This window comes from Mesoplodon bidens (genome assembly GCF_964165515.1).
Source record: "Mesoplodon bidens genome assembly, chromosome: 1".
Taxonomy (NCBI): domain Eukaryota; kingdom Metazoa; phylum Chordata; class Mammalia; order Artiodactyla; family Ziphiidae; genus Mesoplodon; species Mesoplodon bidens.
This window is the reverse complement of record NC_138176.1, coordinates 191013804-191064290: the sequence shown is the minus strand read 5'-3', so window position 1 is coordinate 191064290 and position 50487 is coordinate 191013804. Positions and strand designations below refer to the sequence as shown.

Here is a 50487-nt window from a genome sequence, read left to right as displayed (position 1 = left end):
GACAAGCAAAGGAAATCAAGATTCATTTACACGTGACCTGATAAAAGCCTGAGAAATAGAAATGTTTTGCCCTCATGTGCATCTGGAAATGCTCAAGTTTTCTATGAAAATTTTTATATCATGGCCAGTTTTCTGGCTAGAAGAATATTAATTATAATTTCACAAGAAACTGGCCCTCTATTCAATATGAATGACAGCTCGAGTTATTCCAGATGCTGATTAGAGAATGGCATTGAACACAGAGCTTAGCTCCAGCTGTTTCCTTTTTAAGAATATAAAGGATTTCTAACTCACGGCTTTTTAAAATTTGACAAATGATTCACATACCCTAAAGTTCACCCTTTTAAAGCACAGTTCAGTGGGTTTTGGTATATTCACAAAGTTGTGCAAAGCTGGGGCTGTGGGTTGGGTCTCACTTCCTCTCCACATAAGTACAAAATAGATAAAGGAAGATAAACCAGAAACTATAGAGACAGGGGATGGATAGGAAAGCGGGGTGAGGGGATGGTAACAGGACAGCAGAGATGAAGAGGGAGTGACCTTTTTCCGAATAGATCTTACATTACCACACCAAAGGGGACAGGAAAGAAAAAAAGTAACCTAAGTAACTTTGGAAAACAGTGTTTTGACTTGATCCTGTAAAGCTAAAAAAGCAAAAAGAACTGTACACAACACTGTAGTTTAGGTGGTAAATTGGTTTCTCACAGAGGTGTCGGTTAGCAATTCTGAAAGCATCATGTGTACATAAAAGGGTTGGGTTGAACAAATAAGTAAATATATTGTAGATAATGAAAGCTAAGTTTTTCACTGTCTGAAAAAGAACTTAAAATAACGCAAGGAGGAAAGCTAGAATTAAACCTCGTGGAATTGGATTAGAATTAGAGGTATCAGTGTGAAGTCACAGTTTTGATTGATAATGATGGGCATTATGTACGCATATACATATATGTACATGTATACACATTCATTCATGTGTATAAGTAAATATACATATATCACCTCTCTTTACTGATGGAGCCTAAAAGCAATGAGAATCCAACAGCAATGAGCCCGCCTAGCACCCAGATCTTTTCTAAATGCCGTTCTCCAATGAAAAGACCCGGGGCTTCTTGGAGAAGAGGTTAATTCCACATAGGTACTCTTCAAACATGTTAAAATCATGAAAAGCAAGAAAAACCTGGGGCACTTCTCCAGCTCGGAGGAGACTAAAGAGAGAGATGACAACTAAATGCAGGGTGGAATCCTGGATTGGATCCTTGAACAGAGAATGGAAAAACTATTAAGATTCAAATAGTTTTGTCTGTGGTTGAGTTAATGTTCTTGTACCAATGTTAATTTTCAATTTTTGATCATCTTACTATGGCTATATGAGATGTTAATTTTAAAGGAAGCTAGGGGCTTCCCTGGTGGCGCAATGGTTGAGAGTCCACCTGCCGATGCTAGGGGACACAGGATTGTGCCCTGGTCCGTGAAGATCCCACGTGCTGTGGAGCGGCTGGGCCCGTGAGCCATGGCCGCTGAGCCTGCGCGTCCGGAGCCTGTGCTCCACAACGGGAGAGGCCACAACAGTGAGAGGCCCGCGTACCGCAAAAAAAAAAAAAAAGGAAGCTTGATGAAGGGCATGTGAGAACTCTTCTATTTTTGCAACTTTTCTGTTAAGTCAAAAATTGTTTCAAATTTAAAAAAAAGGTTTATTCACTGTCGTTGAGTGTTCTTCTCCCACTGTCCCCAGTGTAGCTCAAAGGGGCAGACTGTGTAGTTAAGCTCTTTTATCCCTTACTCTGGGTAGCATAGCAGGCTAAACACAGACTTGACATGAGTTGACCCGTTCTTTCCTGTATTTTTTCAGGCCTGGGACCAGGGTGAGGTAAACAAAATGCCTATAGGCACAGAATTTAAGAAGACACTCACTCTTAGTGAAATTGCTGGGTCAAAGGATAAGTCTATTTTTTGATTCTGCTATGTATGTATAGCCAATACTGCCTGCCAAAAAGAGAGTACCAATTTATAATGCCACCAAAAATCAATGAGTCTATCATCCATTTCGCAAAACCTTGTCAATACTGGATGTCACCAGGGTGGGAGGTGTGCGGGGGGATCATTGTTTCAGATTATAGTTGGTATCTCAACAGTCTTTCAGTGATATCAGCTAACATACATCGAACACTAAAATGGACTAAGCCTGACTTCCTTGGCGGTCCAGTGGCTAAGGCTTCACGCTTCCACTGCAGGGGGCTCGGGTTCGATCTCTGGTCAGGGAATAAGATCCCACGTGCAGTGCGGCATGACCAAAAAAAATTTTTTTTAATTTAAAAATAATAATAAAATAAAACAGACTAAGCCTTATCAATGACACCCAATGACTTTGGTAGGTAGACCTTGTTTTTCTAATTTTAGAGGTAAGGAAACCAAAGTTTAGACTTTTTAGTCGACTTTCCAAGTCCACACAGCTAAGAGGTTGAACAACGAGGATTTTATCCCCTGTCAGCTCAGCTACAAACTATGGCACTTTTTACTACATCATGCCCGATCTCTTTATACTGTTTCTTTTACATTTGAATTTCTTCCTTTTGAAATACCTGTTCATAACATTTTGATTTCTGACTCCGTAATTTGAGCCTTTCAGAAATGAAAGTGGCCAGCCTTCTCTCCCTCTGAGGTTGTGAGGGACAACAGATGTTTCCCACTTAGAGCGAGGCTAGCGTCAGAGTGTAGGGTGAGAACGTGAGGCAGGATGTGGTACAGACCTCCACAGACACAGATTAGAGTCCCTTTTCTGCCAGTTCCTAGCTGCCAACTTCCAGCCACTTAGCACTGCTGTGACTCAGTTTCCTTGCCAGTTAAACGGGGATGATAATCATGCCTACCCCACAGACTTGTGAGGAGAATTCAATAAATGAATACATGAAAAGCATTTAGTACAGTGCCTAACACTCAGTAGGCATTTATTTAACCAATACCAGGGAGAACAAAGGAGTCCAAAGAGGCAGAAGAAAAAAAGAAAAGTGTCTGATTAGATATGGAATTCCAGAGAGCCTGTTTTCTCCTTAACCCTACCTACAAGCTCCCCAATTTAAAAATGGCAATAAATACACACTAAATCTTATTTATTGTAGTAAAGGGAAAAAGTAAAATTTAAAAATTGGTAAGCTCTGCCAGACATGTAAAACCAGTCAAATTATATAATGAATCAAATCTTCCCCCCCCCAAAAAAAAAGATACATGAGTGTACTTAACACAATGTAGGAGAAGGAGCACAATTTTGGGGGCAAGAAATGCTTTCATTTTCAAAATAACAGAAACATACCTTGAACACTCCTCTGCCCAGATTGCACTGGCCAATGAAAAACCACTGATTGTGTACTTTGTACTGCATACTGCGATGGCAACACACGTCTCTCTTTCCTGTGTCTTTCACTTCTAGTGAGATTCTCTCTCAAGCCACAAGATACAGCCTGCCCAGAACCTATTTCTTAACTGTAAGTACTTTGAAATGAAGCACTTCTTTAAAAGCTTATCTTAGCCCTGGGGGGGAAAAAAGTTTTCTTTAAGAGTATTTGATTTTCTTGTTATTATTTCTAACATGCAATATTTTGAGGTTCAGCCGAAAGACCAATGTTCTCTTATCTAATTGCTTTAAATTTAGTTAAGTTAGTCAAATTCAACATGTGCCAGGCATGCGTGAGGTGCCATGCTTTTCATAAGGTAGTCTGGAATCTTCATCCACTACTGCTTTCAGCAGGATACATATATTAGGCATTGTGTTTATAACTTGATCATTAATTTCACTCTTTATTTCATACATAGGCATGTTTACTTGTGCTAGTCTAATTTCTTTGTCTTTTGAAACTATTTTGCTTGATTTTTTTTTCCATTAGAAAAAGAAGATGGAATTTTATAGATTTAGTTAATGAATCATGAGAATCCTTGAATTTTTGGTATGACAGTAAGAAAAACAGACTAGAAGGCTTCAAATTTAAATTCTGGTGCTTTATTTATATGTATAAAGAAAGAGATCCTTCTCACCTCACATTTGTTAACTTCTGAGATGAGAAATTAGGACATGGAAATGTTTCAATCAAAGCAAAAAAAAATTAAAATTTAACATTGATAAACACTAGAAAGAAGAGGGAAATCCAAGCGGTATATTGATTAATATTAATGTAATTAATGTAGTAGATTAATACTAATTAATATTAATAAGATAGGGGCTGTCCTTCTCAAGAGTGAGGTTTTCCAGGGCAGGGGAGACAGGTATAAGGTTAGTTGTAACTAAAACTAATGGATGGAATTAGGGTGTTTAAAACGTGGGCCAAATCCTGCAAGGTTTCTGGGCATTGAGGTCATTCCATGAAAGGGGTCTTCTAAGGAAAGGGGTCTCAGTCTCTCTTCAAAGCTTGTCCACCAAGATTCCCATTTCAATTCCTCCTGCCTCCATTTTTCCTTTTTCCGGAGGGGCCCCCACCAACTTTTTTCATCACCTGTCTGCTCTGTGGCATCAAAGACAACATGAAACGAAACAGCTGTGGTCCCTCAGTGATGGATAGAGATACTGGCTGTGGAGAGGAAACTACAGACTCTCCTGAACCCCTACCATATCTAACACAAGCGCTACACACGTTGGGTGCCCAGTAATGTTTGCTAACGTGGGTTGGATCTGCAGTTATTCTTAACAGAAGAGAAATAAAAAGGCCCAGGGCCGTGGGTTACAAAGTGTCCTCTGTAAGGGCACTGATGCTGGCATCTCCTGAGATGCCAGGCCTCTGCATGGGCAGGCAGCCCAGGGGTGAGTGGGGCTAGTTCAGCCTGTGCTCCTCGGGAAAGCTGGAGGCTCTGGTATGGCTACATCTGCCTGGAGAAGGGGATGGTATTTTTCTAATTCTCACCAAGCTGTGTCTTTGCAGAGGGCCACATTTCTCTACATGACAGCACCCTATGCCATAGGGGCAGCAGCCCGGAGGGTGCTCGGTACAGATTCCTGGACCCCAGCCTATCCCACCTAAATCACAATCTCGGAGGATAGTGCCCAGGAATCTACATCGTAAATAAACTCTCCAAGTGGCTTTTACGCACAGTAAGCATTGAAGCCCACTGAACGGAGGAGACAAGCTTGTAGACAAGGTCCCAGAAATTCTTGGAAACATTACTGGGCACTAAAATGATTTCAGGGAAGTTGTCTTTTGTTATCTTCCCCTTAACTGCTGCTGTCGATCTTTTACCTTGAAGGTGAAAGACTATTGGGTATTTGATGGCTGAAGCAAAGAGATTTGCAACCGTTTAGGATATTTTGAGTTCGTTTTTATTTTATATTTTATTGCAACCTAAATAAAGGATCCCTAGAATTGTGAAATGATATTTAAAACCACAGAGCTGCCTCAGGAGTAAGTGTGCTTGTTTTCTCTTCCGTTTGATAGCTATCAGTGAGCTCTTTCTGGAGTAAGAAATCTCATGTGAGAAGTTACAAGACCTCTTTCAGAATAAACCACATTGGTCAAAAAGAAGTCTGGGGCGCTGGTTCCTAGTGCTGTTGTTCTGGGCTGGGCCTGATAGAGTAGCCTTCCCCTCTGCTGTAGGTAACCTTCACTACAGGTGAAACTTGAAACCTCCCGGGGCCCCCAGTCTCTGCTCAGTTCTAGGTGCTGAACTCCACAGAAACACCTGGGGTGCCCCAGTTTTCCGTATTCAAAAAAGGAAGTCAAAAGTAATGAAAGAAACAGAAACCGAGAGGTTTTGACTTTGGGGCTAAAGACTGTTGAGGCCACTACACTGAGAAAGTAAACTGTGGTACAAACTAACTGGCAGTCAGCACATGGATATTTCCCACGAAGCTGCTGGCTACAAAATGTGCAGATTACCATTGACTTAACTTCAAAGGCACTCAGAGAATGCTCCAGTCTCTGCTTTAAGGGCTAATAGCAGCCAATCTGAATACACAGATATATAAAGTATGTACAGAGTGAGGACAGTTAGGAAAAGGAAAGGATGGTTAGATAATTGCAGGCAAGTTTTTATTTTGAAATCTTCAGATCATTCTATTCAAAATCACCACATAGACTTCTTAAAAAAATAAGCAAGTTAAATGAACATGTTTCTCCTGAGAGAGGTCATAGGAAGGGTATAAATTCAGTCATCCAGCAAGTAGTTACTGAATGCCAACTTGTGCCAGGCACTGGCCAGGGACTAAGGAGAAAAAAATTCAGACAGCTATAGGATAATCAGCACAACTCTTTTCTTTCTTTCTTTCTTTTTTTTTTTCTTTTTGCGGTATGCGGGCCTCTCACTCTTGTGGCCTCTCCCGTTGCGGAGCACAGGCTCCGGATGCGCAGGCCCAGCGGCCATGGCTCACGGGCCCAGCCGCTCCGCGGCATATGGGATCCTCCCAGACCGGGGCACGAACCCGTATCCCCTGCATCGGCAGGCGGACTCTCAACCACTGCGCCACCAGGGAGGCCCTCTTTCTTTCTTTTTTTTTTGTCACGGCATTTGCTTTTTGTTTCCAAAATGGGTATTTCTTGTGTTGATTATAAAAGGAATAAATGCTAATTGTAAAAAAAAAATTTCAGACAATGCATAAAATTATAAAGATAAAAGTTAAAAATATCTACCAGCCGATCACCTAGTGATAACCACCGAACATTTTGTATAGCCTTTCCTGTTTTTTTTCTGATATTTGATTGTTAAAAAGAAATACAAAATAAAGTTTGAATTTCCTTTTCTTTTTTTTTTTTTTTGGCGGTATGCGGGCCTCTCACTGTTGTGGCCTCTCCCGTTGCGGAGCACAGGCTCCGGACGCGCAGGCTGAGCGACCGTGTCTCACGGGACCAGCCGCTCCGTGGCATGTGGGATCTTCCCGGACCGGGGCACGGCAGGCAGCAGGCGGACTCTCAACCACTGCGCCACCGGGGAAGCCCTGAATTTCCTTTTTTAAAAGCATTTCCTGCAACGCCTCTTCTTCCCAGGCCCCAAATATGGGAAGCTATCACCCAAAACTATGGTTTATGTCGTGTGAGTACTGGGGTTTGGGATATAGGATGTGTGGCGGTCTAAAGGAGTTCTAGGGAGAACTGCCACTGCTTAAGTGGTTTTCAGGGCTGAGCACTAGCCTGTGTCTGATGTGCACCGGCTCCAGCGGGCATCACGCACTAAGACCGCGTGTTAATGGGCACCTACTGTGTGCCAGGCCCTGCGCTAAGCTTTTGCGTTACCAAGGTGATTATTGTAAAAAGGGTGAGCAACAGAAATGGCACAATTGCAATTTCTTTACCTCCTTTTTCATGAATCCACAGAACGAGTTTGTTTAGAAAGCTGTGGATCCTTCTTACTAAAATGAAAAACAGGCACGTGCACTAGAAGTAGAATCTGGGGACCACCTAAGAGGTGTTAAAATCATTGGGGCTAGGGGCAGGGGGTTGGTGATGAGAGTTTCTTTCTGTCTTACTTCCTGATCAGAAGTGAGCTTATCAGCCCACTCATCTGATGAAAACTTTAAAAAATGTATCACAAATGCCTGGTGAGATTGAGCGGCCGCGCCTGGCGGAGCGGCAGGGTGCCGGGCAGCGGCGCCCCGACCCTGTCCCAGACTCCGGGCTCCCCCGCGCCTGCCTGGCCAATCTCGTCTCCCACCAAGTCCGGCAGGTCCAGCTGCGTACGGCGACAGGGACCAGACCGGGTCCAAGCCTCGCGGACCCTCCCCGCGTCCGCGAGACGCAGCCGCCTGGAGCTGGCCGCGCCCTGACTGCGGCCGACCCTGCTCTCGGGCTCCGCGCTGCCTGCCCGGAGGGATTCGGGGGCAAAAAGTCGGGTCCCAGCAGAGGTGACGGCCGGGTACACAACTCACGTACTGGGAGGCGGAACGTGGGTGCCTGGCGGAGAACACCTTCTGCGCCGCAGCGCTGCGCGCAGTCACCATACTGAAGGGCGAGAGGTCACGGCGGTGAGACGCCCACCCCACCCTCCTCCGCGCCCTGCTGAAGCCCCCGGCCCTGCTCCTGCCGAGGTCACACCTCCCGCGTGCGCCGGAAACGGGGAGCGAGTGGGGTCTCCGCCCCAAAGGGAAAAGCGGGGGCTGCTGATGGGCCCGGATGCTTTGATAACTTGGTTCAGCCTGACACCGGCGCGCCCGGCCACCGGCGGACTGTCCTGCCCTTGTCCCTTCTCCCTGCAAGGGAGCCAGAGCACAGCCAGAGGCAAGTTCGCTTCGTTCCATCACCTGATGATCCTACCCTTCAAGATAGACTCCTGCCTACACAGACACCCACAGATAACGCAGGCCCCGAATGATCGCGCCCCGCCACCTTCCCTCCTCCCCCCCCCATTTTTGTTCACTTACTAAACTTTCTTTCGCAGTGTTTTCTGTGAGATCCACAGAGGTTAGCCTCTCTTATTGTAAAAGAGCAGTAAAAAGCCATTATGGCACATTAAAAAATAAATAAATAAAGCAAAAACCAAAATAAAAAACCACTTTAATGCATATAAAAGGACAAACCTAATAAATTTTAAATAAGCTTCAGCTATTCTGAATGCATTTTATGGTGTTTTATACGAAAAAGAGAAATTCTTTAGGATGGTTCCTAAGAATTATAAGGGGGAAATGCAACCACAGTTCAAAAACCTTCTTATGGCTATGTTTACATTATATACTACTTGGATTTGGGAATGTACGTTTTACAGCTTTTGTAACAGATTGCTTTTGTATTTTTCGCTCTAAGTCCGATGGGGGGCTCTCCTCTTCCCATATTCTCTTATGTTTCGTTTTCTTATTTCTTAGAAATAATTTCAGATTTATGAAAAATGTTGGAACAATAACACACAAAAAGACAAACAATAACAAATGTTGGCCACGATGATGGAACCCGCAAACAAAATGCAGCAGTTTTGGAAAACAATGCGAAGCAATTAGAAATGCTAAACATGGCCTTGGTGGTATAGTGGTGAGCATAGCTGCCTTCCAAAATGCAAAACATAAAGTTAGTATTTTGACCCAGCAATTCCACGTCTAGATAGACACCCAAGAGGAATGAAAACAAATGTCTGCACAAAAACCTGTGTGGTACGCAGATAGTAATAGGAGCATTATTCATAATAACAAAAAAGTAGAAGCAATCTAAATGACCATCAGCTGATCAATGGACAAACACAAAATGGTACATCCACACACTGGAATATTATTCAGCAGTAAAAAAAGAAAGTACTAATGCATGCTGTGGTAAGGATGAACCTTGAAAACATTATGCTAACTAAACGAAGTCAGTTACAAAAAAAGCATATATTCTCTGATTCCATTTATATGAAATGACTAGAATAAGCAAACCAATAGAAACAAAAAGCAGATTAGAGGTTGTTTGGATGTAGGGGAGGCGAGAGGAAGTGGGGAGTGACTGTTAATGGATACGGGTGCTAAAGGATGTGTGCTAAAATATTTCAAAATTAGATTGTGGTGGTTATGCAAGTAGGAATATACTAAAATCTCTGAACTGTATCCATTTTAAACAATTGAATTTTATAGTATGTAAAATATTTCTCAATAAGATATTTTTTTTAAATAACAGGGACTTTCCTGGCAGTCCAGTGGTTAGGACTCCACGTTTCCATTGCAAGGGGTGCGGGTTCAATCCCTGGTCGGGGAACTAAGATCCCACATGCACACGGCACAGCCTAAAAAATACAAAAATAAAAAAGTAATACGCAGGGCTTCCCTGGTGGCGCAGTGGTTGGGAGTCCTCCTGCTGATGCAGGGGACATGGGTTCATGCCCCGGTCTGGGAAGATCCCACATGCCGCGGAGCGGCTGGGCCCGTGAGCCATGGCCGCTGAGCCTGCGCGTCCGGAGCCTGTGCTCCATGACGGAAGAGGCCACAGCAGTGAGAGGCCTGCGTACCACAAAAAAAAAAAAAAAAAAAAAAAAAAAGTAACACGCAGAGTCCCCATACACCCCACACTGGCTTTCCTGGTTAATGTTTTACATAACAATAGTACAAATACTGAAACCAGGAAATTAATATTGGCAAACTGCTATCACCTAGTTAATCTACAGATTTTATCCAAATGTTACCAATTGTCCCACTATTGTCCTAAGGAAGAGAAAAGCAGCCCTTGCCATCGTGGATCTGGCCCAGTGCTGTGAGCTAGGCTTTGGTGTTGCAGCAAGCTGGCCTGGCACTCACACCAGGTTTTTTTTTTTTGAGATATAATTGACATATAACATTATATTAGTTTCAGGTGTACAACATAACGATTTGATATTTGTATATACTGTGAAATGATCACCACAGTAAATCTAGTTAACATGCATCACCACACAGTTACAAAATTTTTTCCTGAGATGAGAACTTTTAAGATTTATTCTCTTAGCAACTTCTAAATATACAATACAGTGTTATTAACTATAGTCACCATGCTGTACATTACAGCCCCAGGACTTATTTATTTTACAACTGCAATTTTGTACCTTTAGACCACCTTCACCCATTTCTCCCACACCCTACCCCTCACCTCTAACAGCCACCAATCTGTTCTCCGTATCCATGAGTTTGGTTTGTTGGCTTGTTTTAGATTCCACGTATAAGTGAGATCATATTGTATTTGTCTTTCTGTGTCTGACTTATTTCACTTAGCGTAATGCCTTTAAGGTCCATCCATATTGTCCTTCCCACTGGGTCTTGATGTTCCCCTCTAGCACATGAACAATTTCACAGAGCATCAACATCAGATAAGACCATGACGGATCAAATAAAAACACTAACACTCCGTAATCATATTTGAACACAGATGAACTTTAAACATTATCCAAGCCACAAAATACCAAACATTTCCCTTTCCTGACTAATATGAGTGATTGCTGTTTCTTTACCTGTTGCAGGGTTAGGCTTGCTCTAGTCACCTTCATTCCCATAGATAAGATTTATTAATATACCCAGTCATAGCATTGTCTCCACTTTCTGGAGCACATCAGTATGTCCCATTACTGATAATATCAACTTTGGTCACTTGACTCAGATAGTGTCTGCCAGATTTATCCACTAGAGAGTTGCTGTTTTTCTCTTTGTAATTAATAAGTAGGCTGTGGGGAGATACTTTGAGATGTGTAAATATGTTGTTTCTCATCATACTTTCAAAGTCTAATTTTAGCATCCATCTGTGAGTCTTGCCTATAACAATTATTACTGTAGTGTTTGCCAAATGGTGATCTTGTATTTCTGTCACTCCCTCTATATTAATTAATGGGAATTCTCCCTCATTTTATTTATTATTATTATTATTATTATTATTATTATTATTATTATTATTATGGCTGTGCCATGTAGCCTGCAGGATCTTAGTTCCCTGAGCAGGGATCGAACCTTGCCTCCTGCAGTGGAAACATGGAGCCTTAACCTCTGGGGACCACCAGGGAATTCCCCCCTTCTCCCTCAGAGCAAATAAAATTTACTCTTTTATTTATATCAGTAGAGAGTTACGGATAGTTTAGTCTATGAATTATAATCAGATATTAACATTGTTTGGTTACACAAATTGTCCCAGATTTAGCCATTGGAAGAGCCATCAAGTTGGCTCTGAGGTCCTATCTCTAATCCATATTTGCACCCTTTTTTACTTTTTGGTACACAAGATGTTCCAGGCTTATCTTGTACTTCCCTTTCCCAGCCCTGGAATCATCCATTTCTCTAATGAACTCAGGCTCTTTTTTTAATTGGAAAATGGTATTTAGAAACCAAGATTTGGGCACAAGGTGTGTTCATTGATAGTGGGTTGTTGTTGCTTCTAGGTCCTCTCAATGGAGAGGGCTAGGAAATATTTATGTATTCATACATATATACACATTTCTATATCTCTCTGTGTGTATGGGTGTGTGTGTGTGTACTATAAAGTTGTTGTTTGTTGCCTCAGTGGCTTTCTAAGTGCTTGTTTTGAACTTTTACCAAGTTATTGACCACTTCTAAGTACCCATCCCCAGTACATGTGTTCATAAGCCTTATAATGACTTACCCATCTTACCCTTTTCCTACTTTCCACGTTGACCCAGTTACATTTAAATTATCCAGTGAGAATGCTTCCTGCATGCCACAAGCTACCCCACTCATGACCCTCAATAAAGGCATTCGCTCATGAGTCCTGGCTCTGCTCTCTCGACGCCTGCTGTTACCAAACTTCAGGCTTTTAAGGGACTTTGCATGGCCCTCTGGGCATGTCATGCCTCCCCCTTCAGGACCTGTGAGTAGAATAAATTCTTTACTTTCATATGCTTGTCTGAATGGGATTTCCGTAACCGTGTCAGAGTGGCCCTTAAAGACCCCACAAAGGAGTCTTACCCCCTCATTTACAACTGTGTGTGTGTGTAAATAACCATGAGTTCATACCACTGATTCCAATCCAATAGGACTCATACTAGCTGTCCTCCTTTCCTTATTTGTAATTTCTTTCTCTGACAGGGAAAAATCTCAATCTCATTATCCACAGTATCTTATTCAAGCCATAGATGATAGATAGATAGATTTCAGAATTGCTCATTCATACCCCTGTGAAAAACAAGTTTAGTAACTAGAGTATAATATTTATGTCAGTTATTTTTTATAGCTTTATGTTATATAGTCAAAATACTTTCCAAGGTTATTTAGGTTACCTTTTTCTTCCTCAGTGTGGTTATAATATTAATTGTAATACAGTCAGGTCTATTTGTTACTGTTTATATTGCATTTTGGGATCCTGCCACATTCTGGTTGAGTTTGACTATCCATTTATGCATTGACTTGATATGTGAAATATTAGCATGGTTGGAAGAGTCAGAGCCATATGAAAAGGTACACTTAGAGAAGCGTTGCCCCCAGCCCTGCTATTCCATTTCCATTCTCTCATTCTTTCCACCTCATTTACCCTGAACATAACAAGTTTCATTTGTGTCTGGTTTATTCTTCCTGTATTTCTTACTGCACAACTGAACAGATGCATGTGTGTTTTCTTATTTCCCTTTATTTCTTACATGAAGGATATCATACCAGAAACATTTTTTTGTACATTTTTTTCCCACTTATATATATCTTGGAAGTTACTTCATGTCAGTTTATAGAACTCGTCCTCATTCTTTTTTTGATAGCTGCATAACACTCCGCTGTGTGGGTGTACCATAGTTTATTCAACCTGTCTCCCATATAGTGCTTACAATTATTTTGCAAAAACAAACAATGCTGCTAGGAATAACCTCATGCATATATGTTTCTGCATTTTTGGAGGTATATCTTCAGGATGAATTTCTAGATATGGGATTACTTGGGCAAATGGTAAGCGTACGTGTAGTTTTGTTAAGTATTGCCAAAGTTCCTTCCAGAATGGTTGCACTGGTTTGCATTCTCACCGGAAATATATGAGTACCTGTTCCTCCACAGCCTTGCCAAAAGAATGTGTTGCATACTCTTTAATTTTTGCCACCTGACAAGTGTTTAATTTGCATTTCTTTAATATTGAGTGAGTTTGAACATCTTTTTTAATATACTTAAGGTCATTTTCATGTCTTCTTTTGTGAATTATCCGTTCCTGCCTTGTAATTTGTCAACCTTGGGGCTTTTAAATTTCTCTCATTTTAAAGATTTTTTTTAATACTTAATGTCAGATTTTGTCCTCTCTTTGTGTACCTATAATCATTTTATTAAAACTCAGAAAAATATATGTTTGCAGACCACACTCACTAATGGGAAGGGAAATACCTAGAGCTGTTTTCTGATGGTGATAAAGTTCAACAGACAGAAACCTTTTTAAAAACGTTTTAAAGCTTCTTCCTTCTTTCTAAAAAAAATAAAAATAAACTCGTTTAATAGTCATCCAAAAACACTGTGTCCTTCACATGAGGCTGTTTGCTAGGACTCAGGGGACCATTTATAATGATAGACCTGGTTAATTTACAATTAGCTATGATGAAGCCTGGGCAGATTTAGACATGTTTGAACCATTGTTGATACGCTTTCAGTTGTGTGGAAAAACATCCAAGATGTTGCCTTGTTTCATATACTGCTCTCTCTTTTCGTCCATGGGAAATACCAAACTAGCCAGGCATTACTGAGCAATGCAATCTAGAAAGAAACCCAGTTAATTCAAGAGATAGAAAAAGTGTAAAGTAATATGGAACAATGGAGGTAATTTGCTTGTTTTTGACACTGCCCTATGAGGGAAATAATACAAGAAAACATTAGTATAATCACATTGCCTGAGTATCTCAAAGCACTGTATTTTCAATTTTAGTGTTTTTCTTTTGTCCTGAATTCTGAAGTGGAAATGTATTACATCTCAGTATCTAGCACACTGTGAGTGAATCAAGCATATAATAAGTACTTAATTCAAGAAGACAAGGAAAAGTACCTTCTATTAAACTACATTGAAGTTGGTGCTAAAGGAATAAATATGAAAAGAGAGTTCCAGTTCTCAAGGAGATCACAACAAACCAATGAAAATGCCACCCTGTAATAAGTGCTGTGATGGAGCAGGGCTCTAAAGCTAAGGGGCAAAGGGAGGGACAGGGACTGTGGAGTGAGCCAGAGAAGGATTTGAATTTCATAATTTACTTAAACTCTCTGAACCTCCATTTCCTTATCAACTCAATAAAGATAATAATTCCTACTTAGCAGGGCTGTTGCAACATTAAGTGGACAGTGTGAGTCTAGCACAGTGCCTGATATAGGGTAGAATTTCAATGAATATTAGCTGATACTATTGCCAATAGATATTTGTGGAAATCATCAAAAGAAATTTCCTTGCTGCATTTTTGTACATTTTAGCCATTCTCCCTGATACTAATCTGATTTTTTTTATTGTTCATTAAATTCATCCCTAGACTTTATCTCATAGAAGGTACTTTTCATTGTCTTCTTGAATTAAGTACTTATTATATGCTTGATTCACTCACAGTGTGCTAAACACTGAGATGTAATACATTTCCACTTCAGAATACAGGACAAAAGAAAATACTCTCAATAAGCACAGAAGGTGGATAGGTCAGAAACCATTTCCATTTTTACAGATTAGTAGGAGGAAATTTAAGTGACTAGTTAAATAACTAGGCTGATCAATGACTAGTCCAAGATCACACGGTTTAGGAAACCAGAATGTGAGCAAAGATATTCTCACTTCAAATCAAATCAATGTTTCATGACCCCACACTGCCTCTCATGATGGAGAGAAATTAGGACTAACCTAACAAAATGTACTTCATAATAAACTTTGCTGGGGCACACCATCAAGGCTTGCCCCTAACACGAACCAAGGGTCTGTCAGCACTGACAGTCTGCACTGTCAGAGGGATACAGGCTCCAGGTAAATTTGAAGTGAAGGACCAACTTGGATGCAGGAAGATTGGAGAGGACTACTGTGACGTTGTGGTTTTTAATAAGAAATACATATTTGGTCTTCATTCCTGTTCATGGCACAGAGCTCCTAAAATCTTTGGAATTTCTTACATGGTAAGAGCGATAAAGGTGTCTTGTTATTCATAACAAGCCCCTCTCAACTACAGAGGAGTTTATGCTAGTGAAGTGACTTTTTGGAAAGCCCTTGAGGGTGCTTTGTTTAGAGGGTTGGAACTTTTAGCCCCAGCTCTCAGATTTCCAGGGTAGGGGAGAGGGGTTTGGAGACTGAGTTCAATCACCAATGGCCAATGATTTAATCAATCATGCCTATGTCATCAAGGCTCCATAAGAACCCAAAAGGACAGAGTTCAGAGAGCTTTTGGGTTGGTGTGCTGGGAGGGTGGCCCACCCCAAACTCCACAGGCTCTGAACCTCACTCTATGTATCTTTTCATCTGGTTGTTCATTCGTATCCTTTAATAGCCTTTGTAATATATCAATAATCTAGTAAGTAATCTATTTTCCTGAGTTCTGTGAGCCACTCCAGCAAATTTATCAAACCTGAGGAAGGGGCCATGGGAACCTCTGATCTAGTTGGTCAGAAACACAGGTGACAACCTGGTCTTACAATTGGCATGTGAAGTAGGGGAGGGAGGGCAGTCTTGTGGGACTGAGCCCTTAGCACGTGGAATCTGACACTGTCTCCTGTAGACAGTGTCAGAATTGAGCTAAATTGTAGGACACTGTATGGGCAGGCTTCCCAAGAGGTCTGTTCTCTTGTTCTCTGTACATTCTCTGCTCGACCAGTCCCTGCTTCACCTACGTTCTATTCAGATGACTGACCTTCCCTAATCAGCAAATACCTACGTACTTGCCCCCGGCCCCAGCTAGTGATTGTTCTAAGCTTTAGATCAGAATATCTCCCCTGTGATAGCTTACCAAAGGGGTTGTGAGAGGCTGTGCTCCTCTGCTGGTGTCCCTGGTAACCAGTGAGCCAACCTGATGTCAATCCCCCCTAAAACTGGTAACCTCCCCCTCCCCCCATCCCCTACCCTGGGAGCGAAGACTGGTGGGCTGTCACTCCAGGACCTTGCTTCAGAAATGTAAGGTCCCCCTATCCATTAAACCATTGATGTTTCTGTCACTGACTCTGGGCTCTTTCTTCAGTCTCTGGACAAGTACAGGGCTCGCAGGCCTGCAGGGTGCAACCCAATGGACCCCCAGCTGGTATTGCAGAATTGCTTGGTGTGGAAAAAAGCTACCACACATTTGGTGATCACAGGTGACAGTGTTCTGTGAGTAGACAGAAAACAGGGGAGTTTTTCCTTTACAACTGCTCGTCAGAAACAAGTCCACAACAAAAGGGAACATAAAAGAGGGGCAAGAGGGGAAAGGTTGCAAGTACACAAAAGCTTAGGATGGTGCAATTTTACAGAAGTCCATTTCCGTAATTCGCTACTCCTTTTGTCAACTGAAAAAAAATGCACAACGTGAGCACTGTGAGTTAAGTTTTATTTGGAGCCAAATGAGGACTATAGCCTGGGAGAACAGCCTCTCAGATAGCTCTGAGGAACTGTTGCGAAGAGATCGGAGGGGAGGTCAGTAATACATGGTTTTAGTGAAGGGGGCACGTGCGTCAAACACACGTTTTGGCAGAAAGTCGCTGCTGGTCACGCGGAGCAGACGCCTCCGTTAATGATTTTAGTGCTTTTCTAGATATGAGAAGAGGTAAGAAATGGGGCTCATAAAATCTTCTCCTAAAAAATATCTCTCTGAAGGCCTGTTCTGCCAGTGTTTCCCAGAGCACACAGTGCCGCATTCCTGATCTCCGTGCTGAACTCCTTTCATGGTGTGTTGGAGGTCAGCGACTGCAGTGGCCGGTGACTTCGTTCTTGTAGACCCAAACAGCGCGCAACAATTTTTAGTTGGCACGGTCATTATCACGGGTTTCCTCATTTGTTTCCCTGTCTTGTGTGGAGACCAGGCACCTGTTTAAAACAGTTCTTACAATCATGTTACGTTCCCTAACGCCAAGAGAAGAATCTGTACGTTTTACCAGTTCAGTGAATCCCTTCCCCCAGGGGCCTCTGCAGAAATTCTGTTCTTCAAAGATCAACAAGTCACTTGGTCTAAATTGCCTCACTTGCCCGTGAAGCAGAGTACCTCAAAACAGGCTTCCAAGAGCAACCTCCAGGCTACTTACACCAAGTCTTTCCTTTCAGACCACAGCCACGTAAGACCCTGCATCGAAAATGCAAGCTCAACCTCCGGTGGTCATTGTAAGTCAGCCTGGAAGTGGTCCGGTTCCTCAAATCTCTAACTGGCAGACGGGCATGTGTGACTGCTTCAGCGATTGCGGCGTCTGTAAGTGCTGGGGAAAGTGCCCCCGTAACTGATGCGGAGATGAATTACCAAAGACCAAATCCTTCCCTCATTCCTCCCTTATTGTGTAGTAAACGTTCCCCACTGATGCCCAAGTACCCTGTGTGTCAGGCAATGCTTTGTTAACAGAAAAATCCTGTACGGATTGTAAATTAATTCTTCTCCACCCTTCGAAGAATAGTTTTACTCCTAAAATAAGTTCTGGAGTTAAGATAACAGGAAAAAAGCTGATGACTCTAAGAATGAACAGACTTGGCCTAATGACTATAAATAGACCATACATCATATTAAAAGAGACATTTCAAGTTTTACTTGATTAAAAAAAAAAAGACTGCTCTTGTTACACATAAATTAAACTCATTATTTTATAGTTAACACTGTGCCCAGTAAACAAGGGATAATTTTCATCCATGGTTTCAGCATGAGCTCAGAGAAGAATTATTTTATTTGTACATTTAGCTTTGTTATACACCTAAGAATAAAGAATTCTAAAGGCAATTAACTTCTCATTGGGTAAAATATCTCTGACTCTCCTTGCTTTTTGTTTTGTTTCTTTTATGAGAGCTCTCTAAGTAAACTTAGGAGAGAGGAAGTTTGAGAGAAGATGGGGGTGTCAGAGAGGTCAAATGCTTAGTTCCCAACACCAAGCAGGAAACAAACAAACCTGCCTATATAACAAATTTTGCTCTGAGGTTTTTGTATTTGTTTTCCGGCCTCCTTGAAGTCTACACGGTGTTCTGAGACAGGAAAGGAAATCTTGTTAACCTTTAACTTATCAGTGGAATTGAAATTTGAAATCGAGTTAATAATTACATTGAAAAGCATAAAGTGGGGCTTCCCTGGTGACGCAGTGGTTAAGGACCCGTCTGCCAATGCAAGGGACACGGGTTCAAACCCTGGTCTGGGAAGATCCCACATGCTGCAGAGCAACTAAGCCCGTGTGCCACAACTACTGAGGCTGCGCTCTAGAGCCTGCGAGCCACAACTGCTGAAGCCTGTGCGCCTAGAGCCTGTGCTCCGCAACAAGAGAAGCCACTGCAGTGAGAAGCCTGCGCACCACAACAAACAGTAGCCACCGCCTTCTGCAAGTAGAGAAAGCCTGCGCACAGCAACGCAGACCAAACGCAGCCAAAAATAAAGATAAATAAATAAAAATTTTTTAAAAAGTAGATTGTAAAATAATATTTAAAGTAATATTAAATATTAAAAATAATATTTTTTTAAAAAGCACAGAGGGAAAGAATTACCTAGGAAATGGAAAAGTTGGGTTTATTGATTTGCTCTCATTGTCCTACTGCATGACCTGGGGTGATGACTTACACTTCTCAGGACATTAGTTCAACATCTGCATATCATTGTGATAATGAAACCACAATAATAAAACCTTCTAAAGATGAACATTCTAATACCCTAACCCCTAGTATTGTTACTCGAATAAGTGAATTACAAGTCCTAATATGGGCTTAATATCTTCATACAGAATTTCTTAATTGTAGATCGGACCAAACCATTCTCCCTTCTTAAAATATTTCAGAGGTTCCTCATGACTTCCATGACCCATTCTGAGCACTCGTACTTCCTCGTTATCCAGTCTCCAACCTGCCGTGGGTCCAGCTTCATCCCCGTCCCATCCCTGGCTCCAGCCATGTTGAATGAAAACCAGCCACTGCCGAGACATACCATGTTATCTAAAGAGGCTCTTTTCCCTTTCCTCTACCTATAAAATTCCTAATCATCCTTCAATATTTAGATCAAGTAACATTTCCTTCCCAGAGCACTGGAGGCCCCATTTGTGTGAGTGACTCCTTGGCATCCTGAGTAGGTTTCTGTTGGAGAACTTTTCATATTATCTAACTTCCCTTCTAGACTTCAGACAGAGGCATTGTCAGTACTGAGGATAATCTCTGGAACATGGCTAGGTTTCAGTGAATCATTCAATACATGGATGAAGGCAGTACTACAAAAAGAATACAGACTTTCCAAGGTGTGGTCATTCCAGAAATGATTGGGTGGGGAGAAGGGAGAAGTTGATGCGTTGCTGAGCAAAAGCAGTGAAGATGGACTTGGCAGCAGGATGTGTGACAAAGGCCCCAGGATTTGGACTGCCATTCATGAAAGCATACTAACTTTCAACTGTGGTGGGGGTAGAGTGGAGTAATTTGTACCTCTGATTTCATGTGTCCAGGTCTCTGTGGCATATTTTGCTTCATGTGTCTTGCATGTCAAGTTGCATCTGATATGAATGAATGCTGTCTGTGTGGAACAAGTGTTGCAATGAGGACCCTCTACAGGACTCGATACGGCATCCCGGTGAGTCTCTTACGATACTGTATCATTCAAGTATGTGCCCAGGTTCAAAGTAATTGTTATAAACATGGAGACAATTTGATGGTACCCATCATCATACGAATTTGATTAGTAGGAGTTTCCTAGCATCTGCAACCTTGTATTCCATTCCTGTAGCAATAGATCCTCTGGTTATGGGACCTCCTTCTATGTTTCTGTGAAAACCTTAGAAAATAAACAACTCAGGCCCCAGCCGCTCTGTGGCATGTGGGGTCTTCCCGGACTGGGGCACGAATCCATGTCCCCTGCATTGGCAGGCGGACTCTCAACCACTGCGCCACCAGGGAAACCCCATAAACAACTCATATTTGCAATGTATGTCATACAGTGGAAGAAGATTGTTCAGAGCCTACTATGCCCCAGGTATATTATGTATGTTACATCATTTAATCCTTACACCATCCCCGTAAAGTAAGTAGGCCCACCAGGCAGAATTCCTTCTTACTCAGGGGAAGTCGTTCTTTCTCTATTAAGCCCTTCAACTAATTAGATGAGGCCCACCCACATTATGGAGGGTTACTCTAAGTCTACTGATTTAAATGTTAATCTCATCTGAAATATTATCTTCACAGAAACATCTAGAATAGTGTTTGATCTAATATCTGGGTACTATGACCTGGCCAAGTTGACACATAAAATTAACCATCACAGGAAACAAATATCAATAAATAGGCAGAATATTTTAGGAACTTATTTTATTCTATTGAAATTATTTTATTTTTTCATTTGAAAATATTTCTTACTTTTTAAATTATACAAAATAATACATATATAGGTAATTTTATGACAAATTCAAACACAGAGGTATATAAAATAAAAAGTGAAAATCTCTACTCAGTGATAAATTCTATTAGTAACTTGGTGGTCTTCTTCCTCAGGTTTTTTTTTTTCCTGTGCCTATAAGGCATATACATATAGATTAGATGTAGCTATAGCTATAGATCTAGACATATGGTGTTTGGGATTTGCAGGGCTCTTTTATCGCTTCTTTTTTTTAATGAGTTCATACTATATTGTAACCTGTTTTTTCCACTTAATATATGGTAGACCCCCTTTATGTCTGTAATACAGATTCTTTTTAATGTCTGCATAGTATTCCATCATAGAGATAACATACTTAATCACTTCCTTATTGATGAAAGGTTAAGTGATATTGCAGTTTAAATAGTTGTACGTATATGATTTTGTACATGCACTGGTATTTTTGTAGGATAGTGTACTAGATTAGATTGACAGATCACAGGATATGCACATTCAAAATTTGAAAAATGCTGTCAAGTATCCCTTCAAAAAGATTATATCAATTTATAATTTATTAATATTATATGTGTGCCAATATAATATTTTTCATGTTGCCTGTCAGAGAGGCAAAAATGATATTTCCTTGTTGTTTTAGTTAAATTTTTATTAGATAAATCAAGCAACTTTTTGAAAAAAAATTTTTTTTGCTGTACGCGGGCCTCTCACTGCTGTGGCCTCTCCCGTTGCGGAGCACAGGCTCCGGACGCGCAGGCTTGGCGGCCATGGCTCACGGGCCCAGCCACTCCGCAGCATGTGGGATCTTCCCGGACCGGGGCACACACCCATGTCCCCTGCATCGGCAGGTGGACTCTCAACCACTGCGCCACCAGGAAAGCCCAACTTTTTGAAAATTTATTGTCCTTTTGCATTTCTTCTATAAATTATCTGTACATATACTTTGTTCATTGTTTTATTGAGTTGTTTGTCTTTTCTAATTGATTTGTAGGAGCTCCTTATTTATTATGCTATGACTATTTAACATGAAAGTTATCAACTTTTTTAAAGGCTTAGTACATAGTCAATTTTTAAAAATGCTCATTAGGAGTTTGAAAAATTAATAACAGTCTGAAACTAAAACTTTAGTTGGTTTTGACAAAATTTGGAAGATTGGAAGGAAGAGGAAGAAACAAAGATATTCTAAAGGCTTTGTCTGGCATTGATAGATAAATACACATTTTTTTATAAAAAAACATTACTGAGGTATAACTGACTTACAATAAACTGCATATATTTAAAATGTACAATTTGATAAGTTTAGACATATGTATATACCTGTGAAACCTCACAGTCAAAATAGTGAACATATTCATCACCCCCAAAATTTACTCACATCCCTTTGTAATCTTTTCTTCTTTCCCCTCCCCTCTTCCCCAAGTAACCACCAATATGCTTTCTGTCACTATAGATTAGTTTTCATTTTCTACCATTTTATATAATAGACCTATACAGTGTGTAGCTTCTTTCACTCAGTATAATTATTTTGGGATTCTTCAAATCGTTGTGTTGTGTAAACTTAAATGTGTTAAGAGGGTAGATCTCATATTAAGTATACATTTTTAACCCAAACAATAAAATTAGAAAAAAAAAGAAAATATTTGAATGGCAAATAAGAACATAAGAAGATGTTCAACATCATCAGTCATTAGAGAAATGAAAATTAAAACCACAATGAGTTACCACTACACACCTATTGGGATAGCTAAAATTAATCAGCCTAAACCACACCAAGTGTGAGTGGATATGGAGGAACTGAAACTCTCATGCACTGCTGATTGGAATGTAAAATACAGTTTCTTAAAAAGTTAAATATACACCTTCTTTTTGGCCCAGCCATTCTGCTCCTAGATATCTACCCTGCAAAAATATATATCCATATCAAGACTTGTACACAAATGTTCAGAGCAGTTTTGCTTGTAATAGCCAAATACTAAGAACCACCCAAATGTCCCCCAGCAGGTGAATGGATAGACAAATTGTGATCTATCCATATAATAGAATACTACTCAGCAATAAAAAGGAATGAACTATTGATACGCACAACAACATAGATGAATCTCAAGATAAATATAATGTTAATAACCAGGACATGGAAGCAACCTAAGTGTCCATCAACCGATGAATGGATAAAGAAGATGTGGCACATATATACAATGAAATATTACTCAGCCATAAAAAGAAGCAAAATTGAGTTATTTGTAGTGAGATGGTTGGACCTAGAGTCTGTCATACAGAGTGAAGTAAGTCAGAAAGAGAAAAACAAATACTGTATGCTAACATATATATATGGAATCTTAAAAAAAAATAAAAGAAATGGTTCTGAAGAGCCTAGGGGCAGGACAGGAATAAAGACAGAGATGTAGAGAATGGACTTGACACGGGAAGGAGGAAGGGTAAGCTGGGACAAAGTGAGAGAGTGGCATGGACTTATATATACTACCAAATGTAAAAAGCTCGTGGGAAGCAGCCGCAGAGCACAGAGAGATCAGCTGGGTGCTTTGAGACCACCTAGAGGGGTGGGATAGGGAGGGTAGGAGGGAGATGCAAGCGGGAGGAGATATGGGGGTATATGTATATGTATAGCTGATTCACTTTGTTAAAAAGCAGAAACTAACACACCATTGTAAAGCAAGTATACTCCAATAAAGATGTTAAAATTTTTTTTTAATGTTTTTTTAATGTTAAGTTGTGGGTAAAAATTTAAGGGTCGTTGCTAATAAAAATTAGTTGTGGAACATCTAAAACTACTAAAGGGAACAAAAGGAACCAGGAAAGGTCTATTCAGCCAAAAAAAGAAAAGAAGGAAAAAATACCATTTGATGAATACCAAACGTAAAATAATTTGGCTATCTCATGGGTGGGAGTGATTTAGATTTCTCAGCTGTGCTAAAATATCTTTACCTTTTATATTTCTTTTAGTGTGTTTGTGGTGAGTCTTTGGGAGTCTGACCTCTTACATGATAGGTGAATATCTGCCCCACTTATCTCACCCCTCTTCTCTTCTGGGGCCCCAAAGCCCACATTAGGGTCATCTGTTAAACTGCTCTGCAGGCTGCATTCCAGGCAAGGCCACAGCTGGCAGCTCTGGGCTGGCCCAGCTGCTCAAGCTGGCATCAGGTAACCACTCATCTTTCATTCCCCAGCCGGTTCTTCCTCCTTTCTGAGCTGAGAGTTTTTGATTTGGGGTTTATCTAATACCGTGCCTCTGATGTACCGTTAGGTTTCATGTTCCTTAGCTCTGTTTTACTTTCTCCTTCAATGTAATCCCATCTGCTTTATTTTTTTTTTCCAAAAATTGCTCATGATTTCTGGCTCACTAAATCCCCCCAGCCCTGTTTTCTAGTACAGCTTTCATTTTAGTTAACAAAGCTCTGCAAGCACATAGTTTTTAAAATTATCCAATTTATAAGGTTTGTTAAGGAAAATAATGGTCCCCAAACTTCTCTCCCCTACTTCCTCTTTCCCAAAGCTGATCTTTGGGTGTTTACCTCCATATCTCCAAATGGTAGACTTGTATTGCTACTCTTTGACTTTGCAGTTTGGGGCACTGTCTCTGGACTTCCTACTGTAGAAGATGAGAATTTAGTTCTGTTTTCTCCCCCTTCCCCACCATGAACATGTACCCTACCCCTACCCCACTCCTTCCAATATAGTTATATATAATTTTGGTTAAATCCATATTTAGTATTTATATTATGATAGCTCTGCTTGCTCTTCAGAGTTGAGTTGAATCGTGTAGTGAACTATGATTGCCTTTTCTACTAAACTCTGTTTTTCCTACTATTAATAATGCTTGGCTTTTTCATTAGGAGTTTTTCATTTACTTAAGAGTAGTGCAGTCCCAAACTCCTTCCCAGTTTTCTAAATATCTTCCCCAAACATTCAATACATCAGACATTCTATCATTTTCATCTCCTTGATGAAATCACTCCCTGACCCGCTACCCTTTGAACTAGATGTTTTTCACTCCTGGTGCTCTGCTTTTGCCCTGAGATCTCCTTCGCCATGACTGGAGATTCCATTAACCGCTCCCCCACGTTAGTCTCTGGTTTCTTATACCTTTCTTGGTTTGCTCTTTCACTTTGGTGGAGGCATCCTCTAGTAGCTTCCTGAGAAAGGGAGCAGGTAGAAGAGAAAAGAAAGAGATTTTACTTCCTGAAACTCCTTATTTTACCCTCATATTGATAGTTTGGTTAGATATCTTCTATTTTCAATATCACAAAGTATAGGAAAACATTTGATGTCATAAAAAGGGACAGGAGCTATATAGAGAAATCAACTAACATTTTCCTGAATGTATCCATCCAAACTCCAAATTCAAAGGATCGGTGCTTTCTGCTTCTCTTCAAAATGTCTTGAAAATTCACAAGTCTTAATTCCCAAATAGGTGGATTTTATATTTCTGTTTCTTTTATATTTTCAAACAGGGATCCATTTGTGATGACTATTTGGTGACCCTTTGCTGTCCTCTGTGTTCTCTTTGCCAAATCAAGAGAGACATCAACAGAAGGAGAGCCATGCGTACTTTCTAAAAAAACAATGGTAAGTCCCAGAATCTGTGAATGTTGAGAAATATAATCAAGGGCTTTGTAAACCAAGCATTATTTTGAATAATAATTCAATAATAACAATTATTTAAGTCTCTCAAATGTTATCTTAATATAAAGATTGACTTTGATTTCTTCAAATGAAGAAAGCTTGTTTGGACTGCCATAACAAAATAACATAGCTTAAACAGGTTAAACAACAGGAATTTATTTCTCATAGTTCTGAATGCTGGGAAGTCCAAGATTAAATATGAGCCAGTTCAGTTCCTTGGTGAGGATGCTCTTCCTAGCTTGCAGTTGGCCACCTTTTTGCTGTGTCCTCAAATATTGGGGAGAGAGAGAGAGAGTTTTGGCCTTTCTTCTTATGAGGACAGTATTCCCATCATGGGGCCCTCACCTTCATGATCTCATCTAAACCTAATTACTTCCCAAAGGCTTCACCTCATAATACCATCACACTGGGGATTAGGGTTTCAACATATGAGTTTTGTGGCCGGGGGGACAGAAACATTCAGTTCACAAAAATAACTCTATATTTTGAAACTATATTTTAGCAAATAAAGGGATGGTGACCTCTCTAGACTTCTCAGAATTCTGATGGTCTATTAATGAAGCACCACTTGCAAAATACAAGAGTGTGGTGAGATACAAAAGAAGTGGAAAGCACTTTCCCTGCTAATACAAACATATTGATGAAAGAAACTGGTAAATAATTATAAAGTAGTAGAGCAAATGAAAATTACGTTATGTAATATTTGGATTAATTGTGGCATAATGCATCTATCAATAATGAGGTGAGGTTAAACAGGAAAGAGAAGGTGAACTTTGAAAGAGGTGGAATAGAATACAGAATATTTGGAAATGTTCTGTAGAATGTCATCATCTGAAATTCAATCAAGTCATTTCCAACTCATTTTTCCAAGATTCTCAGAATTAGCTATTGAGGATATAGTAAAGTAGAAATCAACAAGATTTTGTCAGTCTTCTATAGAATGTATCTTGAGCATGGGAAGAAAACATTAATTTTCCCATTCTTTGCAAAAATCCCACTTCCTTTCTCAAGTGAATGAGAACTCTGTATAAGTTAACAAACATAACTCTTGGAAGATATGTTTTCAAATATTCATGCATTTAGCAAATAATGTCTCAAGAACCTAGTACCATGCAGGACACTGTTAGGGACTATGGGGAACGAAGGGAAATAAGCTGGTCCTCTTCCCTTTAGGGACTTTATACTCAAAAAGAAGGCATTAGAAAAGCCCTCAAATAAAATGCAAACTTTGACTAATGCCTTTAGATGAAGTGCTATTTTATGCCCAGAGAAAAGAAAGATGATATCATGTGAGAAGTGTAAGTGAAAGTTTCTTGAAAGAAGTGATTTTAATTCTAAAGAGGAAGTGAGCATCAGGGTCACAAGAGGAAATAGATGGCACTCAAACTGTGATAATACAAGGATTTAATGAAGACCATTTATAAAGGTGTGGGTGGGAGGTACAGGGAAATGACAGGAGATTGTGCAACAACAGCTGAACCATTACCATCCCTAGGCCTCGGGAGGAGGGGAGGGAGCAGTTACCTGCATCCCAAAGGAGAAAGCTGTGTGACGGCTGCCCTGAGAGGACCTGAGCAGCCTGGGGTAAGCCCTCAGGAAGGAAACAAGGGGAAAACTACCCTGACCTCATTTTCTGATGTCGTTCTGGGCTTCCCATTGGTTGAACACACCGGGAAGGCAGAGAGAAGGACAGTATTGCTGGGGACCACAGCTCAGCCTCCCAGACCACAGGGCAGGACAGACAATGGTAGAAATGGATTGGATGGGGAAAATGGAAGATTTCTGATGCAAGATGAATAGAAATGGATGTTGCTTCTCATCATCAACATTAGTGAAACTATAGAGGCAAAAAAAGGAAAAAAACATCTTTATGAGCTTAGGTTCGACTTGGCAGGGACATATGGTATAAGTAGGAAAATAATGAGAAATGAAAGATTTTAAAAACTGATTTAGGGCCTTGGCATGCAATGTAGTGAATACTGGGCTAATGATTTGGCCTTTTATTTGGTAAGCACTAGGGAGTTATTGCAGACTATAAAGGAGTAATATATGTAGACTTATACTTTAGAAAAATTAACCTGGTAATGGCATGTGGCACAGACTGGACAGGATGAGGTCAGAAGCAAAGATTTGGCCTTATACCATTTCAACACTGTTTATCTAAAGAAGCACATGAGACAGTTTGGGTAAAATATCTACCCACACATATACAATAATAAATCCTGGCATTTGAGCTTTTTTTTTAACCTCAAGGAAATTATCTCACTGAAATTTTGAGCTGGTTTGACATAAAATATCTTGGTGGTCCCAACTCCTGTTCATAAGCTTGGACCCTACATTATTCATTGACAATAACACTTTAGATATACAAATATCTGAAATGGGAGAATAAAGGGATAAAGATAAAAGAATAATGTGGTTTACATTAAAAACTGATTGAGACAAAGGGATACAAGAACGAACTGAAAAAGTTCCCAGTAGCCAAAACTGGAACAATTTGAGCAACAAAATAAGGTAGTATTGGATTATAACCCGAAGTATAAAATAAATATCTGAGTATCAGTCCATACTGATATGTATGTAATGTCAATATTATTCATTACTGTGACCAACCTATATGTAAGAATACGTTTTCTTCAAAAATACACTAATGCAGGGACTTCCCTGGTGGTTTGGTGATTAGGACTCTGCGCTTCCAATGCAGGGGGCGCAGGTTCGATCACTGGTTGGGGAACTAAGATCCCACATGCCGTGCAGCGCTAAACAAACAAACAGATCAGTGCGGGAGACCTTCAAGATGGAGAGGAGGAGTAAGATGTGGAGATCACCTTTCTCCCCACAAATACATCAGAAATACATCTACACGTGGAACAGCTCCTACAGAACACCCACTGAACGCTGGCAGAAGACCTCAGACCTCCCAAAAGGCAAGAAACTCCCCACGTACCTGGGTAGGGCAAAAGAAAAAAAGAAAAAACAGAGACAAAAGAATAGGGACGGGACCTGCACCAATGGGAGGGAGCCATGAAGGAGGAAAGGTTTCCACACACTAGGAAGCCCCTTCACTGGTGGAGACGGGGTGGGGGGGTAGTTGAGGGGAAGCTTCAGAGCCACAGAGGAGAGCGCAGCAACAGGGGTGCAGAAGGCAAAGTGGAGAGATTCCTGCACAGAGGATTGGTGCTGACCAGCACTCACTAGCCTGAGAGGCTTGTCTACTCACCTGCCAGGGTGGGTGAGGGCTGGGAGCTGAGGCTCGGGCTTCGGAGGTCAGATCCCAGGGAGAGGGAGTCCGGGAAAAAGTCTGGATCTGCCAGAGAGGCAAGGGACCTTTGTTGTGGGGTGTGCGTGGAGCAGGGATTCCTACCCAGTGTGCCCACAGAAGGCAGAACACTGCCTAAGTGAGCTCCAGAGATGGGCATGAGTCACGGCTATCAGCTCAGACCACAGAACGGGCCTGAACTTCTAACACTGCTACTGCTGCCATCAAGAATCCTGTGTGCCAGCACAGGTCACTATCCACACCCTCCCGGGGAGCTTGTGCAGCCCACCACTGCCAGGGTCCTGTGATCCAGGGACAACTTCCCCGGGAGAATACACAGCGTGCCTCAGGCTGGGGCAACATAACACTGGCCTCTGCTGCCTCAGGCTCGCCCCACATCCCAATTATGACTACCGTACCGCTCCCTCCCCCTGACCTTAGGGAGCAAGAGAGCCCTAATCAGCTGCTGCTTTAACCCCCAGCTCTCTGGGCAGGGAAGAGACTCCTGAGGGTGGCCTACTCACAGAGTTGGGGCCAAAACCAAAGCTGAACCCCAGAAGCTGTGTGAAAGAATAAGAGAAAGGGAAATTTCTCCGTGCAGCCTCAGGAGAAGCAGATTAAATCCCCACAATCAACCTGATAAACCCTGCATCTGAAGAATACGTAAATGGATAATGAATGTTCCCAAAATTGAGGCGGTGGACTTTGGGAGCAACTGTACACTTGGGATTTGCTTTCTGCATCTATTTTTTTTCTGGTTTTATGTTTATCTTAGTTTAGTATTTAGTGCTTATTATCATTGGTGGATTTGTTTACTGAGGTTTGGTTGTTCTCTTCCTTTTATATATATATATATATATATATATATATATATATATATATATATATATATATTTCCCCTTTTCTCTTTTCTGTGAGTGTGTATTTGTATGCCTCTTTGTGAGATTTTGTCTGTATAGGTTTGCTTTTACTATTTGTCCTGGGGCTCTGTCTGTTTGTTTTTTGTTTTTGTTTTTTTTCTCTCTTCCTATTCTTCTGAGCTGTATGGCTAGCAGGGTCTTGGTGCTACATCCAGGTCTCGGGCCTGAGCCTCTGAGGTGGGAGGGCCGAGTCCAGGACATTGGACCACCAGAGACCTCCCGGCCCCACATAATATCAACTGGTTAGAGCTCTCCCAGAGATCTTCATCTCAACACTAAGACACAGCTCCACCCTATCACCAGCAAGCTTTAGTGCTGAACAGACCATGCCAAACAACTAGCAAGATGGGAACACAACCCTACCAATCAACAGAGAGGCTGCCTACTCTTCAATAAGTGGTGCTGGGAAAACTGGACAGGGACATGTAAAAGTATGAGATTAGATCACTCCCTAACACCATACACAAAAATAAGCTCAAAATGGATTAAAGACCTAAATGTAAGGCCAGAAACTATCAAACTCTTAGGGGAAAACATAGGAAGAACACTCTATGACATAAATCACAGCAAGATCCTTTTGGACCCACCTCCTAGAGAAATGGAAATAAAAACAAAAATAAACAAATGGGACCTAATGAAACTTAAAAGCTTTTGCACAGCAAAGGAAACCATAAAGAAGACCAAAAGACAACCCTCAGAATGGGAGAAAATACTTGAAAATGAAGCAACTGACCAAGGATTAATCTCCAAAATTTATAAGCAGCTCATGCAGCTCAATAACAAAAAAACAAAAAACCCAATCCAAAAATGGGCAGAAGACCTAAATAGACATTTCTCCAAAGAAGATATACAGACTACCAACAAACACATGAAAGAATGCTCAACATCATTAATCATTAGAGAAATGCAAATCAAAACTACAATGAGATATCATCTCACACCAGTCAGAATGGCCATTATCAAAAACTCTAGAAACAATAAATGCTGGAGAGGGTGTGAAGAAAAGGGAACACTCTTGCACTGCTGTTGGGAATGTGAATTGGTACAGCCACAATGGAGAACAGTATGGAGGTTCCTTAAAAAACTACAAATAGAACTACCATATGACACAGCAATCCCACTACTGGGCATATACCCTGAGAAAACCATGATTCAGAAAGAGTCATGTACCAAAATGTTCATTGCAGCTCTATTTACAATAGGCAGGAGATGGAAACAACCTAAGTGTCCATCATCGGATAAATGGATAAAGAAGATGTGGCACATATATACAGTGGAATATTACTCAGCCATAAAAAGAAGCGAAATTGAGCTATTTGCAATGAGGTGGATAGGCCTAGAGTCTGTCATACAGAGTGAAATAAGTCAGAAAGAGAAAGACAAATACCACATGCTAACACATATATATGGAATTTAAGAAAAAAAGAGTCATGGAGAACCTAGGGGTAAGACAGGAATAAAGATACAGACCTCCTAGAGAATGGACTTGAGGATCTGGGGAGGGGGAAGGGTAAGCTGTGACAAAGCAAGAGAGAGGCATGGACATATATATAGTACCAAACGTAAGGTAGATAGCTAGTGGGAAGCAGCCGCATAGCACAGGGAGATCAGCTCGGTGCTTTGCGACCACTTAGAGGGGTGGGATAGGGAGGGTGGGAGTGAGGGAGACACAAGAGGGAAGAGATATGGTTACATATGTATATGTATAACTAATTCACTTTGTTATAAAGCAGAAACTAACACACCATTATAAAGCAATTATAGTCCAATAAAGATGTAAAAAAATAAAAAACTAGAGAGAGGCTGCCTAAAGTCATACTAATTTCACAGACACTCTAAAGCACACCACAAGACGTGGCCCTGCCTGCCAAAACGGCAAGATATAGCCCCACCTGCTGGAACACAGATACCAGTCCCCTCCACCAGGAAGCCTAAACAAGCCACTGAACAATCCTCACCCACTGGGGGCAGACAACAAAAACAATGGGAAGTACGAACCTGCAGCCTGTGAAAAGGAGACCCAAAACACAGTAGATTAAACAAATAGGAAACAGAGAAATATGCAGCAGATGAAGGAACAAGGTAAAAACCCACCAGAACAAACAAATGAAGAGGAAATAAGCAGTCTACCTGAAAAATAATTCACAGTAATGATAGTAAAGTTGATCCAAAATCTTGGAAATAGAATGGAAAAAATCAAAGAAATGTTTAACAAGGACCTAGAAGAACTAAAGAGCAAACAAACAATGATGAGCAACACAATAAATGAAATGAAAAATACACTAGAAGGAATCAGTAGCAGAATAACTGAGGCAGAAGAACGGAAAAGTGACCTGGAAGATAAAATAGTGGAAATAACTGCCACAGAGCAAAATAAAGAAAAAAGAATGAAAAGAATTGAGGACAGTCTCAGAGACCTCTGGGACAACGTTAAATGCACCAACATTCAAATTATACCGGTTCCAGAAGAAGAAGAGAAAAAGAAAGGGTCTGAGAAAATATTTGAAGAGATTATAGTTGAAATCTTCCCTAACATGGGAAAGGAAACAGTCAGTCAAGTCCAGGAAGCACAGAGAGTCCCATACAGGATAAATCCAAGGAGAAACACACCAAGACACATATTAATCAAACCATCAAAAGTTAAATACAAAGGAAAAATATTAAAAGCAGCAAGGGAAAAACAACAAATAACATACAAGGGAAACCCCATAAGGTTAACAGCTGATCTTTCAACAGAAACTCTGCAAGCCAGAAGGGAGTGGCAGGACATATTTAAAGTGATGAAAGAGAAAAAACCTACAACCAAGATTACTCTACCCAGCAAGGATCTCATTCAGATTCAATGGAGAAATCAAAACCTTTACAGAAATGCAAAAGTTAAGAGAATTCAGCACCAAAAAACCAGCTGTACAACAAACGCTAAAGGAACTTCTCTAGGCAGGAAATACAAGAGAAGGAAAAGACCTACAATAACAAACCCAAAACAATTAAGAAAATGGGAATAGCAACATACGTATCGATAATTACCTTAAATGTAAATGGATTCAATGCTCCAACCAAAAGACACAGACTGGCTGAATGGACACAAAAACAAGACCCATATATAAGCTGTCTACAAGAGACCACTTCAGACCTAGGGACACATACAGACTGAAAGTGAGGGGATGGAAAAAGATATTCCATGCAAATGGAAATCAAAGGAAAGCTGGAGTAGCAATACTCATATCAGACAAAATAGAGTTTAAAATAAAGACTATTACAAGAGACAAAGAAGGACACTACATAATGATCAAGGGATCAATCCAAGAAGAAGATATAACAATTGTAAATATTTATACACCCAACATAGGAGCACCTCAATACATAAGGCAAATGCTAACAGCCATAAAAAGGGAAATCGACAGTAACACATTCATAGTAGGGGACATTAACACCCCACTTTCACCAATGGACAGATCATCCAAAATGAAAATAAATAAACACAAGCTTTAAAAGACACATTAGACCAAATATACTTAATTGATATTTATAGGACATTTCATGAAAAAACAACAGAATACACTTTCTTCTCAAGTGTTCATGGAACATTTTCCAGGATTGATCATAACTTGGGTCACAGATAAAGCCTTGGTAAATTTAAGAAAATTGAAACCATATCAAGTATCTTTTATGACCACAACAGTATGAGACTAGATATCAATTAGAGGAAAAAATCTGTAAAAACTACAAACACATGGAGGCTCAACAGTACACTACTAAATAACCAACAGATCACTGAAGAAATCAAAGAGGAAATCAAAAACTACCTAGAAAGAAATGACAATGAAAACACGACAACACAAAACTTATGGGACGCAGCCAAAGCAGTTCTAAGAGGGAAGTTTATAGCAATACAATCCTACCATAAGAAACAAGAAAAATCTCAAATAAACAACCTAACCTTACACCTAAAGCAATTAGAGAAAGAAGAACAAAAAAACCCCAAGGTGAGCAAAAGGAAAGAAATTATAAACATCAGATCAGAAATAATTGAAAAAGAAATGAAGGAAAAGATAGCAAAGATCAATAAAACTAAAAGCTGGTTCTTTGAGAAGATAAACAAAATTGATAAACCACTAGCCAGTCTCATCAAGAAAAAAGGGGAGAAGACTCAAATCAATAGAGTTAGAAATTAAAAAGGAGAAGTAACAACTGACACTGCATAAATTGAAAGGACCATGAGAGACTATGACAAGCAACTATATGCCAATAAAATGGACAACCTGTAAGAAGTGGGCAAATTCTTAGAAAAATACAATCTTCCAAGACGAACCAGGAAGAAATAGAGAATATGAACAGAACAATCACAAGAAGTGAAATTGAAACTGTGATCAAAAATCTTCCAACAAACAAAAGCCCAGGACTAGATGGCTTCACAGGCGAATTCTATCAAACATTTAGAGGAGAGCTGACATCTGTCCTTCTCAAATTCTTCCAAAATATAGCAGAGGAAGGAACATGCCCAATTGCGTTCTACAAGGCCACCATCACTCTGATACCAAAACCAGACAAAGGTGTAACGCAATAAAAGAAAACTACAGACCAATATCACTGATGAACATAGATGCAAAAATCCTCAAAAAAATACTAGCAAACAGAATCCAACAGCACATTAAAAGGATCATACACCATGATCAAGTGGGGTTTATCCAAGGAATGCAATGATTATTCAATATATGCAACTCAATCAATGTGATACACCATATTAACAAATTGAAGGATAAAAACCATATGATAATCTCAACAGATGCAGAAAAACCTTTTGATAAAATACAACACCCACTTATTATAAAAACTCTCCAGTAAGTGGGCATAGAGGGAACCTACCTCAACATAATAAAGGCCATATATGACAAACCCACAGCCAACATCATTGTCAATGGTGAAAAACTGAAACCATTTCCTCTAAGATCAGGAACAAGACAAGGTTGTCCACACTCACCGCTGTTATTCAACATAGTTTTGGAAGTTTTAGCCACAGCAATCAGAGAAGAAAAAAGAAATAAAAGAAATACAAATCAGAAAAGAAGAAGTAAAAGTGTCACTGTTTGCAGATGACATGATACTATACATAGAGGATCCTAAAGATGCTACCAGAAAACTACTAGAACTAAACAATGAATTTGGTAAAGTAGCAGGTTACACAATTAATGTACAGAAATCTCTTGCATTCCTATACATTAATGATGAAAAAACTGAAGGAGAAATTAAGGAAACAATCCCACTTATCACTGCAACAAAAAGAATAAAATACCTAGGAATAAACCTTCCTAAGGACACAAAAGACCCATATGCAGAAAACTATAAGACACTGATGAAAGAAATTAAAGTTGATACAAACAGATGGAGAGATATACCATGTACTTGGAGTGGAAGAACAAATATTGTGAAAATGACTATACTATCCAAAGCAATCTACAGATTCAGTACAATCCCTATCAAGCTACCAATGGCGTTTTTCATAGAACTAGAACAAAATTTTTTACAGTTTGCTTGGAAACACAAAAGACCCTGAACAGCCAAAACAATCTTGAGAAAGAAATACGGAGCTGGAGGAATCAGGCTCCCAGACTTCAGACTATACTACAAAGCTACAGTAATCAGACAGTATGGTACTGTCACAAAACCAGAAATATAGATCAATGGAATGGAATAGAAAGTGCACAGATAAACCCACACACATATGGTCACCTTATCTTAGACAAAGGAGGCAAGAATATACAATGGAGAAAAGACAGCCTCTTCAATAAGTGGTTCTGGGAAAACTGGATAGCTACATGTAAAAGAATGAAATTAGAACACTCCCTGACACCATACACAAAAATATGCTCAAAATGGATTAAAGACCTAAATGTAAGGCCAGACACTATTAAACTCTTAGAGGAAAACATAGGCAGAACACTCTATGACATAAATCACAGCAAGATCCTTTTTGACCCGCCTCCTAGAGAAATGGAAATATAAACGAATGGGACCTAATGAAACTTCAAAGCTTTTGCACAGCAAAGGAAACCATAAACAAGACGAAAAGACAGCATTCAGAATGGGAGAAAATATTTGCAAATGAAGCAACTGACAAAGGATTAATCTGCAAAATATACAAACAACTCATGCAGCTCAATAGCAAAAAAACAAACAACCCAATCCAAAAATGGGCAGAAGACTTAAATAGACATTTCTCCAAAGAAGATATACAGATTACCAACAAACACATGAAAGAATGCTCAATATCACTAATCATTAGAGAAATGCAAATCAAAACCACAATGAGGTATCATCTCACACTGGTCAGAATGGCCATCATCAAAAAATCTACAAACAATAAATGTTGGCAAGGGTGTGGAGAAATGGGAACCCTCTTGCACTGTTGGTGGGAATGTAAATTGATACAGCCACTATGGAGAACAGTACGGAGGTTCCTCAAAAAACTAAAAATAGAACTACCCTACAACACAGCAATCCCACTACTGGGCACATACCCTGAGAAAACCATAATTCAAAAAGAGGTATGGGGCTTCCCTGGTGGTGCCGTGGTTAAGAATCCGCCTGCCAATGCAGGAGACACAGGTTTGAGCCTTGGTCCGGGAAGATCCCACATGTCTCAGAGCAGCAAAGCCGACACGCCACAACTACTGAGCCTGCGCTCTAGAGCCCGTGAGCCACAATGACTGAAGCCTGTGTGCCTAGAGCCCATGCTCCACAACAAGAGGAGCCACCGCAGTGAGAAGTGTGCACACTGCAACAGAGTAGCCCCCGCTCACCGCACCTAGTGAGAGCCCACGCACAGCAGCAAAGACCCAACACAGCCTATAAACAAACAAACAAACAAACAAACAAATAAATAAATAAATAAAAAGAGTCATGTACCACAGTGTTCACTTCAACACTATTTATGATAGCCAGGACTTGGAAGCAACCTAAATGTCCATCAAGAGATGAATGGACAAAGAAGATATGGCACATGTATACAATGGAATATTACTTGGCCATAAAAAGAAACGAACTTGAGTTATTTGTAGTGAGGTGGATGGACCTAGGGTCTGTCACACAGAGTGAAGTAAGTCAGAAAGAGAAAAACAAATACCATATGCTAACACATATATATGATATCTGAAAGAAAAAAAAAGGTTCTGATGAACCTAGGTACAGGACAGGAATAAAGATGCAGAGGTAGAGAATGGACTTGAGGATACGGGGAGGGGGAAGGGTAAGCTGGGATGAAATGAGAGAGTAGCGCTGACATATATACACTACCAAATGTAAAATAGATAGCTAGTGGGAAGCAGCCGCATAGCACAGGGAGGTCAGCTCAGTGACCACCTAGAGGGGTGGGATAGGGAGGGTGGGAGGGAGGCTCAAGAGGGATGGGCTATGAGGATATATGTATACATATGGCTGATTTACTTTGTTAAACAGCAGAAACTAACACAATATTGTAAAGCAATTATATTCCAATAAAAATGTTAAAAACAAACAAGGAAGGGAGAATAGACAAATCTCCCAGAAATACAGAATTTTAAATAATGTATGTAGGTACACCTCCCCCAAGAAGATAGAGCATAATTCCCCACCCCTTAATTGTGGGTTTGCATAGCAACTTTCTTTCAAAATGTATAGTATGAAAAGGAGGGAAAAAACTAACTTCACAGTGGAAGAACCTAACAAAACTACCTCAGCCAGTTAATATCAATGTTAACATCATCAGTGGTGTCCTGTTGATAGCATGTACCCCTAAAATGATGTGATGAGATTGGCACCTTACCTCTAGGGTTTTCCTCTCAAAACCCCACAACTCCAGTTCAACCATGAGAAAAACATTGGACAAACAAAAATTGAGACCCATTGTACAAAATACAAAAATTGAGGCAGATTCTCCTCAAAACTGTCAAGATGATCAAAAGCAAGGAATGTTTGAGAAACTATTGCAGTTTAGAGGAGCCTAAGGAAACATGATGACTAAAGGTAATACACCATCTAGATGGGTTCCTGGAACAGCAAACGAATATTAGGTAAAAACTGAGGAATCTAAATAAAGTATAGGCTTTGTGCAGTACGCAAGCCTCTCACTGTCGTGGCCTCTCCCGTTGCGGAGCACAGGATCCGGACGCGCAGGCTCAGCGGCCATGGCTCACGGGCCCAACCGCTCCGCGACATGTGGGATCTTCCCAGACCGGGGCACAGAACCCGTGTCCCCTGCATCGTCAGGTGGACTCTCAACCACTGCACCACCAGGGAAGCCAAAAAGATAGGCTTTGATTAATAATCTATCAACGTTGGTTCGTGGTCACAAACCTACCACAGTAAGACGTTAACCAATAAGGGAATTGGTGCAAGGTATCTGGGAACTCTCTGTACTATCTTTGCAACTTTTCTGTAAATCTAAAATGATTCTAAAATTAGGCCTTTATTAAAATTTAAAAAGTAGATTGAGAAAATTTAACCCTATTTTTTGTTTGTCCCTTATAGGTGAAGAGCTCTTTTTTTTCTTTCCTTTCTTCTGTGGTCTCTCTCCTGACCTCGTGAAGAGCTCTTACTGAAGCAACTAAAACCAGCTTCACACCTCTTCAGCTTGAGTGCTTCTCCACTTTTTGCAACTGAAATATGATTGGTATGTTTAATCACAATCAATGGGGTAAAAAAAATTGAACTTTGATTTATTTTAAAGGAATGTTGTCCCTTAGTTTTGCTAAATGGTCCAGCTTAGTTTCTCCTTGTTTTTAAATTTTCTGGCTTATAAATTTTGTATTACATTTAAAATATAAACCAAATAAAAGATTTTACTAACATGAATCTTTATGCTTCTTTGCTCTCAATAAAATGTCCTTACATCATTAGTCAATTTCGGGGGGGGTGGTCAATCTCATAATTTGGTTCTGGTAGTTTCCTAACAGGAGATTTGGGTCCACAGCTACTCAGCTCTCTTTCCTCTAAGAAGTTTAAGAGATAGAGAAAACGGCTACAGACAACTATGCTAAGACACTTATGGTGCCTTTAGCCAACACTTTTGCTCCTTTTCGCGTTATCTATAAGCATTATCAATGCTGACAGAGCAACAATGCACTATGCTCTGCTTCCCAACTGCATACCTGATGGTTTCATTGTTGTGTTATTGATTTTCTTTCTCTTTTGGATATGAAGTATCAGAGCAAGTAATAAAAATTCAATTATCAAATCAATATGATTCAATTTTGGTTAAATATTGATGGATACATGTGTGAAGAAACTATTTTTTTCACATTTCTCAAACTGTTTGATCCCTGCAACATTGTACCCTGATGAAAATCTCACTGCCTAATTTCCTTTCGTTCTCCTCCTACACTTCTGAGTCCATTTCATTTGTTGGGGTGGGGGGTTGAGGGAGGCCAAACTATCTACTATAAGGAGATATTTCACTATAAGTATATTGTGAAATGTCAGTGAGATCAAATGTAAAAGCACCTGGAACTTAAGAGGCATTCAACAAACTAGAGTGTTTTGCCCTTCTTTACTTGCCTTATAGATGTAGGTGCTTTGCAAGGTTCCCTCCTGGGTCCACTCCTGTTACTCACGTTCTTCTTAGAGTCCTCTATTCCCGTGTCTTCAAACGCTTCCTATACACCAAGGAGGACTGTATTCCTAGTTTCTCCCTTACTGCTGATCTTCAGAATGTCTCTTCAGCTGCATACTAAACAAGTCCATCTGGATGTGCCCTACAGGGGCACACAACAGGTCAAAAGATATTACCACTCAGTTGTTTAAGGTGAGAAATCTAGATATCAGTGAAACCTGAACTGTCTCAGCATACCATTCTCCCTTCTCCTCACATCTAATCCGACACCAACTTCTGTCACTTAAACGCCACTTAATACCCCCAGTGGATGATCTCTTTTGTTTGTTGCTGTATCTGTGGTGCCTAGAAGAATGCCTGACACCTAGTAGATACATACTGAAATCATTTATTGAATGAATTCATCTGTCCTCTCTTCTTTGTCTGCACTGCCATGGATGGAGTCCAAGTCCTAATTATGTGTTTGGAGACTCATATTCATAGCTCCTGAACTAGTTTCTCTGCCTCTAGTAACTCCAGCTCCCATTGCCTTCTCTCCAATCCATCCTATACACAGCTTGCCATGAGTAAACTGTAAACATCCTAAAAAAATTTGCCTGGTGCTTCACAATATAACCTCAATCTACCTTGTTAGCCTATTCTCCCACTATTTTTTCACTCTACAAATGCCCTATTTCCCCTACTTTCAACACACATACTTTTTTCAAATTTCAAATTCCAGCTCTTCATTGTTATATATATAGGAAAGAAACTGACTTTTGTATATTAACCTTGTATCCAGCAACTTTGCTATAAGTCCTTATTAGTTGCTGGAAATTTTTTTTTTTGATTCCTTGGGATTTTCTACATAATCATGTCAACTTTGAATATAGTTTTATTTCTTCCTTCCCAGTCTGTATTTAAGTTTAATTGCCTTTTCTGGAGTTATTGCATTACCTAGGACTTCCAGTACAAAGTTTAATAGGAGTGGTGAGGGAATTCCCAGTGGTTAGGACTCCGCACTTTCACTGCCAAGGGTGTGGGTCGGGGAATTAAGATCCGAAAAGCCATGAGGTACGGCCAAAAAAAAAGTGTGGTGAGAGCAAACAACTTCACTGTTCCTGATCTTAGGGGGAAAGAATCTAGCACTCTAGTTTCTCACCATTATGATGTTAGCTATAGGATTTTTATACATGTTCCTTATTAAATTGAGGAAGTTCCCCCTGTATTCCTAGTTTGCTGAAAGTTTTTATCATGAGTAGGTGTTGGATTTTATAAAATGCTTTTTCTGTACCTATTGATGTGATCAAATGATTTTTCTTCTTTAGCTTGTAGATGTGATGGATTACATTAACTGATTTTTGAATGTTGAGCCAATTTACACACCTGGAATAAATCCCACTTGGTCATGGTGTATAATTCTTTTTCTGTACTGCTGGATTTGATTCGCTAATATCTTGTTAAGAATTTTTGCATCTATTTTCATGATAGATATTGGACTGCAGTTTTCCTTTCTTGTAATGTCTTTATCTGCTTTTGCTGGAAGGGTGATGCTTGCCTCATAGAATGGATTAAGAAGTGTTCTCTGCTCCTATTTTCTGAAAGAGATTATAGAGAGTTGGTGTGATTTCTTCCTTATATGTTTCATAGAATTCACCAGTAAACCCATCTGGGCCTGGTGCTTTCTGTCATGGAAGGTTATTAATTATTGATTAAAAAATTTTAATAGATATAGGCCTATTTAGATTATTTCTTCTTGTGAGGCTTTTGGTAATTATGTCTCTCAAAGAAATTGGTCCATTTCATCTAGGTTATCAAATCTGTCAGCACAGAGTTATTCATATTATTCCTTAATTATCCTTCTATTCTTCATAGGATCTGTAGTGATGGCCCCCTTCATTCCTGATATTAGTAATTTGCCTTCTCTTTTTATCTTACTCTGGCTAGAGTTACCAATTCTATTGATCTTGTCAAAGAACCAGACTTTGGTTTCATTGATATTCTTTATCAACTTCCTGTTTTCAAGTTTCACTGATTTACACTCTACTATAATTTTTATTATTTCTTCCCTTCTGCTTACTTTGGATTTAATTTGCTTTTTTTCTAGTTTCGTAATGTGAAAGCTTAAATTATTGATCTTAGATCTTTATGCTTTCCTAAGATATGCACTGCTTTCATTGCAACCCACAAATTTTAATAAGTTGTATTTTCATTTTCATTTAGTTCAAAATATTTTAAAATTTCTCCTGAGATTTCTTTTTCTTTTCTTTTTTTTTTTTTTTTTTGCGGTATGCGGGCCTCTCACTGTTGTGGCCTCTCCCGTTGTGGAGAACAGTCTCCAGACGCACAGGCTCAGCAGCCATGGCTCACGGGCCCAGCCGCTCCGCGGCACGTGGGATCTTCCCAGACTGGGGCACGAACCCAGGTCCCCTGCATCGGCAGGCGGACTCTCAACCACTGCGCCACCAGGGAAGCCCGAGATTTCTTCTTTAATCCATGTGTTATTTAGAAGTATGTTGTTTATTATTTATTTATTTATTTATTGGCTGCGTCAGGTCTTAGTTGCAGCACATGGGATCTTCGTTGCAGTATGGAGGATCTTTCGTTGCGGCACGAGGGCTCTTCACTGTGGCTCACAGGCATCTCTCAAGTTGTGGTGCACAGGCTCCAGGATTTGTGGGCTCTGTAGTTTGTGGCATGCGGACTCTCTAGTTGAGGCACATGGGCTTAGCTGCCCCACAGCATGTGGGATCTTAGTTCCCTGACCAGGGATCAAACCCACGTCCCCTGCATTGAAAGGCAGCTTCTTTACCCCTGGACCACCAGGGAAGTCCGGAAGTATGTTGTTTAATATCCAAGTTTTGAGGGAATTTCCAGGTATCTTTCTGTTATTGATTTTCAGTTTCATTTCATTGTGGTCTGAAAGCATACATTTTAGGATTTCTATTCGTTTTAACTTGTTAAGGTGTGTGGTCTACCTTGGTGATGTGGCCCAGGATGTGGTCTACCTTGGTGAATGTTCTATGTGAGCTTGAGTGTACTCTGTGGTTGTTGGATGAAGTGGTTTAGAAATAACAATTAGATCCAATCGATTGATGGTGCTGTTGAGTTCAACTATGTCCTTACAACTTTTCTGCCTGCAGAATCTGTCCATTGCTGATAGAGGGTATTGAAGTCTCCAAATATAGTAGTGGACTCGTCTACTTCTCCTTGCAGTTCTATCAGTTTTTGCCACATGTATTTTGACACTCTATTGTTGACGCTCTGATTTTAACTGAGCAGTTTATGATTACGTTTTCTCCATCCTCTTAGCTATCAACTATATTTTTTAAAATTTTACAGTTACAAAACTTCAATCTGTCTGCTTACATTACCCATCTGTCCTTGCACATTGTCTACTTTTTCCATGAGAGCCCTTAGCAAATTAAACATAGCTGTTTTAAATTTCTGTTCTGTTCGGAGAATTTCAACATCCCTGCCATATCTGAGTCTGGTTCTCATGCTTGATTTGTCTCTTCAAATTGTGCTTTTTCTTGCCATTTATCATCCTTTGTAATTGCTTGGTTGGAGGCCAGACATGACGTATCAGGAAATAGAAACTGAGGCAATTAGGCTTTTAGTATAAGGTTTTATGTGAATCTGGATAGGAGCTAGGCAGTACTTAACGTTTTCTGTAGCTCTAAGTGGCAGAGGCTTGTTTCCTCTATTTTCCTTGTTGTTTTGTCTTCTTCCCTGTTGTGTTTTTTCCCTAAGAAGTCTTTGTTGAAGAGTCTGTCTTGGAGCTCTAAGTCATACTCCACAGATACTACACTGGAACTCTGTTATCAAGGTGGAAGGGTATTTGGGAAGCATTCAATAATCTTATATCTCTGTCTTTTATTTGGCCTGGGTCCCTGGGCTGTGACCTTCAGAAGTATTTCTTAGACATTTTTTTCTCTTCTCCCTTGATATAAGAAGGCTAAAGGGGGCTGAAATTGTCTAACTTGCTTTTCCCCAGGTGAGATAAGGCTCTGGTAGAGTAATTTCCTTCAGAGGGCAGGTCTTTGTCATGGAAAATGATATGGGTGTATTTCAAAATAGTTACCTTCTCCTCCCCTGAAACACAAGGGGATCCCTGATCTTAATCATGAGAACTTGGTGGGGTTCCTGGGGATAAATCCTATAAAGTGTGGAGGTTCTCCTAAGAGTGGGGTTTTTGTTTTGTTCTCTTTGTTTTGTGGTACGCGGGCCTCTCACTGTTGCGGCCTCTCCTGTTGCAGAGCACAGGCTCCGGACGTGCAGGCTCAGCGGCCATGGCTCACGGGCCTAGCTGCTCCGCGGCATGTGGGATCCTCCCAGACCGGGGCATGAACCCGTGTCCTCTGCATCGGCAGGCGGGCTCTCAACCACTGCGCCACCAGGAAAGCCCAAGTGTGGGGGTTTTAACTGTCAAGCCAGTTAGCATCCAGTAACTTGTCAAAGTTACCATTTCACTGTTCATATCAGTTACTGGCCCAAGCAGCTCTGCTCCTGGTGAACTGATCTCTAATGTGATTCTATCTGGCTGTTTCTCCAGTTTGGGAGTGGTGGTTTGCCCTATGACCTCAATTCTCCTTCGGATCTAAGAAAAGGCATTGATTTTTCCGCCTGTTCAGCCTTTTTCTTATGATTCCATTTTCTCCATCCTCTCTTAGCATATCAACTATATTTTTTTAAATTTTATAGTTCTGAAATGTCAATCTGTCTGCTTACATTATCCATCTGTCCTTGCATGTTGTGGCATGTGTCTTGCTGTGAGGATGGAGTGATGACTTCAGCACCTTATATGCTGGAGCTGAAACTGGTAATTGCCTACAAACACTTTTTTATTTTTATTTATTTATTTTTTTGCGGTACACGGGCCTCTCACTGTTGTGGCCTCTCCCATTGTGAAGCACAGGCTCCGGACGCACAGGTTCAGTGGCCATGGCTCACGGGCCCAGCGGCTCTGTGGCATGTGGGATCCTCCCGAACCGGGGCATGAACCCGCATCCCCTGCGTCGGCTGACAGACTCTCAACCACTGCGCCACCAAGGAAGCCCCCAAACCCTTTTTTAAAAGTTCTTCCCCGTTTTCAGTATAAAGCAAGGCTGAAATAATCCTGAGGAGTCTTCCCTGATCTCTCTCTGCTAAATGAAAAGCTCCTGCCTGTGTACTCTAGTACTTGGTACAACTACAAGTATTTCATATATTGACTCTTAGCTCTGTGACTCTGTGAATGCCTGGAGAACAGGCTTTTTGGCTTATCTTTTCATTTCTTGCATATGGTATAAATAATTGTCTGCTTAATGGAAAGGAAAAAGGAACAAAACACTGTTCACTAATTAAAAACAAAGTACTACTTTTATTTGGCTCACTTCTCCATTTATTAGATAACCACATGTGGAGAGGCACCAAGCACTTAAGTTTTACATAACTACAAAGTTATCACAAATCCCAAACGTTTTAGCCACAGATACTTCACCTACTCTGTTTAAAGAAAAAGCTTTCAAAACATCTGACTTAGCCTGATACAGAGACCCTGAATAAATGGGAACTACATATTTTTAAATGCTTGTACTTCCTGTTCTAATAATGTCTTCTTTAAATTGAATCCAGCATAAAAGGGATGGAAATATGTAAGGTCATGATGCAAATGCTTTTGAGAGACAGTGAAATTAATCTGTACAACATGGAAAAAGATGTAATGTGCACAGAAGGTCTGCAAGGATTCACTGAGCCATCTGGGCTTCCATGGCTTGTGCTGTCCATTCTGGTGCTGTCTGACTGATTTTCTCCAAAAGGTTATTCACTTGGAAACAAAGCGATTGGATCTGTTTGTCCCACGTTGGCAGGGCTTCTCGTGCTAAAGAAAAAAGGAATAATGTACAAAGTTGAAATTACTCCTTTGCAACCACAGTGAATGTTGAGTTAGAAGATAAATACAGTAACATTGATTTTTAGAAGTTTACTCCAAAAATCTTAGTTAATGAAATTAAGCTAATTAAGAAATAGTTAAGAAAAGTACCCCAATCACTGCCACAAAGTATAAACAAAACAAAACAAAACAAAAAAACACAAAATAAAACCAAACCACCTCAACTGCAGCAGTCAGACAGACAACTTCACTGAGGCCACCTGTTCCCTCACCAATGTCTACTGCTTCGTAAGACACTGCCACCCACTGGAGAAAGTGAAACTTGAAAACACTACGTTCAGTGAAAGAAGCTAAAAGGTCACATATTGTAGGGTTCCATTCATATGAAATATCCAGAACAGGTAAATCCATAGAGACAGAATAGAAATTGGTTGCCAGGGGTTGGGGGGAGAGGTATGAGGAGTAATTGCTTAAGGGGCATGGGATTTCCTTTTGGGAAGATGAAAATGTTCTGGAACTAGGTAGAGATGGTGGTTGCATAACACTGTAAACATACTAAATGTTACTGAATTTTTCGCTTTTAAATGATTAATTTCATGTTATGTGAATTTCAACTCAATTAAAAAATAGTAGTGGAGGAATAGGTATTGCTTTACTAACAGTAAAATTTACTATAAATTTATTACCTAATATTGTTAGAGATCAATGGAACCAAATAGAGTACAGAAATAGATCCGAACATATATGTGGAACCTAATATACGCCAAAGACCAGAAAGGATGTTTTATTGAATAAAGATATTTGCATAATTGGCAATCCATCTTTAAAAAAAAAACTGGACCATGCCTTAAAATTATTCACAAAAATGAACTGCAGACCGATTGAATTTCTAAATATAAAACAATAAATAAAATATTAGAAGACATTTCAGGAAAATATTAATTTTATCCCAAAATGAGGGAGACTTTCTTTTTTATTTTAACATCTTTATTGGAGTATAATTACTTTACAATGGTGTGTTAGTTTCTGCTTTATAACAAAGTGAATCAGCTATACATATACATATATCCCCTCCCTCTTGCGTCTCCCTCCCACCCTCCCTATCCCACTCCTCTAGGTGGGAGGGAGACTTTCTTAATCAATACAGAAAACACAAAAGCCATAAAATTAAAAATGGACATATTTGGCTACAAAAGAGCTTTTAAATGTGTTTATGGTATGCATTGTGTTACAGAAACACAACCGACAGAAAGAGAAAAATATCTGTAACACAGATAGGAAAGGTGTGGTGGGGGAAGGAAGGAAATAGAAAAGAAAAACTAACATGAATTCACAGAAAAGGAAATACTAATGGCCAATACATGGAAAGATATTCAACTTCACTAGTGCCAAGGAAATGCACAATAAAACAATAACATAGTATTTTCCCCCCAACAATTGGCAAAAGATAAAAAGAAGAAGAATATCCAACTCTTAAAGATTCATTCTCTCATACTAGTAGAAGTGTAAATGGCTACACCGTTCTGGAAAGCAAACTGGCAGTAGCTATTAAGAATCAAAACATGTATATCCTCTGATGCAAAGTATGCAACTTCTGAGACTCTGTTCTATAGAACTAAGTGTCCCAGTATATAAAGATACGCACAAGGAAACCGCCTGAATGTCCATCAACAGGTGAATAGTTGAACTCCACGAAATATTATGCAGCTATTAAAACAAATAAATTAGATTTATATCTAGTGACTCGCAAATATATTCACGGTACATTAACTTAAAAAGAAACAAAACCACTTTGGGACTTTCCTGGTGGTCCAGTGGCTAGGACTCTGAGCTTCCACTGCAGGGGGCATGGGCTAGATCCCTGGTGGGGGAAGTTCCACGTGTCAAGCAGTGTGGCCAAAAAAACCCCCAAACAAACAAACAAATAAAAACAAACAAAAAAAACACTTCATAGAACACTATGTACATTAAAGTATAATGCCACTTTAAAAAAATCCCTACATGTTTTTACTTATCTATATAAACATGTAGAAAGGCACACGAGACTTTAGACTGCCATTAGTTATGCCAGGCAGCTGGGATCAGAGGAATGCAGGTGAAAGTGGAAAGACATTACGGACTCTTCCTTTATTCATCCTTGTAATGTTTTACTTCTCATTATGAGCAGATTTACCATTGTAGTTTTTAAATCTAAGAAAATTAGAAAGTAAAATATCCCATATTCTATCAAGTTGGTATATGTTAATTTAAACTGTGTTTACTTGGTGACGCCTCTGCTATACTCTTCATCATACATTGTGTTTGCTCATTCAATAATTATTTATTTCCCACTTACAACGTGCAGGGCACTGGAAAAGATGTTGGATATACCATGGAGAACAAGAGACACTTAATATCTATCACTAGGAACTTGAGCTTGGTTAACAGAAACAGACATTTAGACAAATTCAGAAATTCAGGGTGACAGAATGTATAACTTAAAGCCATACCTAACCTGGGAAGTCAGGAAAATCATTATTGATTAACATTGTTCAAACTAAGACATGGGGACAAATAGAAGATGGCTGGAGAGGCTGCTTGTGGAGAGGGATGACTATTTTGGAATGTTTAAAGTGGGAAAGAATTTACGATGCTGGAAAAAACAAAAAGTCCTGTGAGCTGGATTGGAAAGAGAAAACCATAAAGGATCACGTAGGACCTTTTGGAGACTTTGTAGAATCTTACTCTACAAGCAGTGGGGAAGCCATTCATCAGCATGTCAAGGAAGAGAGTAACATTTAATAATTTGTTTTTTATTTCTTTTTTCTGTTTGTTTGCATTTTTAAAAGATCACAATCCCTCTGGCTCTACTAGGGCAACTGGACTAGAAAGGAGCTATTGTAGATGTGACAAGAAAAGCTAAAAGGCTATTTCTTAAGCCCAGAAGGGGTTTTGGGGGTTCAGAACAGGCTGGTGACAGTAAGAAATGAAGAAAAGTACATGGATTCCAGATACACTATGAGGTAAAATTCAAAGGATTCTGGGCAGTGAAGACGAGAAGGGGTCAAGGATAAGGAATGCTGGAGAAAGTGAACAGTGTAGTTTCTGGCTGGCTGGCTGGCTGTTCTGGGAGGCAGGCAGTGGAGGAGATAGTGAATTCAGTTTTGGGTATATTCATTCTGAGAAGTCCACGAAGCAATCAGGTGGGAAACACCTATTAGTCAATTAGAGCCGCTGAACCTGGGACTCAGAAGGGAGATTTACACTAGAAGTCTAAGCGCTGTCTGCATAGAGATGGTAACTGAACCAATGGGAATAGGTGAGATTACCTAGGGTAACAGTAGAGTGAGGAGAAAAAGGCCGAGGAGTATGTCCCAAGCAACCCCAATATTTAAATTTAAAGCACTTTAGAATCTACAAAGACAACTGGGAAGAATACCTGGAGAAATAGGAGGGAAAACAGGAGAATAGGGTGAAGGAGATGACAGAAGTCAAGAAGGGTCGGGGGCACTCAAAACGGAGTGAGTGATCAACCCTATTCAATATTCGGAAAAGTCAGGATGAAGCCTGAAAGATAAAAGGATTTTTGTTAAACCGGAAGAGACCTGACCATGTTTAAATATCGATAAAAAGAAGCCAACAGAGAAAAACAGGATGAAAATAGACAAATAATTGCTAAGCTCAGGTTCCTAAAAAAGATTTCTTTTTTGGAGCAGGGAGTGGCAGAGTTCAGAGAAGGGATCCAAAGTGCAAGAGGAAGAACTGGAGAGAGGGATGGAAACCATCTCCCATATAACACGAAAGAAGAAAATGACAGAATGAGATCTATATTGAACAGAGAGTGAAGGAGGAGAAAAGTCAGAGGTTTAGGAAAATGAAATTTGAAATCGTCATTGCAGAGTATGGAAAAAGTGGACTAGAGAAATGTATCAAGAATCCTGGGCAGCTTCGAGAATCCAGGACCTTGAATTTTGCAGTGGTATCAATCTGACTGATGCTCTGACTCTTCTCCAGCAACGTTAGTGAGTTACTCAAGTACAGGCATGGGAAAGATGGAGAATGGGTTCATTCAAGGTGAAGTTTTGCTGGACAGCAGGAACAAAAGCTCGCAAGCAAGTGTTCTGGGGTATCTGTAAAAGAAGTAACTGAATCATGAAAATGATTGAAATCCTGATTTCATGACTCACGATGAATCATGAAATCTAAGCTGGATAGGAAGAACAGTAAAGGTTAAAAAAGGGCTGAGCTGGGCTTCCCTGGTGGTGCAGTGGTTGAGAGTCCGCCTGCCGATGCAGGGGACACGTGTTCGTGCCTCGGTCCGGGAAGATCCCACATGCCGCGGAGCGTCTGGGCCCATGAGCCATGGCCACTGAGCCTGCGCATCCGGAGCCTGTGCTCCGCAGCGGGAGAGGCCACAACAGTGAGAGGCCCATGTACCACAAAAAAAAAAAAAAAAAAAAAAGGACTGAGCTGACTGAAAGAAAGTGAAAGTCAATAGACCAGAGGCTCCAATGCAGTCAAGGAAGAGGTGAGGTTGAAGTACCTGAGAAAGACCACTAGAAAGGCTGGGAAAAGGTCATGGTCAGAGTGGGATACTTCAAATTAAAAGTGTACAAGTGGAATGGTTCTGGGTAAGGTCCAGGGCATAAATGAGGTGGGAAGAGGGCTGAGGAGGTATTAGACAATGAGAAAGACAAGAGATCTACTTACCTGTCTGCCTTCATCAGTTTAGTGAGCTGCTGAACAGGATATGCAACTGTCTTTTCTACAAGCCCAATACACGGTATGTGGTCAATAAATGTTTGGTGAGTAATTCATGAGTCAACTAATATAACAATTCCAGTTTCAAATTTTTCCACAGCATAGAAAATGCTGCATTAATTAGATTCATGAATAAAAGTTCATAAAAATTATTTTAAATTATTTCTTTGGGAAATAAGCTCATTCCATAGGAAGATTCTGGGTCAAAGGAAATCGCTCAACATGTTTTAATCACAAATGTACAACACTTCACTGCCATTTCATTATGATACAAACAAGCAAAACTTCTTACTTTCAAAATGAACTATTCCATCAATCTGATCAACAAATCCATTCATACGTCCTTCTGTTATCATTTGTGATGCTATCTTTTCTGCCTGTTTAAAAAAAACAATAAATTCTTAGACACTTTAATTATCATTTCTAGTTATTCACATATTCTCACCAAGAGAACTGAAAGCTCTTGGTTTAGCTCCCCATCACTAAGCCTTAATTAAGTATGTGTTCATCTGCCATTCATTACAAGAGTAAACCTTGTAAATCTGCCTGTTATATCCCCCCAATTCTTTCTGGGTACAATCCATTATTTTAAGTTAATTGGGATCTGTTTTTCTTGTTGTAAGATTTTAAGCAAGAATCTAGCCTTCTAACCAAATTTTCTCTCTGCTCAAAATCA

General features: G+C 40.1%; 1 protein-coding gene across 1 annotated transcript; it reads left to right on the top strand.

Moving 5' to 3' along the window:
• The first annotated feature begins 3382 nt into the window (after positions 1–3382).
• LOC308617920 (placenta-specific gene 8 protein) lies at positions 3383–38460 on the top strand. The gene is made up of 5 exons (XM_081235337.1): positions 3383–3479; positions 17550–17691; positions 19895–20019; positions 25281–25395; positions 38137–38460. The coding sequence occupies exons 2-4, from the start codon at positions 17580–17582 to the stop codon at positions 25383–25385; spliced, it is 342 nt and encodes a 113-aa protein (XP_081091463.1). The 5' UTR covers positions 3383–3479; positions 17550–17579; the 3' UTR covers positions 25386–25395; positions 38137–38460.
• Positions 38461–50487: the final 12027 nt, after the last annotated feature.

Excerpts from the sequence above, each read along its gene's own strand:
- LOC308617920 (XM_081235337.1), top strand. The coding sequence starts at position 17,580 with ATGCAAGCTCAACCTCCGGTGGTCATTGTAAGTCAGCCTGGAAGTGGT. Across the intron at positions 17,692-19,894 it reads CTTCAGCGATTGCGGCGTCT|GTCTCTGTGGCATATTTTGC; the intron begins GTAAGTGCTGGG and ends TCATGTGTCCAG. Across the intron at positions 20,020-25,280 it reads GGACTCGATACGGCATCCCG|GGATCCATTTGTGATGACTA; the intron begins GTGAGTCTCTTA and ends ATTTTCAAACAG.